Here is a 72,089-nt window from a genome sequence, read left to right as displayed (position 1 = left end):
CTGATCTTTGGCTGGTTGTTCACATCATAATAGTAAGAAAGAGCTTTCAATCACATGGTATCATACTGAGACTCAGCTATACAAAACCCTGGTTAGACTGTACCTGGAGTACTGTGAGCAGTTCTGGGCACCGCACCTTCGGAAGGACATATTGGCCTCGGAGGCAGTGCAGCATAGGTTTACTAGAATGATATCCGGACTTCAAGGGTTAAGTTACGAGGAGAGATTACATAAATTGGGGTTGTATTCTCTGGAGTTTAGAAGGTTAAGGGGTGATCTGATCGAAGTTTAAAAGATATTAAGGGGAACAGATAGGGTGGATAGAGAGAAACTATTTCCGCTGGTTGGGGATTCTAGGAGTAGGGGGCACAGTCTAAAAATTAGAGCCAGGACTTTTCAGGAATGAGATTAGAAAACATTTCTACACAAAAAGGGTGGTAAAAGTTTGGAACTCTCTTCCGCAAACGGCAATTGATACTAGCTCAATTGCTAAATTTAAATCTGAGATAGATAGCTTTTTGGCAACCAAAGGTATTAAGGGATATGGGCCAAAGACAGGTATATGGAGTTAGATCACAGATCAGCCATGATCTTATCAAATGGCGGAGCAGGCATGAGGGGCTGAATGGCCTACTCCTGTTCTTATGAGACCCACGGTATCCGCTTTGGAAAGGTTGCAAAACTAGAAATAAAAAAGATAGTTAACTAGCTGGGTAGGTAAACAGACAGACAGAGAAAAGATAGCGAAAACCACACATAAATTTCTACATAGGATCAGCAAAGATATGAATTGCGTCATTCTACGTGACTGTGGTAAACTATCCCTCCTCAGCCGACTCGACCTGTCTACAGCCTTTGACACAGTTGACCACACCATCCTCCTCCAACGCCTCTCCTCCATCGTCCAGCTGGGTGGGACTGCACTCGCCTGGTTCCATTCTTATCGATCCAGTCGTAGCCGGAAAATCACCTGCAATGGCTTCTCTTCCCGCTCCTGCACCATTTCCTCTGGAGCCCACCCGAGGTTCTATCCTTGGCCCCCTCCTATTTCTCATCTATATGCTGCCCCTCGGCAATATCATCCGAAAACATGTCAAGTTCCACATGTACGTTGACAACACCCAGCTCTACCTCACCACCACCTCCCTCGACCCCTCCACTGTCTCTGATTTGTCACACTGCTTGCCTGACATCCAGTACAGGATGAGCAAAATTTCCTCCAACTAAATATTGGGAAGACTAAAGCCATTGTCTTCAGTCCCCGCCACAAACACCATTCCCTAGCTATCGAATCCATCCCTCTCCCTGGCCGCTGTCTAAGGCTGAAACAGACTGTTTGCAACCTTGACGTCCTATTTGATCCTGAGATGAGCTTCTGACCACATATCTGCTCCATCACCAAGGCTGCCTACTTCCACCTCCGAACATCACCTGTCTCTGCCCTTGCCTCAGCTCTTCTACTGCTGAAACCCTCATCCATGCCTTTGTTACCTCTAGACTTGACTATTCCAATGCTGTCCAGCCGGCCTCCCATCTTCCACCCTCCATAAACTTGAGCTCATCCAAAACTCTGCTGCCCGTATCCTAACTTGCACCAAGTCCTGTTCTCCCATCACCCCTGTGCTTGCTGACCTATGTTGGGTCCCGGTCCAGGAACGCCTCGATTTTAAAATTCTCATCCTTGTTTTCAAATCCCTCCATGGCCTCGCCCCTCCCTACCTTTGTAACCTCCTCCAGCCCTACAACTCTCCACGATCTCTGCGCTCCTCCAATTCTTGCCTCTTGCGCATCCCCAATTTTAATCGCTCCATCATTGGTGGCCGTGCCTTCAGTTGCCTAGGCCCTAAGCTCTGGAGTTCCCTCCCTAAACCTCTCCGCCTCGCTACCTCTCTTTCTTAAGTCGGTCCTTAAAACCTACCTCTTTGACCAAGCTTTTGGTCACCTGTCCTAATATCTCCTTATGTAGCTCGGTGTCAAATTTTGTTTGATAATCACTCCTGTGATGAGCCTTGGGATTTTTTACTACATTAAAGGCGCTATATAAATGCAAGTAGTTGTTGCGTCCATTGGGCTCCATGAGTTCTATAAGTGTTAACATCACATCAGGTTCCCTAATTTTGTGAAATATGTAGTTTTATTACGAAACTAAGATGTTTCGGAGTTCCTTATTGGTATTAATTTATTTTGCACTGTTGGATAAGTATCTTGCTGAAGTCTGTTGGTGCAAACAACCAGGTCCAAAAGAAGCAGCGGGTTGGTGGAATTCAGACAGGTCGGTAGACAAGAGAAAATGTTATAAGTGAAATAAAGAACATCAAAGAGTGCGGCAGAGAGAGAAATGAAAAGGGAGTAGCAGATGTGTATGCAGACAGGGTAAGAAGGGAGAGAACAGGATGGGAAGAAATGGGATAAATTTGGTGGGATTCTACCTTATAACAAAATTAACCTGAATTTGAATTTCAATCATTGACTTTGTGCATTCTGCAGGTTTCCTCAGAAATGACTACGGTAGAAAAGAATAAGTTTAACATTCGAATCTAGTCTCACAGGACATCCCTGTTCATTGCTTAGAGATATGTGGCAGAGATGCAAGGCAGGCTGCTGTGCCATTTAAAGGTGCATTTATGCTGGAGCTCTTGATCTGAGGTTGGCACTTCAGGTTCCAGCCAGGAAGAATCTCATTTACATCACCTGGCCCCTGCCTGGCTGGAACTGTACCAGTCTCTCTCCCAACAGTTAAAAACTTGAATCTTTAGAAAGCCACTCCAACAGAGTTTCACTCTGCTTCACTCCAAAGTCAGGTTGGGCCCTGACTCTGGGTTTATACCAATGCTACACTTAGAGTGTAAATGCCAACTGTTTCAGGCGGGAGGCCACTTTAAATATGCAAATAGGGGGCCTATAACACATCTGCATTGAGTGGCCTAACTAGGAGTCCGTAAAGGGATTGTTGAAAGTCACTCAAAAAATATTTTCAACCTTTATTTTTGTGGAGCCAGAAGCAACTGGAATTCTTGTCTTGGCGGCAGAGAAACGTTGCCTATGCCAACCCTGGGGTCACCTCTAGGGCCAGACTGTTGGCTACCTCCGCATAGGAACTGGCACATTTCCCAGCCTCCCCAACTGCCGAGCTCCATTGGCGTTTGCAGCTCATTGGATCCATGCTAATCAGGCTTGGGCCTCATGGTAGCAACAACGGGCATTCTCCCCCTGCTCATTTTGTGCCAAAAGTTAAATCCCCCCCCAACCAGAGTCATCGCTTTCAGATAAGGGGAAGAAAAACAAACCACTTCCCTAGATCATGTTACCATTGTGAATCACACCTGTAGAAATAGGGTTTATATTTCTAAACAATTTGTAAGAATAAATACATCAAGTTACATCGAAAATGCAGCACAGGAACAGGCCATTCAGCCCAACTGATCTATGCTGGTGTTTCTGCTCCACACGAGCCTTCTCCCTCCTTATTTCATCTAACCCTATAAGCATATCCTTCTATTCCTTTCTCCCTCATGTGCTTATGTAGCTTCTCCTTAAATGCATCTATGCTATTTTCCTCTACAACTGCTTGTGGTAGTTTGTTCCACATTCTTACCACTCTCTGGATAAAGAAGTTTCTCCTGAATTCCATATTGGATTTATTAGTGATTATCTTATATTTATGACCTGTAGTTTTGGACTCCCCCACAAGTGGAAACATTTTCTCTACATCAATCCCATCATATCTTAAAGAATTCTAAAGGTCACCATTCAGCCTTCTCTTTTATAGAGAAAAGAACCCCAGTCTATTCAGCCTTTCCTGCTAAGTATCTAAGTATATCCTCTCAATTCTGGTTTCATCCTTGTGAATCTTTTTTGCACCATCTCCATTGCCTTTATATTCTTTCTATAATATGGAGACCAGAACTGTGCACAATACTCCAAGTGTGGTCTGCCAAAATTCTATACAAATTTAACATAACTTCTTTGCTTTTCAATTCTATCCTTCTAGAAATGAACCCTAGTGCTTGATTTGCCTTTTTTATGGCCTAATTAACCTGCATCGCTACTTTTAGTGATTTGTGTATTTGTACCCCTAGATCCCTTTTTTCCTCTATCCTGTTTAGACTCTTATTATCCAAGCAGTATGTGGCCTCCTTATTCTTCCTACCAAAATGAACCACCTCGCACTTATCTATATTGAAAATAGATAGTAGAAGAACCTCTGTGATTTAGCTGATGAGGATAAGCAAATGAAACAAATAACGTCAAGTAAAACCTCTTTCACCTTAAAGGGGAATAGAAAGGAATATCCCTTTCTCAAATTTTAGGAGGTCTTTCCTATTGTAAAAAAAATGGGCATGTCTCAATAGTTTACACAGAGATCCACTGCTCTGCCAAGTGCTTTCAGCCATGCACTGCTCTGTTGTGCAATCTAGTGGTGTTGCATTTCTTCATCACCAGTGAGATATTGGGCCTGCTCTGCTGGCCTAAACATGGTTTCCGCCGCACTTCTGCCAAGCTTATGGTGGCAGGGCGGAAGAAGATCCGAAGAAATTTGACCCTATTATTGCCCCTGCTTTGTACATATCTTGCCACTCCTCACAGCTTGTTGTTAGCACTCTATTGTAACATTTTCTGCAACTTTTTGCCTCTAAATCACGGACATAAACCAGATAGGTTTTTTTTAAAGTCAGTGAGTGCTAGCCATCCTATTGTAGCTCTCGCCAGTGGTCATTTTTCATTTTGTGAATCTAGATTGAGTGTTGACAGGCTTGAGATTGCACCGTGGTGGGGGGCAGAATCATACCGAGCCTCATCCTCTCCTCATTTGATATCCACGCACGTGTATTTTGCAGCAGGGGGTGTTAAAAGATCATTGATGACAAAGCAAAAGTTTTACAAACTATTAGTGCAAGGTCAAACATTCACTGTGTGCAAACACAACAGTTATTTAGAGTCCAAAGAACTGCTCTCTACTCAAGTGTTTGTACCTGATGTTGTAGGTTCCAACTTCCAGGATGGACCCACCAGATTACTCAAGAACTGGCCACTTGCAGAAATGTGTGACTCAATCTTTCTAAACTCGCTTAAAAACAAATGAACTGCAAATGATGGAAATCTGAAATAAATTTTTAAAAAACAGAAAAATACTGGAAATACACAGCAGGGCAGTTGGCATCTGTGAAGAGAAAAGGATGGGTTAACACTTTGGGTGTAGGCCTTGTCAGAACATGTAGATTACATGTTCAAAATCTGTCTTTTTTTTCCCTTTACTAAAGCTGACAGATCTGCTGTATAATTCCAGCATTATCTCACCAGTGATGAAGAAATACAACACCACTAGACTGCATATCACAGCAGTGCATGGTTAAAAGCACTTCGCAGATCAGTGGGTCTCTTTGTAAGCTATTGTGACATACATTTTTTTTAAACAATAGGAAAGACCTCCTAAAATTTGGGCTGAGAAAGGGATATTCCTTTCTATTCCCCTTTAAGGTCAAAAGGGTTTTACTTGAATTTATTTGTTTCATTTGCTTATCCTCATCAGCTAAATCACAGAGGTTCTTCTGCTAACTATTTTCAATACTGTTAAGTGTGAGGTGGTGCACTTTGGTAGGAAGAATAAGATTTAGTCAAAAAGAAGAGAATTAAACGACTAGGAATAGTACCCAGAATTTTTCTTTGTTCAAAAACAATTGAATATTCAGCCATTCAAATGGCATCTGACTTGTTATTGGAACCGCAAAAATACATCTAGTGGTAAATGAATTGCTTGCTAAATGATAAGAGTTGGCTCACTATCTGCTTACAATAATAATTTGCTTCCTGTATGGTGCCATGAGAAGAATAATGATTACTATATAATTACTTAAGTACAGCAGACTCAATCAATTAGTCAGAACTCTTAATTTCAGCTACAACGATTTGTAAATGGGAAGCTACTGACCTATTTATATTTTGCAATTACAAACCATTAGATCATTTATTAGAAGGAAAAATCATTAGGATGGCTCGGTGGGTAGGGTTTAAATCCTACTCCAGTGTGGTACCGAGGGAGTGCTATATTGTCGGAGGTGCCGTCTTTTGGATTAAACTGAGGCCTTGCCGTTCTAGAAAAAAAAATCCAGAATTTGCTGAACGAGTACAGATCTGAATGTGTATAGATCATAACTGATACAACTCATATAAATGAGTTCTGTTTTGTTAGATCTAGTTTTTCTTGGCTCATGATGTATCATAATCAATTTTAGCGAAGTAAGAGTGACCAGCCCCTCCCCCTAATTATCATAATTTTATCTATACTGTGTAGAAAATATACTATAGAGAAATCCCCAGAATTCCTCAATAATAATACAAATATTCCAACAACTTGTAATAAGGACTTCATAGTAATTAATCATTTTATGGGAGCTACATTAAACAGTTGAAATCAGCCTTTAGATCTTAGCATATTGACCCAGAACTGAATAAATCCACCATGTAGAAAGAAAGCAGTATGTATTGAAAAAATTAAAAAGTAACAGGTATTTCAAAGTAGCATCATTAATGAGCTCAGGTAAAATTTCTAAATTACTTATTCATCACTCTTGTAGCTAATGACATTATCTGAACTCATTTAAATTATATCCTTCAAACTGCTCTTACCTATGTCTTTTTTGTGAAAATCACACAAGAAGCTAAGAGGAGGCAAGAGTTTTAAAATCAGAAAAATAGGGATGGTGTACTGGTGCATATCAAGTTAACTGCAGTGGTTCAAGAAGGCAGCTCACCACCACCTTCTCAAGGACAATAAGGGATGGGCAATAAATGCTGGCCTTGCCAGCGATGCCCACATCCCCATGAACGAACATTAAAAAAAAAGTACTTTTCTGAATAATAAAAGCACATTAATGCCTATATTTTTGAGCTATTTCCCCCATGGACTAGATTTCAGGGCACATCAAATATAGGTAGGAAAAAGATCCAGGTTTCAACATTGATAAGATGAGGTGAAAGATTTCTTTTTGTTACAAGAGCTTCCTGGATTCAATAATTAGAAATCTGGCTTCACTTTGAGAAGCTAACATGGCAAGGCACTGTATTTTTTAAAAATTCATTCATGGGATGTGGGCATCGCTGTCAAGGCCAGCATTTATTGCCCATCCCTAATTGCCCTCGAGAAGGTGGTGGTGAGTCGTCTTCTTGAACCTCTGCAGTCCATGTGGTGAAGGTGCTCCCACAGTGCTGTTAGGAAGGGAGTTCCAGGATTTTGACCCAGCGACGATGAAGGAACGGCGATATATTTCCAAGTCAGGATGGTGTGTGACTTGGAGGGGAACGTGCAGGCGGAGGTGTTCCCATGCGCCTGCTGCCCTTCTCCTTCTGGGTGGTAGAGGTTGCGGGTTTGGGAGGTGCTATCAAAGAAGCCTTGGTGAGTTGCTGCAGTGCATCTTGTAGATGGTACACACTGATTGCAAATATAATTACACCAGAGCACCCTTAATAGGCCACCAAATCTTTAAGATGTTATGTTGCACCTCAGGCAGCACACAAAAGGTGAATGAGAGAGTCAGGAAAACTCACATGAAAGGTTTAACCTGTATAATGGGACCGACTTCAATTTCTTCCATCTAGAAAACACAAATGGCCTGAAACAATGGCCCGGAAATTGCTCTTCAAATAACAGTGAAGCTCACCGTTATTTCAGAGAAAATGGAAGAGCAAGTTCAGGCGACCGCACATGCGCAGTGAAACGCGAAAATCCGGAACTTGCTCTTCCTGATTCACCGATGATCTGAAAGCTTCACATTAAAAGGAACCTCGCCGGCTGCAATCAATGGACCAGCGTCAACTTGCTCTCCTGCCCAGCTGGAAACTAACTAATCTCACCACAAAACAAGTACGCTGAGTTTTTTTTTAGGTCTAAACTAACTTTTAATGGAGTGGTAAATATTAATGACTGCCAAACAATCTCTCTGGCACTGAAAATTACCTTTTAAAAATGTGGAGTCTCATTTCTCCTGATTTTAATAGTTTTTGGACATTTAAAAAAAATTGTTTTAATTTAAAAATTTTAAAATCTTTTTTTTTCACTTTTTATTTCTGTCTCTTTCATCTCAATCTTTTAATCTTACCCTCTCTTTATTTTGCTTTCTATATCTTATTTTATAGTACATTTACTAACCTTATTGGGGATTTCCTCATTTTTAGTCTGCGCAGTTTGTGATTGAGTTTCACTTCCAGGTTCTTGCAGCGTGGCTTGTTTCAAGCTGGTTGGTTGAGGGGACAGAGATGCTTTCCCCACTCACAGCACCCAGGAAAGAGCGCTGCAGTTTTTTGAACTCACATTTCAAGAAAGTTGCTGCCAAAAAGAACGCGGTAACTTAGTGGGAGAGTTTAAATCCAATGAGTGGCGAGCACTGTTGGTTCGTCGCTCAGAGCAATTTACAGGCCAATGGCTTCAATACGAAGCTGCTTTTATACTGTTAACCAGGGCTCGGAGGGGCAACTCAAGCACAGCAGTTTCCACCACTGAAGCTTGAATAATGGAAACCAACTGCAAACCTGATCCTGTCATGTAACATACATGAAGATTGACTGTGGCTGTTTGGCCAGTGTACATATGAATACTGCTACCATTAGGTTAGCCAGCCAGCATGCATCTACATGCTGATATCGCTACTGGAGACTCATGCTGCTTTTAGAAAAGTGCATTTACTGGAGCCAGGTAAATCCAGTGAATTCAGGTTGAAGTAGCCGCCAGCTGTGCAAGATCTGAATATCGTTTGCTGGTAGCATAAGAGCACTACTATAGCTGAATACCAGAACAGGAAAAAAAAAGCCGCTTAGCCCATTCAGCTACTCATTTACATCCTTTCAGGATGCATAGATACCATTTTCAGCTTTTTTCCTCAGCTCAGGCCTCTACCTCCTACTGGACCAATTTTCTTTTCGTCAGCATGCGCTGGATGGATGGAGGTCCATTTCATCTCAACTTGAAAGAAGTTACTCCTCAATGGCATTCTTACCTTACTGCTGTGTATTTGTGCGATTCAGGAAGAGCAATACTACAACAAACTACGTGCATTGCTCTCCCCATTTATAATATCCACACAATGACCCTCACCTGGGGACCAAAAATGTGACAACCAATTAGCACACAGATCCCACAAACAGAAAATAAGTGGCACTCCAGTTAATCTGTTTTGGCAGTGTTAGTTGAGGAGGAATGTTGGCTAGGGCACCTAGAGATCTCTACTTTCTTCTTTGAATACTGCCATGGGATGTTTTATGTCTACTTGAACCAACTAAATGGCAGATGGAACCTCAGTTTAACATCTCATCTGAAAGACAAAACCTGTAACAATGCAACATTCCCTCAGTACTAAAGTCAGCCTAGATTATATCCTTAGTTCCTGGAGGGAGGCCTGAACCCCGCTGAGAGGTTGTTTGCCCTGGCTGGAGAGTCTAGAACTAGCGGGCATAGTCGCAAGATAAGGGGTCGGCCATTTAAGACTGAGTTGAGGACGAATTTCTTCAGAGGGTTGTGAATCTTTGGAACTCTCTACCCCAGAGGGCTGTGGATGCTCTGTTATTAAGTATATTCAAGGCTGAGATAGATAAATTTTTGGACTCAAGGGGAATCGAGGGATACGGGGATCGGGCAGGAAAGTGGAGTTGTGGTTGAAAATCAGCCATGATCTGATTGAGTGGCAGAGCAGGCTCGTGGGGCCATTTGGACTACTTCTGCTCCTATTTCTTATGTTCTTAACCCATAGATTGCTGATTCAGAGGAGAGGTGCTACCAAATGAGCTGAGCTGACAGAAGAGGGATGAGCGTCTTGGGACATTTTACTATGTGAAAGGCGCTATATAAATGCAAGTTGTTTTAGAGAGAAAAAGGACAGGAAATGAGACGTGCATGGTTAAAGGGCCTCTCAACCATAGCTGAGGAAAACCTTAGCCGAGCAAAAATGAGATTATTTCAGAGGCTCTGATACACAGACCAGAGACCTGAATGCAAAGACAATGGAGATACCGGGAGAAAATGAAAGTCTTTACAGAAGCAGGATGGGAACAAGCATAATCCAGGTAATTGTGGGAGTCTGTGGGATTGCAATAGATGGCTGTGGAAATCCCATTGCTAGAGATAGAGACCAAAGTCCAGGAATGAATAAACCACATAAACATGAGGGATGGGTGAAAATTGGAAGCAGAGTCAATGAAATCCTCCAGATCAAGGCAAGAAGTGACACCAACATAGTTGTCAGTTTAGTGGATGAAGCAGTCAGGGAGGTGTTCCCTATATTCTAAAAAAGGCAGGCATACCTGGGACCCATGCAGCGTTCCATAGCAACACCTTCTATCTGGAAGAGATGAGTGGAGTTAAGAGAGAAGTTGTTCAGGTTTAGAAAAACTTCAGCTTCGAGATTGTCCTGGTGAGGGATGGAGGTGGAGAAGGACTGTGTGTTCATGTTGAATCTGAAATTATTAGAGTGATGGACAGCATCGAGAGAGTCGCGGACGTAGGTAGGTAGACTGGACAAGGGGTTGGGGAAGGATTGGGTCAAGATAAGAGAAAGACTAGTTCAGCAAACAGGGAGAAATCTGTAATAATGGGTCTACTGGGACAGCTAATGTTTATGTATCTTGAGGAAGAACTAGAAATAGGCCTGTGTGGGTTTGGGGAACTATGAGATGGAGTTTAGTAGTGGGTCATGGTCCACAGAGAGAGAGGAGAAGCCAGATAGATATGAAAGTTATTGTGGGTGAAATGGGTCTACGCCATTGGAAAAGAAAATTGGACGAGGTGCAAAACGGGCTGCTGATTCGCTATCAGTCCATTTCACACTACTGGTGTAGACTCATTTCACCCCACTGGTGTAGACCCATTGTGTCTTGAGAAGGATACTTTTTTACTGCCCTCTCATGCTGTCATGGTTTAGAACATTCACAATTCCAATCTACTTAGCTGCATGGGTGGCCAAGGAGCTAAACCTAAATACACAATCACATAATAATCAATACTTTGCCTTATGAAAGTTCTACAGCTATAACTTAGTGCACCATTGCAAAAGAAGCAATTTTAACTCAGTTTGCTGAATAAACAGGCAAGCTATACAGTCAGCACAATAAACGCAATGACTGACGTTTTAAGAGCTAATAATAAGACAAAACAAACAGGCACAAATATCTCCAAAATAAACCAGTAAATCTACTGAGATCTATCAGTATGCAGCTATATATATGGACCCTGGTCCTCCAAGATTTAATTATTTCTGGAGTTTTGATTACTCTAATAGCTATTGCACCCCAAATATGATGAATAGATTCCACTTTCTAAATGTATGATAATATGCTTTCTTATGCGGTCATTACTTTTTTTCAAATGTTAATTGCCATTTTTCAAAGAGTACAAACAAAGCAAAATGTTTTTAAAAACTTATCCTCCATGAATAGAGCTAAATACCCACTAAAGTATTCAAAAACAAATGTAAAACTAAAAATAGGCACTAATAAATTCTGCAAGAATGGTTTGTTTGTGCATCCGATTAGCTCATGAATTTTCTAAAGGGGCCAATTCCTTAAAATAAATATAGATGACCATATGTCAGCCAAATTAGCCTGACTTCCATTAAGAATGTATAAGAGGAACATCATTCGGTACTCTGTAGAGTTCAGGTGGTATATTTCAAGCCATCAAGTCCTAAATCCTTCCATATCAGCATAATAAAAGTCACCACTTTGACAATTTCCTATAATTGTATATAGTAATAGATCTAGTTGAAGGATTTCAGGTCATTCACTACAGGTGCAGAAATATTCAGCTGAGTATATATTCTACTTTCAGTACTACACATTACAAACTAAGATTCAAGTTTGTGGAACTAATTAAATATTGTAGGGAATTACTTGGGCCTGATCTTACTGGAGCGTACACCGTTAGTTAGACTTTTGCCTGGGCCCTTCAGCTCAAAATCTTTTTGTGCCATAAACTGCTGGAGGTGTGAGTTGATAACAACATGGCGAGGGCAACGGGACATCTGGGACCTTAGTGAACGGCAGGACCAACAGTAAATCTCATTGGTTAAGGAGATAGAAAGATTGAGAAAGAAACAGAGGAATGACGGAGAAGGATGGTGAATTAGAGTCAGATCAGGTACAGAAGGAGAAATAAAGAGAGGAAAAGAAAGATGCGATTGAGAGAGAGAGAAAAAGAGATAAAGGAAAAGTAAGAAAAAAATTTTAAAATTTAAAATGACATTTTTAAAATCTGCAACAACAATTTTCTACATGCAGGAATGAAATTGAACAGTTTAATTTGTTCCCTTTCTGGGCTAGAGAGATTGGTTGGCATTGCATTAACAATTATCAGTCGTTAAAAAGGTACTTATGCTGTTAAATTTCAGCCCTCTCAGCGGCGAGTTTAATGGGCAATTAATGTGCTAATCAACAAGTTCTTAAAAAATAACAGGGAGACTAAGGGCGAGATGGCGTTTGTGCGCAGCAAACGGCAGAACAGAGCAAATCGACCAACAAGTTCTGGAGATGCACAACTCAAGAGAGTATCTCTTCATTCCCTGAACTTGCTGGCCGATTTGCGCATAAATAACGGTGTGCGTCGTTAACATGCTGTTATTTTTCCAGCATGGTCCGGTCCAATAATGACAATACATTTACTTATAGTGCAATAACTGCGACAGATCAGAACCCATAAACCTAGGTGATGTATTGTCCAAATAAAAAGTCTATGTCACTGCTTACTCTTTAAGGAACTATTACTCAGTGCTTTTGTGTCCTATTACTCTTTAATAGAATGAATCTATGACCAGAATTATCACTGATGTTGACTTTTCCTGTCAGTATTATAGCACTAGATAGTGAAGACCTGACAAAACTGGCTTTCTTCATAATTGAGCTTTGACTTTCATAATCCTAATTTAACATGATTATAGTTTATCACTTAAAACGAACACATCACAGAACCAGCAACATACAAACATCACATGATCCACATTAAAAAAAAACTGGTTTGACAGTATTATAGAAATTAAATGTTTACTTACTAAAGTTCTATACACAGGTGGTTGCTCAGAAGAGTTGGTGAAATCCCTTCCTAAGGATGTAGCACATTGAGTGTATGAGAATGCATTGACTGCTGCCTCTGACCAGCTTCACCTTTGCTAAAGGAATTGAGCTGACTATGTAGTGTAAATAACTGGTTGACCAACAGCAATGGCATAAACCATGCCTACACACAGCCACAACAGTTCTATACCCGACCATTGATAACTGAGGTATTCATGGGACTTGGGGCTGAGTGTGATGATGATGAGGATAAATTTTGAGCACAAGGACAAAGTTTAATTTCACGACTAATACCCAGGTTGCCTCTATACTTGGGATACTTATTCTTGTGAAACCTGCTACAGCGATGACTTCATCCCAGGCCAAGAGTTATGTTGCTCTTCAGTATTTACAGGATTTTCCCACTTCCACTTTTGCAGCAAACTCAATCTGTATAAAAAGGGAGTCTGAGTCCTTTCTCATCAGCCTTTGCCAGGATGGACAACATTTATAGGATCTCATGGCCAAAAAGGCCTTAATCGGGCACTTCCTGGTTTTTAGTCTGCACGGTTTGAGAATGAGTTTCACTTCTTGATTCTCAGTGTGGCTTGCTTCAAGCTGGGACATAGAGATCCTTTCCCCGCTCACACAGCCCAGGGAAAGAACGCTGCTGTTTTTTTGAACTCGAATTTCAAGGAAGTTGCTGCCAAAAAGAATACGGTAACTTAGTGTGTGAATTTAAATCTAATGAGCAGCGAGCACTATTGGTGTGCCGCTTAGAGCAATTTACAGGCCAATATTCTAACTATAGTCTAACCAATCACTTTGTCTTAGTAATCAATTTATAAAACCTAGGATCCTATATACTATTTTTTTTTTAAAAACAGCTTTATCAACTGCTTCTCTATCCAGTTTAAAGTTTTACCATTTAGTGTATCTGTTCTCTCCTTATTGATCCTCTCGAAATATATCACCACCACATCTCTGCATTAAATTTCATGACATCTTATCTGCCCAATCTACTAATCTATGCCCTTCTAAGTCACTTCAGTCAACCACTTTTTGTATCATCTACAAATTTTGATATTGTGCCCTCTATACCCAAGTCCAGATCATTTATATAACGGAGACGAGCAATGGTCCCAACACTGACCTCTAGGGGACACAACTGTTTATGTCCCTCAGTCCAAAAAAAATGTATTTAACACAATTCTGTGTTCTGTCCTTTAACCACGTTCCCTTTAATACCATGTGCCTTAATTTATCAACATCTTATGTGGCACCTTATCAAATGCCTTTTTAAAATCCAGTTAACAATGGGAAAGATTCAAACAGGAGATGATGAGTACAAATTAGACATATTCCCACAGGCAATAAAGGTGGTGTAGCAAAAGCTGGAATTCCTTGGATGCAGAGAAATTAAAATTAAAATGACACTTCAAAGAGGTAACTACTGCATTTTAAAAAGTTCTGTGTGAGCAATGTTGTCACAAGGCTGCATTTATTGCCATACCTGGTTGCCCTAGGTGGTGGTAGTCCTTCTCCATTAACCATTGCAGTCCTTGTGGTGATGGTGTTCCCACAAAGCTTTTAGATAGGGATTTCTAGGATTTTGACTCTGAAGGTGAAGAAATGGTGGCACATGTGCAAGTCAGGATGGTATGTGACTTGGATGTGATGATATTCACATGATCTTGCTGTGCTTGTCCTTCTCACTGGTAGAGGTCACTAGGCTGGGAGCATTGTAAACATAAGCTGGGCGATTTGCTGCAGTGCATTTTGTAAATAGTACATACTGCAGTTATAGTGGAAGATTCATTCAGTCTCATGCCTGGCATAAGGGACAATAAATACTGCTGTTACCCTTTGTCTAAAGCCCTTGATATGGCATGTATTAGTATATCACTAACACACTTAAACGGCAGTCAAGAACTCAACACCTATGAAGTTGGATATCTTTGAAAATCTTGATTTCTGACTTCTTACCGTCTAAATATTTGTGATTGATCAACATGTCAAATATAAAATTCTTGTGTTTACATCCCTCAAAACTCTGTAACCTCCTCTGGCTTTACAACTCCTCCCAGTGTCTCAATTCCTAGTGTCCAGCCCCTCCACTTTGGCATACTATTGGTGGCCATATCTTCAGTCATATCGGTCCCACTCTGCAATTCCCACCCCTCTTTAAAAGTTGAGATGAGAATCTTTGGGTAACTATTGCATTTTTGCATAAGCCGGTGGTCACCCCTCACGTTGGCACAGCATCTGTTTCTCACCGCACATCTGTGAAGTGCCTTGGGACATTTTTCCATGTTAAAGGCACTATATAAATGCAAGTTATTATTCAGCTTTCCTGGCTCTGAACATGCTCAGATCAACCAATCTAAATAGAGTGGATTTTGTGTAGATTGGGTTTTTAATTAAAGTGCTTTGATGAGATACCAACCCTGTGCTTAGTGGTAGCACTCTGGTCTCCGAGTCAAAGTTGTGGACTCAAGCGATGCTCCAGAGACTTGAGCATGTGATCTAGGCTGACTGTTTTGCACAGTCAGATGTTCCATCTTTTGGATGAGATTATAAACGGAGATCCTGTGTGCCTGTTCCAGTGGATGTAAACAATCCCATGGCACTATTTGAAGGGGAATTTTCCTAGTCCCCTGGCCAACATTTGTCCCTAACACCACTGAAACAGATTAACTGGTCATTTATCTGTTATTGGCAGGACCTTGGTATGCACTAAATTGGCTGTCACATCTGCCTTCATAACAGTGACTAGTTTAAAAAAATCATTAGCTGTGAAGTTCTTTATAACAGCTTGAGAACAGGAGGTGCTATGTAAATGCAAGCCCTTGTACTGATAATAGGTATCCACAACATTCTATGGCTCTCTTGGATGGATGGATGAAAAAACCTTCAAGATAGGGGAAGGGAAGTAAAATAAATCTGAGGAAACAGGGTGAAGAAGCAGCTTTCAGATAGTCATCAAAAAGCAATTCATCATCAAGTGGAAGTTACTGTAGACAAATAACCAAGATTCAGAGCATTAGGTGCCTTTTTCTTCCTGGTCCCTTCAACATAAAATTAAGCTTCAGCTTGTAGTCACTATGGCAACTCCAATACTAATACTGGTACCAGTACACTAGTGGAAAATAGGACTGGAATAGCTGCAGTAAAGTAGGCAGATGCTTTGAAGAACACACTCACTACTTGTGTTCTGTCTGGTTGATAGGGGATGAGGGGGCGGACATATGAGGAGAGGTTGAGTAGATTGGGACTCTACTCTTTGGAGTTCAGAAGAATGAGAGGCGATCTTATTGAAACATATAAGATTGTGAAGGGTCTTGATCGGGTGGATGCAGTAAGGATGTTCCCAAAGATGGGTGAAACTAGAACTAGGGGGCATAATCTTAGAATAAGGGGCTGCTCTTTCAAAACTGAGATGAGGAGAAACTTCTTCACTCAGAGGGTGGTAGGTCTGTGGAATTTGCTGCCCCAGGAAGCTGTGGAAGCTACATCATTAGATAAATTTAAAACAGAAATAGACAGTTTCCTAGAAGTAAAGGGAATTAGGGGTTATGGGGAGCGGGCAGGAAATTGGACATGAAGCTGAGTTCGGATCGGTCAATGCCCTGTGGGTGGCGGAGAGGGCCCAGGGGCTATGTGGCCGGGTCCTGCTCCGACTTCTTGTGTTCTTTAGATTTGTGGTTGGGATCAGATCAGCCATGATCTTATTGAATGGCGGAGCAGGCTCGAGGGGCCGATTGGCCTACTCCTGCTCCAATTTCTTATGTTCTTATAGAGATCTCAAAAGAGCAGGTGGACCCCACCTGTTTGCCTTGTAGGGTATGCATATGAAAAAGATTAAATATTTGTAAGATCAATTTCTCCTTTTACAAGTGACAGCATAAAGATGAATTAGATTTAACATCTATGCCTCACGCATTCTTTCACTGTATTTCAAGCTACATTTGTTTCATTTTTTGGAAACCAATGCATATCCATTGACAAACATATTGAGACAGAAATCGCTCCCGAAATAACAGAGCTCAACAGGGCTCTCCATTGTTAGTGGAAGGCAAATGGCATGTTGGCCTTTATTGCAAGGGGGTGGGAGTACAAGAGTAAGGAAGTCTTGGTATAATTGTACAGGGCTTTGATGAGACCACACCTGGAGTACTGTGCACAGTTTTGGTCTCCTTATCCAAGGAAGGATGTACTTGGCTTAGAGGTGGTACAATGAAGGTGCACTAGATTGATTCCTGGGATGAGAGGGTTGTCCTATGAGGAAAGATTGAGTAGAATGTGCCTATACTCTCTGGAGGTTAGAAGAATGAGGTGATCTCATTGAAACATAAGATTCTGAGGGGGCTTGACTGAATAGATGCTGAGAGGTTGTTGCTCCTGACTGGAAAGTCTAGAACTAAGGGACATAGTCTCAGGATAAGGGGTCGGCCATTTAAGACTGAGATGAGGATGAATTTCTCCATGCAGAGGGTTGTGAATCTTTGGAATTCTCCATGCCAAAGAGCTGCGGATGCTGAGTATATTCAAGGCTGAGATAGATTTTTGGACGGTAGGGAAATCAGGGGATATGGGGGAAATCTTACTGAATGGCACAGCAGGCAGGAGGGGCTCCACAGCCTACTCCTACTTATGTTCTTAAATAGAGGAGCAAGTTGCGGTGTTCGCACATGTGCAGTGAAACGCAGAAATCCAGAACCTGCTCCTAGTGGTTCCCCAGCGATATGATAGCTTTGAATTAAAAAGGTATATCGCACATTGCAGAGAAATCATTGAAAAAGTGCAAACTTGCTTATCGGCCCAGCTGGAAAGTGACTAGTTATCCCACCAAACAGGTACACTTAAAAATACAGGTCAAAACTAAGTTAACAGTGCTGTTAAGTCTTAACTGCCAAACATCTAAAAATTAACTTTTAAAAATGTGGAGTCTCATCATTCCTTATTTTAATAATTTAAATGTTTTTAATCAAAAACTAAAAAAAACATTTTTAAAAAAACTTTTCCCTTCGGTCTTATTTAATTCAATTATTTCTTGCTTTTTTTTCCCCCCCGCTGTCTATAACTTTTTACATTGATTTTAGTGCACCTTTCACTTCCTGGTTTAACAATTCAAGCCGGCAGAGAATGAACGCAGCTTGTCAAAAATGCTGCAATCTGATTGGTCGAGGGGAGAGATTGCTCCTCTCCAGGTCCTTGCATCACTGCATCTTCTCAGCTTCCTATTCGAGGGAAGTGACCAATGAAAAGACCCTATTATAAATCTATGGAGCAGCAAGCATGGCTGGTTCGCTGCTCGAGTGAATTCAACCCCATTGTAACAGAACTTTTCTTGCATATCAACAGGACAAATAGATGGTTTATGTTGAACAGAAGAAGAACCGAGCCACAGTAGGCACAGGGCACCACATCAGTTACAGAAAAGGTGAGTGATCTGATGAGCTACAAACAGACTGAACCTTGGAGAAACTTTCCCTGTAGGCTACACTGGCTTTGTTGAGTACTCATGGTATTAATGAACAAATAAATTATAGTTAAGATCTGCCACAGCTGCACATCTTCAATACATTACATCCTGAAACTAGTGAAGCTGAAAACAGACATGCACCAAAATATCATAGTCTGAATCATTATAAAGCAGGATACTGTCACCCCTATGCACATTTGAACTTATCTAATTATAATAGTTTGGGCATAAGGCAAGATTTTGGAAATGTAAGACTTGTAATATTTGAAAGGCTGTTTGCAAATTACTGTGTGGAAAAAAGGAACTTAAGACAAGTTGATGTAAATGAATCTCTTTACCTACTGCCTGTAAATTGCAATGGCATAACAATTGTTACAAAGAGAAAAAGAGGACTGCAGATAATAATGCGATGTAAATAATCCAGTGACTGTAAATGCCCAGTTCTGAGTTCGCCCAGCTTCTAAAGACGATTCCCACCCTGTAAGGTGCAAGTTGGATGGTGGACCAGAGTGGAAGAAATGACATTCACTGATGTTATAGCTCTAGTTAAAAGATTAACTCTAGACTGGTCAGAGCAAAGGCTGTTTGTTTCTTTGTTTAGTGGGTTAATTAGAAAAAAGGGATGCAAGACAGATAACTGAAATATTTGCCATAATTTGATGGCAACATTTTACATACTTACATGTTTGTAGCGTTGAAACAGTTTGTGGTTTAAAAACTTTTTATTTGCATCATAAACCCAATATTGAAGAGGTGAAAGGTTACAAAGAACATGAAAACAGGTCTAGGTCATGTTTCACTTGCCCAGCAAGACTGTGTGGCACAATTTATCTTCCTATAAAGGTTTGAATCACTGTTGAAAAGTGAGACACCAATGACAAGACCCTAGTAAAGAGGTTATTTTGAACACTATTGCAGCTAATAAATTAAGCATCACAGTAGATCTTATTTCCAAGATGGCATAACATCCCTATTGTCAAAACAGCACCTCTTCCAACTCGCTGAGCAGCATCCTGGAAAATCTGCTAAAATATATATTACGCACACAAAGGAGTAGTACTGGACCTGGGTAGTAAAATTGCTGAAATGGATTTTTATTACACCAAAATTATGAATGGGGAAAGCACACCAGCAAATCTACTGCACAGAGTGTAAACAGTTTTCCTAAAAACAATTCAAATCAGTTTAATGAAAAAAAGTGTCGTAAAAATACATCTGTAAATACCACTCCAATAAGTAAAAATTGTAATTTCCAGAATCACATTAAGCCACTATGTTCCAATAGCATCTTAAAAAAAAATTCCTACAGAATCAGTATATTTACATTAGTGGAGGCAAGGGGAGGGGCTGAATTCTGAAAAGAAACAAGTGTTCTAAAAGTTCATTAGGAAAAATGTGATTCATCTTTACTGTAAATGTAGACAATCTGGAAAATGATGTACATAATTGTTCATCAAACTGTCACAAGTATAGTTCTGTGGTTGAAAATAGATATCTGTATCAAAGTTAGCACCACAACAATTTCTCAAATGGATAGCCTCAAGATAAACACTGACTTGTGCTATTGAAAGCATTCACATTAAATTTAAATACATTATAATCTTATTTAATCAAGCAAAGAAAAGTCATATGGTTGAAAACCCTCCCTGAAAGCCTTAGCAAATTCTTCTTCATCTTCTCGACTATATTTACATTCCCTCCAGTTGGCTTTATCTGGTATATTTAGGACAGCTTCGCTTGCCAAAACCTCCCTGTGGGAAATTCAGAAAAAAAAGTTAATAAGGCAAACAGGAAAGTCAGCATGTGCTGTAACAAACAATGTTTAAAAGACATAAAATTCACATTACCCAAATTATCTTGTCTAGCGAACAAGATAGTGAACAGCAACAAGCAAACATGCAGTTATCCACTGTCACCTTAAATAATGAGATGCATCTATAGGATGCATTAGAAGTCTTGTATAAGTCACACTGCAAAGTAACATTTACTACCTCATCATCCTAGTTCTATCACAATTAAAATTATTTTATTTATTTCTGATCGAGACCACCCCCCACCTTGTCCTCTAAGACAGGTGGGCACTGTTGAGACTTCATATCTGCATCTACAAGATAGGTGGTGCTGTTCGCCACAGTACAAACCACCTTGGAGCTCCTAAAAATTGGGCCTGTGGTTAAATTCTGCCTACTGTCTCTCCAGTCACCTCCTCCGCCCTGCTAACAAACACCCAACACTGCTATCAATTTTAAAAACAAAGAACTTTATCCTCGTTTCCAGCAAAGGCTGGAAATATATTTGACAATGGCCCGGGGGGGGGGGGGGGGGGGGGAAACGGGACAGCGCAGGGGGAGAAAATCTATTGAAAGAGGTTCTCCAACAGCGGAGAAACCTGTATTATTTAAAATACACTCAGCTGTCTTTGCTAATGAAACCCTTCTAAGAAATCTCTCTGTCCGCTCTGGCTACTGGACACATTCTGCCTTCAATGTCTATATCTTTCCATCCCTAGCTCTTTCCTGCTACTTCCACATCAACTACACATGCAATTCCCCCTACTGCCAGTCACTCACCCCCAGAAAACCACCCATCACTGCACTTACGTCAGCAGAGTTACGTAGCATCTATAGCACAGAAACAGGGCATTCGGCCCAACTGGTCTACGCCGGTATTATGCTCCACATGAGCCTCCTCCCACTGCTTTTCATCTAACCCTATCAGCATATCCTTCTATTCCTTTCTCCCTCATGCGCTTATCTAGCTTCCTCTTAAATGCATCTACACTATTCGCCTCAACTACTCCTTGTGGTAATGCATTCCACATTCTTACCACTCTTTGGGTAAAGAAGTTTCTCCTGAATTCCCTATTGGATTTATTAGTGACTACCTTATATTTATGACCTCTAGTTTTGGACTCTGCCACAAGCGGAAAAAATTTTCTCTACGTCTCCCTATCAAACCCTCAATTTTAAAAGAAGTCTATCAAGTCTCAGCCTTCTCCTTTCTAGAGAAAGAGCCCCAGCCTCTTCAGCCTTTCCTGATAAGTATATCCTCTCAGTTCTGGTATTAACCTAATAAGTCTTTTTTGCACCTTCTCCAGTGCCACTATCTTTTTTGTACTATGGAAACCAGAACTGTGTACAGTTCTCCAAGGGTGGTCTAACCAAGTTTAATATAACTTCTGCTTTTCAATTGTATCCTTCTAGAAATGAGCCCCATGATTGTTTTTCAACAATGGCCGTATTACGTCCATCCGCCCAAAAACTTGGAAGAGTAGTGGACAGTGAGGACGATAACAATAGACTTCAAGAGGATATAGACAGGGTGGTGGCACGGGCGGACAAGTGGCAGATGAACTTTAGCGCAGAAAAATGCAAAGTGATACATTTCGGTAGGAAGAACCAGGAGAGGCAATATAAACTAGAGGGCACAATTCTAAAACGGGTACAGGAACAGAAAGATCTGGGGGTAAATGTACACAAATCACTGAAGATGGCAGGGCAGTTAAAAAAGCCTATGGGATCCTGGGCTATATAAATAGAGGCATAGAGTACAAAAGCAAGAAAGTAATGGTGAACCTTTACTAAACACTGGTTCGAGCACAACTGGAGTACTGTATCCAGTTCTGGGCACTGTACTTTAGGAAAGATGTGATGGCCTTAGAGAGGGTGCAGAAAAGATGCAGAATGATTCCAGGGATGATTTAGTTACATGGATAGACTGGAGAAGCAGGGGTCGTTCTCCTTGGAACAGAGAAGATTTGATAGAGGTATTTAAAATCATGAAGGGTCTGGCTAGAGTAGATAGAGAGAAACTGTTCCCATTGGCAGAAGGGTCAAGAACCAGAGGACATAGATTTAAGGGCGATTGGCAAAAAGGTGACATGAGGAAAAACATTTTTTTAAAAAACGCAGCGAGTGGTTATGATCTGGAATGCACTGCCCGATGGGATGGCGGAGGCAGATTCAATCATGGCCTTCAAAAGGGAACGGGATTAGTACTTGAAAGGAAAAAATTTGCAGGACTACGGGGCTAGGGCAGGGCAGTAGAACTAGCCAGATTGCTCTTGCATAGAGCCAGCATGGGCTGAATGGCCTCCTTCCATGCTGTAACCTTTCTATGATTCTTCCTCAGTATTAACTGCACCCCCAAATTTGGGGTCGTCCGCAAATTTTGAAATTGTACTTAGACTCCAAATCGTTTACGTAAATTGTGAACAACAGTGGTCCTAGCACCGATCTCTGTAACCACTTCCCACCTTTTGCCAGTCTGAGTAGCTACCTTCAATCCCTGTTTTGTAGCAAGTTTGCTATCCAATCTGCTACTTGTCCCCTGACTCCACATGCTCTGACCTTAGTCATGAGTCTACTATGTGGTACCTCATTGAACACCTTTTGAAAATTCAGATATTACTTCTACTACATTACTCGTCAACTATTTGTTACTTCAAAGAATTCAGTAAGGTTGGTCAAGCATGAACTTCCCGTTTGAAATCCATGTGTACGACTATTATATTTTCTGTTTCTAGATTTTTTTCTATTACAACTTGAATAAAGATTCCATTATCTTTCCGACCATTGACATTAAGCTAACTGGTCTATAGTTCCCTAGACTTATTCTTATCTTTAAAAAAAGGGATCTAGAACAACATTAGCTCAGGGGTTTTATCCTCCCTATCATAGAAAATTTACGGCACAGAAGGAGACCATTCGGCCCATCGTGTCCACCCTGGCCGAAAATGAGTCACCCAGCCTAATCCCACTTTCCAGCACTTGGTCTGTAGCCTTGTAGGTTATGGCACTTCAAGTGCTGATCCAAGTACTTTTTAAAATGCAATGAGGGTTTATGCCTCTACCACCCTTTCAGGCAGAGAGATCCAGACCCCCATCACCCTCAGTGAAAAAAATTTTCCTCAGCTTCCCTCTAATCCTTCTACCAATCACTTTAAATCTATGCCCATTGGTTACTGACCTCTCTGCGTTAAGGGAAATAGGTCCTTCCTATCCACTATTTAGGCTCTTCATAATTTTGTACACTTCAATTAAAATTACCCCTCAGCCTCCTCTGTTCCAAAGAAAACAACCCCAGCCTATCCAATCCTTCCTCATAACTACAATTCTCCAGTCCTGGCAACAACCTCATAAATCTCTGTACCCTCTAGTGCAATCACGTCTTTCCTGTAACGTGGTGAGCAGAACTGTATGCAGTACTCTAGCTGTGGCCTAACTAGTGTCTTATGAGTTCTAACACAACCTCCCTGTTCTTATATTCTGTGCCTCATCTAACAAGGGAAAGTATTCCATTTGCCTTCTTAACCACCTTATCTACCTGTCCTGCTACCTTCAGGGATCTGTGGACATGCACTCCAAGGTCCCGCTGTTCCCCTACACCTCTCCGTATCCTCCCATTTATTGTGTATTCCCTTGCCTTGTTTGCCCTCCCCAAATCCATCACCTCACACTTCTCCAGATTGAATTCCATTTGCCACTTTTCTGCCCACCTGACTAATCCATTATCTTCCTGCAGTCTACAGCTTTCCTCCTTACTATCAACCACATGGCCAATTTTTGTATCATCTGCAAACTTCTTAATCATGTCCCCTATATTTAAGTCAAAATCATTGATATATACCACAAAAAGCAAGAGACCTAGTACTGAGCCCTGCGGAACCACACTAAACAGCCTTCCAGGCACAAATACACCCATCGACCATTACCCGTTGACTATGTTTGATTCGTTTATCAATTATCAAACACACACCTAGGCAGCCAACAAAGGCAAAAGCCCAAACACCCCCGTTTCAAATATTGATTTAAAGTTTAAAAATTGTTTGTCTTGATGTGACAATCAACAAGATTACTTGCAATTCTCTCCACTATAGGTATGCTGCAATCTTTGATGGGTTTATCAATTGACATCAGCAGTCTCACAAACTTGGCACACTACTGTTGGGAATAGGTTTTCCCATGTTCAAATAGGTCACTACAAAGTGGCATTCTATGAATAACACTCCATCTTTGGAGCAAGGAAGTCAACAAACCCCCATCAGGCTGCAGATGTGCCTATGGGCAATTTAGGATTAACAGTAATAGTGATGGATATGGCAAACTACAGAATCATGAGCATTTGTACTGAGCAGCAACTTCTGTAACTCATGAGAACAGGGAACTCTAATTGTCAACTCAAGTGTTAAAAATTCTCCCACAGAAAATACTAGAAAAAAGTTTGAAAACTATTCAAAACAATTTCTAGTCATGGAAGAACCAACCTATCAATTACAAGGTCTAATTACTTAAAATATTGAAGGAGCTATATTTTATTGAAATACACTTTAGTTCAAGTAACATTTTAGTGCGTGTGCGCAATTTTCCTTTGTGCTATTGGTAACGATTAGCTACTTTGGACATGGTGTGAAATCATGTTTAGGTGATTAAATTACTAATTCCTAACTATCAGTGCACAAGTGCTTATTACTCTAATTCATGAAACTAAGTTGTGTTAGGTATATATAAAAAAAAACTTATTTACTTCCTAATTCTGAGCACAAGCCACTGATTAAGGGCACATAGATGTATTAAATAGAGCTTTCAAAAAATTGCAACATTAAAATTGGATTCTGTTGAGCTACAGTAATTCAAGAAGTTTTAACAGCTGACAATATATTTTTAGTGTGACAAGTTGGACTTTAAAAAAAAAGAGAAATTTCAGCAAATGCAGTTCCACAGCCATTCTATACTAAACAGATATTCAAATTTAATTAAATTCCACAAACTCGAAGAGCCATTTGTCGAATTTACAAAGTTGACAATAGATGATATTTCAGTGCATATGAATAAAGCCTTTTAAGTTTAAGGAAACAAAGCTGCTCTCTATTGGATAGATTCAACCGAAGTATAATTTACCACCCCAAATGAAGCAAGGATTTAAAAAGGACTTTGTTAATCATCCTTATTTGTGCTATAAGTTAGATTAGCTTACAGTATGTATGAAGGGCATGTCAATCCCTTTAATATGAGGTGAAATTAAAAACCCAAATTAATGCACTTTGAATGACACTGCATGGTCGTTTAAATTACATGAATCAATCACAAAACTGACACTTGCCTTGGTCCACAGCAACCACCAGCTAAGTAAACATGTCAAAAACAGAGTAAATTCGACTTCCACCTGCACAGCTTGAATTATGTTTCAAGATAGTAACATATCTCAGATGAGATGATGTAAATTAACTACTCAGCTTCATCATCATGGTTTAGGATAGCAGTTCTCAAACTTTTTCCAGCAATACCCCACCAAAACAATTTATATCCTCTTGCACTTACTACCTGTGGATATTAGCAAGTCTGATATGTTTTCAATACTGTGTCCAACAGATTACATACTGTATACACTGGAGGCACGTATTGACTGGAGTCCCAACCTAAAGATATGACAACTTCTTAAAAAACCTTTTTAAAAAAATATATTGCTGGACTAATTAGTTTTACAACAGCATTATAAAATATACTTGCTAGGACTAAAGAATATTGATAGGTATGGAAAAAAAAAAATCAAATAAATTGCACAATCTGACCTAATTTAGGAAATGTGAGAATGGTGCTGGTGTGATCTTTTTTCTCCATTATAAATGGATGGTACTTTTTTTCCTGCTGTTACAAAACCATCAGATTGAACTTGGGATTTAAAAAAAAACATGGGAAGGAGTTGCTTGATATTTCCTATTACAAAAATTTTTATTACACAATCAAATAAGTTATCTTTTCATGTTCCTGGGTCCAGTCTGTGCTTAGTGTAAACTGTTTAACCTATGGCTCTGAAGATGGATATGCAATTATGTAGTCAGAAAAACCAACTTAATCTGTTTATCCAAGTCCATGAAATTTGCTGGTAAAAATTTTGCAGCCCATGCATACAGGTGAGAGTCAAGCAGTGAATGTTGGGGGTTGCAACTGACTGCAGTCTTAAGTCCCATTGGTATGAAGCACCCCACAGATTGAATGATAGTATCTCAACCCCTCAATAGGTTTAATGCCTTCTAACATATTCCAGCCTGTAATGCTGTTTGTTTTGATTTCATACAAGCTTTTAAGTAAAACACAATCACCCCCAATATTTCTGATATTTTAAACTCCAATCAGCTTGTTTGCAAGCCTGTTAAAGCATATTCAGAGGAAGGGGGGGGCGGCTTTGGGGTATGTTTAACACTCCTTTAGTTTAGAAGGTTACTTTCTAGATCTTCAATATATTCCAAGTGGAATTAGTTGCTAATTTATACAAAAAGCCCCCCATGGATCACTTTTTTGGGAATCAAAAGTACTGAACTGGAATTCAATCTTGCAGGATTTACGAGGACTGTCCAGATTCAGTTCAGCGATCTACATTAAGCAATACGAAGGCTCACCAAAGTGGGAGGTCCTTAAGATCATCTGGTTACCTACTCTTCTTACCTTCCAAACTGTAAAGGAAATTGTTTCTTGATTCTGTAGAACAGTTTTTCTCCACTGTCCAGCTCAACATAGAAATATGCTGATCCAGGTTGAATTATCTACAAAATGTAAATCAAATAGGCTTATTTTTCTAATCACTGAAAATATAGATCATTATTTTCTAATTACTTTTGACATTCTAATCTGGATTTGTAGAACTGTTTTTTTTGTTGGTTAAAAGGCAATGTCAGGTGACATTCTAAGGACTGGCAGTGAGTCAGAACCAGTCACCATGGAGTCTGTCATCCAGACTGATGGCTGCAACAGCACATATTATCCATCTCTTTCAAAGCATATAGTACACACAGGAAATCACAAAGGTAATAGGAAGTGCTCTTTTAAAAGGATCAAGGGGAAGTGTAGGCTGTGCTATACCACATAAAAGTGCTCCATTATAGACATTGGTACAAGTTCAAATTTTCATCTCAGTAGACATTCTTGCCACAATGAGCAAAATTTGCTTTTAACAAATTAACAAAAGCAGTGTTATTCCCAGCAATACTATATTGCCCAAAACGTCTCAGTAAACATAGCTACCCAGGTTCCTAAATGCCCCCACTACCACAATAGCACAATTTATGCTTGCAGAAACACTTTTTATGGCTTTCTACTACAAATTTTCACTCATCTTCAGGAAACACTTGCCATATGGACAAATACAGTATTAACATTTCACAAAAAGGTGACGACAATTAGTTTTACAGAGGCACAGGTGCATTAGCTGCTAAATACTCTAATCTGCTGTTTGCGCCTTTCCCTGGTGATTATAACTATGACCTACAAGCGTCATTCAGAAACAGCTGCAGCAATATTTGTTGCAGGTTTCTAAGAAAAGCATCATGGACATCTTCCAAGAAATGAAACATAAAACTTTTTCCATGGCTACGTGTGCAAAATCAGATTTAATATTCATAGTCTCAATTCAAATTTAGTTTTATAAAACATAACCCTGGGGTTCAGGAAAAGATTTTTTTTTAAATCTTCAGAAATTTTACACAGATACTTAGAGCCAAATCCCAGAATGGGAAAGAAATTAAACACAAGATAAACTTGGTTAAATTCTATATTTCAATACTTAAATTAAATACCTTTTCCCTGTCATTTAAAAATACATTCTGGTGTAAAATTCCACCACTAGCACTGCAACTATCAGAACAATCGCAGTATATTTTACATTGGTAATTGGTCATAGTCACATTAACAGAAGTGGAATAGAAACACACACATACATAGGAACATGAGTAGGCCATTCAGCCCCTCGAGCCCACTCTGCCATTTAATAAGATCATGGCTGATCTGTGATCTAACTCCATATACCAGCCTTGGCCCATATCCCTCAATACCTTTGGTTGCCAAAAGCTATCTCAATGAGCAATTGAGCGAGCATCAATCGCCATTTGCAGAAGAGAGCTCCAAACTTTTACCACCCTTTGTGTGTAGAAATGTTTTCTAATCTCACTCCTGAAAGGTCTGGCTCTAATTTTTACACTGTGCCCCCGAGTCCTAGAATCCCCAACCTGCGGAAATAGTTTCTCTATCCATCCTATCTGTTCCCCTTAAGACCTTATAAACTTCGATCAGATCACCCCTTAACCTTCGAAACTCCAGAGAATACAACCCCAATTTGTGTAATCTCTCCTCGTAACTTAACCCTTGAAGTCCGGGTATCATTCTAGTAAATCTACACTGCATTACCTCCAAGGCCAATATGTCCTTCTGAAGGTGCGGTGCCCAGAACTGCTCACAGTACTCCAGGTGCAGTCTAACCAGGGTTTTGTATAGCAGCAGCATAACTTCTGCCCCCTTGTACTCTAGTCCTCTAGATATAAAGGCCAGCATTCCATTAGCCTTATTATTTTCTGCACCTATTCATGACACTTCAATGATCTATGTACCTGAACCCCTAAGTCCCTTTGGACATCCACTGTTTTTAAACTTTTTACCATTTAGAAAGTACCCTGTTCTATCCTTTTTTGATCCAAAGTGGATGACCTCACATTTGCCTACATTGAATTCCATTTGCCACAGTTTTGCCCATTCACCTAATCAGTATCCCTTTGTAATTTTATGTTTTCATCTACACTGCTTACAATGCCACCAATCTTTGTGTCATCGGCAAACTTAGATAAGAGACTTTCTATGCCTTCATCTAAGTCCTTAATAAATACTGTGAATAATTGAGGCCCCAATACAGATCCCTGCAGGACTCCACTAGTCACATCCTGCCAACCCAGTACCTACCCATTATCCCTACTCTGTCGCCTTTCGCTCAGTCAATTTCCTAACTAAGTCCGTACTTTTCCCTCGATTCCATGGTCTTCTGTCTTAGCTAACAGTCTCTTATGTGGGACTTTATTAAATGCCTTCTGGAAGGCCATATAAATAACATCCATTGACATTCCCCTGTCCACTACTTTAGTCAACTCTTCAAAAAATTCAATCAGGACTTTGAAAGATTATAGTTAGGGCATCTGCAATGTGCTCACCTACTTCCTTTAAAACCCTGGGATGGAAACCATCTGGTCCTGGGGATTTGTCACTCTTTCATGCTATTATTTTCTTCATTACAGTTGTTTTACTTATGTTAATTTTATCGAGTCCCTGTCCCCGATTAAATATTAGTTTTCTTGGGATTTCCGGCATGCTATCCTCTCTTTCTACTGTAAATACTGACGCAAAGTAATTATTCAACATGTCCGTCATTTCCCCATTGTCAAAGACAATATCCCCACTTTCAGTTTAAGGGGCCAACACTGCTTCTGACCACCCTCTTTTCTAATATAACTATAAAAGTTCTTCGTATTTGGTTTTGATATCCCTTGCAAGTTTCTTTTCATACTCTCTTTTTATTGCTCTTACTATCTGTTTTGTGACCCTTTGTTGACCTTTGTATCTTTCCCATTCACCTGGATCTGCACTATATTTTGCCTTTTTGTATGCCCTTTCCTTATGTCTTATCCTGTTCCTTACCTCTTCAGTTTAGTTATTTTGGCAAGTAGAGTTCTTGCCCCTCAGGGGTATAAACCGGTTCTGTATCATGTTAAATGTTTCTTTAAACATTTCCCACTGATCATCAGTCGTTTTGCCCATTAACAGATTTGCCCAGTTTACTGTAGACAGTCTCTGTCTCATCCCATTGAAGTCGGCCTTACCCAAGTCTAGAATCTTAGCAGCCGATTCACTTTTTTCCCTTTCAAACACTACCTTGAACTCGATCATGTTATGATCGCTACTGGATAGATGTTCATGCACAGTTAAGCTGTTAACTAAATCTGGTTCATTACTCATTACTAAATCTAGTATGGCTTGCCCCCTTGTTGCCTCTAGGACATACTGCTGTAGAAAACCATTCCAGATACACAAGAAATTCACTACTTTTCTGACAGTTGCTAGTCTGCTTTTCCCAATCTATGTGAAGGTTAAAGTCCCCCATTAAGACCACTATGCCTTTGTTACACGCTTCTCTAATCTTTGCATTTATACAATCTAGCATTTCAGAGCTGCTGCCAGGGGTCCTGTACACAACTCCCACTATAGTCTTAGATCCTTTCCTATTTCTCAATTCAACCCATAAGGTCTCTGTTGGCTGCTTACCTCTCGTTATATCCTCCTTTATCATTGAAGTGATTTCATCTCTAATCTCTAAGGCTACTTCACCCCCTCTTCCATTTTCCCTATCTCTCCTGTAGAACTTATAACCTGGTATATTTAGTTCCCAATCCTGACCATCCTACAGCCATGTCTCAGTAATAGCCATCATGTCATACCCACCAATTTGAATTTATGCCTGTAGTTCATTTAATTTATTCCTTATACTCCGTGCGTTTGTATATAGAACTCTTAGTTGGGCCACACACCCAGCCTGTCCTTCAGCTTTGGTGCTGGGTTAACCGCTTTACACCTTCGAGTTTTCACTTTATCTGTAGTGCCTAAAGTACACTTTCTTTCTGCTGCTCTATGCTCTTCCTGTCTGATCCCTATTTCCGAATTACTCTTTATTCCAATGTTGTTAGTCTCTCCCAGTCCTCTGTGTACCTTGTATCTTCTCTCTAATGCTACAGCCTGGTGCCCTTCGCCTGCCAAATTAGTTTAAACCTTCCTATTTATATGATGCCTTTGATGTAGAGAAATTCCCACACTGCTTCCCAGAAGCAAAAATCAAAAAATAGACACTGAACCAGAAACTTGGTCAAAGAGGTGGGTTTTGAGGATCTTAAGGAGAGGCAGAAGGTTTTAGGGAGGGAATTCCAGAGTGAGGCTCCTAGGCAGTTGAAGACATATCCACCAATGGTGGGACAAAGGGATGCACAAGTGGCCAGAGTCAGAGGAATAGAGTTCAGGGAGAGGGTTTGAGGGGATGGAGGTTACAGAGATACAAAGAGGCAAGACCACAAAGGGATTTAAACATGAGGATGAGAATTATAAATCTGAGGCGTCGAAGGACCGGGAGCCGATGTAGGTCAGCGCTGATGGGTAAGCAGGACAGGACATGAGCAACAGAGTACTAAAGGCCACAGTGGAATAAAACTATATGTAAACATGCTGCTTTATACCAAAAAATTGCTCAAATAAATTGAATGCATTTACAATAGTTAGACAGATGAACAAAACTAAACTCAATTTGCAACATTGAGATAGATACTTAAAGAAAAGGGTTAAGTACTGAACATAATATAATTTCCTACTTTTATTTTTACAAGCTTGCTTTGAAATCATTTAGGTCTCCCATTTGTTCTACTGAAATCAATTGTAATCTAGCAGCATCAAACCAGATATTTACCACATATCAGTCTAGGGCAAACCACATCCAAGTTCTCTGGACTTAAGTAAGTGGGGTATGTTTTTAAAATGGGGAAAGTGCGTGCACTATGATTCCACCAACAAATTCTGTGTAGGTTTCTCAGAAGCTTGGAGACGCAAATATCCTGATGGATTTTCACATGTCTCAGAAACCTGCTGACCCATTTAAAAAGTTCATGACAGTGCATTTACCCACTGGGAGATCAAGGAGCCTATCCAACCCTTTAAAGTACTGACTGATCTTACTGAAAATTTTGTGGGGCAGACTTGATTGACTAGCTGGTCTTTTCCTGCCTGTCAATTTTGCATGCATTTAATTTACTTCTCTGTGGGAGAAACTAGATTTCTTCTGTCTCAATTGAGGCTTATTATTTTTGTATTCCTTTTTCAAGTTGCCCAAGTACACCAAACACACTCACTTGCTTGAGATCTGAATGTTCAGGGATCTCCAAGAGCTCCATCTGCTGTTCCTCTGCTTGTACAATAAAAGCCTCTTTAATGTCATCAGTAGTACAACACTGAACAGGGACAGGAACCACCTGGATGAAAATGACAGGAAACAGCATATTTCAATGATACTCCAAGCTCACCAAAATCAGGCAGTCATACAAAAGCCAGATATTTAGATTTTTCACCAACTAATCTAAGTCAGAAAAAAGTGCATCATTGGGATGTTGATTCCCTCAGGAATGTTTGTCCTCATACCAGATGGAGACAACATCTGGGATTAATTCAGACTTAAACTAATGAAAAAAATTTTTTTATGTGAGCTGGAAAAGCTAGAAGAACAAGCTGACTTGATGGTCCTTCACAGCAATGTTTTCTGCTCAGTATTATTATGTGTGGCGACTTTAGGACTGGCCTGGTGCTTTCAAAACCAATCAATACAAGATCAACCACAACATATATAGTTAATACTATTTTCAAAAACTGTATAAGCATTACTTGAATAGGAACAATTGATTCAACTTTCAAACTTAACAAATGCTGCCAATTTGAAAGAGAAAGCTTATTTTAACAACTAGTACAGTAACAATTCAAGATTTGAAGTGGTTAGAAATTACCTGCAACTGTAAGTGTTGACTCCTGTAGTTTCTTTCAAACATTACAAACCTTTTCCCTTTGCTCTCGTAAAACTTTTTCAAAGCCAATTTACACTTCTCTACTTCTTCTATGACTTCTGAAGGAAGCTCTACCACTGACTGATGGTGCCCAATGGGCAAAATAAGTACATGATCAGGGGTTAAGCTACCTTTGGCAAGGGCAATATAACACTGTAAAACAAAAAGGAATTTATAATCATCTATGCTAACAACATGTATTTGCTAGAAGGTAGTTTATTTAACTTTGCAGACTTTTATGCAATCCAAATTATAATCCTACACATTGATAAAGTAAAGACTGGCACAAAAGCTACCCTATAGTCCTGGCTATGAACAGGTAACTTCATAGTGCAAACTTAGGTTATGTAGGACAAAGCTAAGAATTTGAGTGCAAACAGCATCCCATTAAAGAACAGACAATTACTAAGTAGGTAGGATTGAAAACACAGAAGAGTCATAATAAAAAGGGAAATGTGCAATCCTGATCCAGTCAACCAATGCGAAACTTAACCTCTACAAATTAACTGAAAACTGTTAATTCCATTAAAGTGTGTAGGAATTGGAGTTAGACTAGCAGAAAGCTAAACGCAACTTATCAGAGGAAGAAAAGTTAGATATAGCAGTCAGCAAGTGAAATGTTGCAAGAAAGGCAAAACAGACATTAGGTTCTGCAGGAAAACACAGTAAGCTTGTACATCAGTTTCTCAGATGATTATCTGAGTGCTTGTGCCACATTTTTGAACAAAAACACAGCATTTAGCACTGGTTGCATTTAATAACTAACTGACAAACTATAGTGTTCAAAAACATTACTTTCATACTGTGTAAAATAGTACATTACCTTACAGATCAGTCTATGGACTCCTGTTACTGTGGAATCCAGCCCATTTACACTGCAGGGCAAATTAATCAGCACCAGTAACAACAAACAATTGCAATTGCAAATACATAGTTGTGTCAAAATCACAATTTTATTTTCTGACTGCTAGTCTATGCTAGTAGGCAAAGTGCTGAGCTCACTCACAGCCTGAAAAGCTGTTGGCTACTGCCACCAGAGACACATTTTACTGCTCAGTGCTACTACCTCTGGAGGCACCAGGGAGGATGGTGTCAGCAAATCAAGAGGCAGCAGTGCCGGACAGAAATGCTACCAAGATCAGTCCAGTCATTGGCAGCAACACTGCAGATAAATGCATCATAGAGGATTCTCAAATAATTGAAGGCAGGGTTTGGAATTCTGTGTGTTTTAGTGGCAACCAATATCCAAAGGTTTACGTAACAATATGCTTTAAACAAAGGGCGTTGAAGCGGATATATAGTACTTACATGCGTACCAATACTGATAACCAAGTGCTTTTCTACTTCAGGACTAGCAAGGCAGAACCAGCAAGGGCTCGTGGGTTTAGCTACAAAATAAATATAAAATGCTAAATGTATATTTAACCATACTCCATCAAGAATACATAAAGAATGTAAGTTAAAAGAACACTTGGGAGGGGAATAAGAAAATTGGAATGAATTGCATCTTAAAACTGCAAAAGCAAACATTAAATGCTTTATGAATTGCACCATAGACCAGACTGTGTTGCAGATTTTTTAAAAAAAACATTCCTCCTTCCCCATCCCAATTATACGCTGTCAGTGTACCACATGTGTGGTTTTTTTTTTTAGGAACTTGAAATACGTTTAAAATGAAGACCATCTCAATTGATGAAATGAATCAAAGCACTATGGAGTAAATTTACTGATCCTGTGCTGTGGGGAGCCATGCTTAGAGATATGGCAGCAGATTGTAGTGCTGATTTTCTGAGCAAGGCTCCCTGCTAGGATTGCAGGATGAATAAATTCACCCTTATATTAAAGTGATTCAGTGAAGGACAAATAAATGCAAGAGTACAATTCCTTTGGTTTTTGTAATGATGTAGTATTACTAAGTACTTGCATGTGATATGTGGATCACTAATCTGTAGCACACATTGTTAGAAACCCCAAACAGTATCATAGAACCACTGGTTTTAGGAGATTATGGGGCCTTAACATGTATATACAATCTCATACACAAACTGATTGAGCTCCCTATTGCTGCTTGCCTGCAGGCTACAGAACAAATATTATTGCTATAATGTTACTTCCAGCTAGGGTCCATAGGCAGGGATCATGATCAAACTATCGTCTCTGCACCTGGCTACTATCCAATGATCTCTCCTGGAAAGAGGACAAATGTAAGATTGCTTTTGATGTCCTCCTCTCACCCAGCACTCATGTCTCAAGTGAAGATGGCCATTTGGCCAAGTAGCATATAGCTGCAAGCAGCCAATGGAACTGTACCTCAGTATGAGTCATTACTTTTGAGAAATGGAGGGGGGGGGGGCGGGGGTAGAAAGAAAGAGAAGGGAGAGATGAGAGAAGGGAAAAGAACAGATCTGCAGCAGCCTTAGAATGAATATGTGGCCAATCACAGCTACGTCCCGAGACCTCCTTGCTCAGGTTAGCTGTTTAGTGTAGATTGTACATTCACTACACAATTGAAGAAAAAGCATGTTCTATTGAATAATCCCCAAGGGATTTAAAAGGAAGACATCTATATTTAATTACTGATTTTCAAGTCACCTCTTACTTATTATGCTGATTAGCAAGTGAACAGGCATATTATGTATAATGCCTCCTGCTGCAACACCATGAAGCTATATTCTAGCAATACAATAGGAAATGCTGTTCACAGCCCAACATCCACCATGTCACAGGAGGGGAAAAAACCAAATAAAATGTCTTTTCTCAGGGTGCCTCTAATCAGCTGTTCAAAGCCATACAAGAAAGTAAAAGGAGGCTTATGAGAAACAAAGTATCTAAATATCTGGCCTCAGGATAATTGAATAATTTATTCAAATATATTCCCTCTTTAAACTCTACACTTTACCCCCTTTAGGTATAAAGGTGATGTTGCATTATCCCCAAATCCAATCGAAAATACTTTCTGCATTAATTTAATAGTTTATGAGGGCTTCTCCATGTAGGCAAAATATTACGGGTCAATTGTAAACACAATTAGCCAATTGTGCAGGCAGGGCTTCAATTCAAATACCATTCATGTATTTTCTTCTGGAGACGGGGAACACATTTGTTTGGGCAGTGTACGGTAATTAGACTGAGGAGAGCATATTATTTTCTTAACAAAATATCCTAGGTCTTCAAGAAGGAAAATACAAAATTTTAAGCAATTTTGTAAACCGTTTTTAAATTTCAAATTTACTGTTTCTTTTAAAAATGTCTTCCTTTTATAAGAGGCTTCCAAATGAAAATACCTGAAACTGAGAAACAGTGTACTTTGGCACACATCTATCAATATAAAAATGGGAGAAAACAAGTTTTGCACAGGCTGTATACGAAACCATCAAAATGTACAAAGCATTTAAGGGGAAGCTAGGTAAGTACATGAGAGAGAATGGAATAGAACAATATGCTGATACGGTTAGATGAAGTAGGATGGGAGGAGGCTCATGTGAAGTGACCAGTTGGGCCGAATGGCCTGTTTTTGTGCTGTAAATTCTATGTAATATGTAATTCACATTTGGAGAACTATAAAAAGGCAGAATTACTAGAACTTCTAAATTGTCAACTGCTCACCACAATCAAAGCTCTGATAGGCATGGTATATATATTCTTTATAAATTCAAATACCATTAAACTGCTTAATGTTGGCAGCACAGGAATAATGCACCCTGGTCATTTCAGACAATGCTTTGCAATTAGTTTTTTAAAAATGTCCCTATATAAGACTATGTAGTGGTGAGTGGCTTGTTCAACTTGGTGGGTGACTGACCTGGGCCTTAGACTAAGCAATCTGGCCCAGCTATTCCATTTAAAGCTTTTTAACAGAATAAAAACTTTTGATGCTTAAGTGATTGAGTTATGGGTATCACAAGTTATATAATGTGTAGTAAACACTCCATGCTTAGTTTATCATATAGCAGACTTTTCAGACTGAGTTTGTAGTGTTCCATTAAAAAAATATGGACAGATACCCAAATACAACAGGGAATGGGTGTGGAGAGAGAAGAGAGATTTACAGGTTTAGCACAAAGCAGTAAGGTGCTGCCCTAAAATATTTTTTCAAACTTGGTTTTAATACTCTTAACCCATTTGTTGCAAAATCTGTTAAGGCAAAAGCAAATTAACCTCATGTCAGAGGATCAGGATAGTGCATTAGACATAGAAATGTTGAAACAAATCTCAAATCCTGTCTTCAAATCTTGATTGGTTTCCTTTAAAACTTTTTGTTGAGTTGCTACTTCCCAATTCCAATCAGAAAAAAAACTGAACTCTAGCTCAAACCAAAGATTTCAAACACATACGTGGCTTTCGGGGCTGTTTTGATTGATGAGATGGAGGTCTTCCTCCTTCGGAGAATCTTTTCTTTCCTTCTCGTTTGCTTAAGTCAAAGAAGAACTGAGCCTCTTCCTGTAAATTATAACAACTATTGAGAAACAAAAAGTAAATTATAAATTCAAAAATCCCCAATAGGAGAAAAATCACAATGAAGGGACATTTTTACAGGACAGAACCAATAATAGTGACTCAGTGGAGTTTGTTCCTTCTGTCCTGCCCAGTCTGGTACACAGTTATCTGTCACACAGAAGATACTAAATTGTCAGCTAGTTTAATCATGTTATTCCAAGCATGCCAAAAACTGGAAGATGTCATTGCGATCTCAGTAAGACTACGGTCTTAGAATTCACAAATAGCGTTTAGCATTTGAAATTAGTAGATTGTGATTGTATGAAATCTTGAAGTTCATTGACATTTCGGCACAAGAGGTATAATTTGGCCCAGGTGCTATGCCAGTGATAGCTCCACATTTCCCCTATGCCTTTTAAGATTTTCTTCTTCAAATACAATGATTTACTTAGCTTCAACAAATATATTCCATATTCTACTAATCCTTTTCATGAAAAATATTCTAAAATCACCCCATTATGCCTTTTCTTCTAATCTTAATTATTAAAAGAGCATAAATTTAATAATGTCACTATTTACCCCTCAATCTTTTTCAAAATTCTGTATACTTCTTACATCCCCTAAACTGCTATGCTCCAGGGAATAGAGTACTAGTTTTGAGACATCTCACCCCAACCATAGCCTCTAATCTTAACATACCCCAGGGGCACCATTAGCTACATCTTGCCAATCTGAGAAACTTCATTTTCTCCTACTCTTTCTATTCTTCAGCCACTCTCTATCTATGCCACCACTTTATTCATTGTGATGGGACTTGATCTTTATAAGGTCTCTTATTGGCACTATCACTTTTTGAAAGTCTAAATATATTACAATCACTGTATTCTCTGTCTATTTAAGCAGCTACTATATTAACTTGGCTCCATTTCATTGGACTTTAAAAAAACTGCTTAAGTGTCAAAGGATGGATTAAACTTGACCAACTACTTGTTCAAATATTTTTCTACACAATGACTGTATGGAGAAATCAGTGTCACTCTCAGTAACCCTACTCTCATCACTTTTTGGCTAGATTCCAAATCATGCTTAGAAGGATGGTCATATTGTACAAACATCCTCCATCCTGTATATTTCATTAAACCAATAAAAGGTTTAATGAATGCTTTTGATATGTGGTTCTTAATTATAAAGAGACTTTGAATAAGGTTGTATATAGAAATATCGTATCAGTTAGCAAATTTATATGCAGACAACATTCACATATTAAAACAAAAAAAGCCAGTGACAATGATAGTTAAGATATAACAAGAACAAGTAATGGAACTTCATGGCTACACACTGAATCAATCCATGTTCGATAAAGTTGAAAACATAATTTTATTTCAAAGTTCACAGAAGTCAGTAAGCTTTTGCAGCCTGGAGACCACAACTAAATGTGTATTAACAGCAGAGACTTGGGGGTGGGGTGGCAGGGGGGAAAAGGGAAGAGAATTACCTGCCATAAAAAAAGGAAGAAAAATGCAATGCCACATTACACTGCCAAAAATGGATTTCAGATCCCTAAACAAGTACATACAGAATGTATTTTGGGCTTTGGTCAAGGGGAAAATATAGTACCTTACCAGAAATAAAGAGCAGTAATTGGAACTTTTGATTTACAACTAAAACTGCAAGAAAGGGTTTGCTATGTATACTTACTGGTGCAGTTTCCCCCAGTTTTGTTTTTTGAAATTCCTTGCTCATTTTCCTATAAGGACTTTCTGTGACATCCAGAGGCTGTTTCACTAGTTCAGTTGGATCCATAGAACTTATTGGTGTAATGTTAAATGCATACAAGTACTATGAAAGCAAAATCAATCAGAAAAGTAATGTAAATAGAAATTCTGGCATGTATAACCCAAAATATAAACCAAACAGATCAAAACAAAAGCTCACCATAAAGTAATTCAAACTGGGATCAGTTAATTGCAACATTTTAAATTTTCAGTACAAAGGATTCTCAGTAGCAATTACTTTTATGGAAGCAGTTTATAAACAAACCATAAAACAAGAAAATTCACAAAATAAAACTCAAACAATACATCCAGTGGAGGTACATTGGTGTACTAACGAACTGTGCCAGAGATTGGTCAGATGAGAGATCATACACACAATGCCATGTAAAGGATAGTCTAGATGTACAGGGGCAGTCAATCTATCAGATGATGCCTCCTATCCACTGCCTTATATCAAAAGGGTGTGGAAATGCAGGGGAAATAGCTTACAATATGATTTGGGGGGGTGGGGGGGGGGGGGGGGGAAGTGCATGGTGGTGAAGAATAAAGAACAAATTTACTTTTTTTTTGTTTCTCCGGGATAGTTAGAATATTAACTTGCTTTACAAACAATTCTGAGTTTGTTATATAAAGTTTAGCTTTATTAACATGTTCCTTGTATAAAATTCAACACTTTGTTCACCTATTCAGAAGAAATTGCTTCATTGAATTTACTGTTTTTATTTAAGTTTGCTGGAAACAAGAAGTTCAGTACTTAAATGTGATTATGTTGGTGCACTTCAAAATTTAAAAGTCATACATGAAAGAATTGTAAACCAAATGCTTGTGGGCACAACAGCTCACAAGCATCCAAAAAATTCAAATGAAAAATTTGTTCAAATAAAGATTACTGTCTATAATGAAAGATAAGAACTTGCATTTAAATAGCACCTTTCATCAACTCAGGGTGTTCAAAAGCACTTCATAGCCAATAAAGCACTTCTGAAGTGTAGTCATTGCTGTAAGGTCTCACAAACAGCAATGGCTAGATAATCCAGTGATGTTGGTTGAGGGGTAAACATTGGTCAGGACACTAGGAGAACTCCCTGCTCTTCAAGAAGTACCATGGGATCGTTTACACCCGCCTCATCCGAAAGGCAGCAGCTCCGACAGTGCAGCACTATCAACCTAGATTATGTGTTCAGGTCTCTGGAGTGGGGCTTCAACCCACAACCTTCTGACTCAGAGGCTAGATTGTTACCACTGAGCCATGGCTGACATCTGCAAAGTATAAATTTTGAAGACTGGCTAATTCACAAAAAGTTTGTAAAGTTACTGAACCGCTTTTTAGCAAATTCAATAACTTTTTAGTTATTGTTAAGGAAGTGCAGCATTAATCATAAAAAGTAATTTTACTTCCTATCTCCTAAATAACACTAATTATAGCAGACCACATAGCCCTGAAATTATGCTAACATACTAGCATACGAATGCTTAATGAATTTGTCTAAAGTTCCTCTCCACTATTTTAGTGGAGATAATAACCTATTCAAAATAAGAGTTATGCCCCTGCTACAAATAGCAGATAGAGGAATTTCAGACAGACACACTAGGTGTATGCATTATTAGTATCAAATTACATAATAGTAGGTCCAATATATTTAGAAACACAGAATAGGAAATGAACTTATTAGGAAAGTCTACAATATGAAGAGTCTCATTTAACATTTAAATTTAGAATGTGTTCTTAGGGATTTTCTACTTCTCCCAAAAGAGAGTTGGAGTAGTAGTTGTGCTAGTAATTCAGGATTTTGCTTACTTGCCTTTTTCTTGCTAGAATTGCTGATATTCGCCAGTGCTATGAACCTGCTGACATGCTGTGCATTTTCCTGTAGTATCGCATGGTTTCTACATTAAAAAAAAGAAACAAAATTAGATAAAATTACCATACAATGAAAAGCTGATATCAATTTAATCACAACAGTTATGCTTGGGGCTCCATAGGTTAATTTACAGCATGGTCCAGTACAGAGTCATATAGACCAGGACGGTTTCGGGTTCAATCTATGCTTCTGCAGTTAGCTGATATTAGCTAAGGCACTGAGGAGCATTAAGATTGGTTTCATATTGGAGGCAGGAAGGGAAAGACAGCCAGGGTTCCTGCTCCTTATCATCATCCAGTAACCTGTGCTGGAAAAAAAGCACAAATAGGTAGATGTTTTGTGAGGTCAAGATCAGACTCAGTTGTGTTAATCCTACAGTTGAATCCCCTGGAAATACTTCCCATCTAGATTCACACTCGAAAAATGTCCATTTAGCTGAGGAACATGTGGAACTGTACCATAATGGGAATCATCACCTTTTACATCGCTATATATTTGCTTTTTTAGTACATACTCTTTACATTTCAGGCTAATGTTTGAATAGTTTATACAATCCAATTAACTTAGTAGATATTATTTTTGATAAACTCAAATACAGTTTGCATTTACACCATCTAAGTGTACGTGCACTATAGTCCCATAAAGTATGAAGCTTTGGAATTAAATCGGTACCAGTAATTACATTCCCCTCCTTTTAGTTCTCAGAATGCCGCTCACTCTCTTTCTCCTCTCAACAGATAATCCCCACCCCCAAGTATCAGTCTCTAATGGCAGTTTATTGTCAGACAGCCATTGCAACCACACTTGTTATTATTCGCACTTTAAGTCAGGACATATTGTAAGAAGAACTATAGCTATCCTTCAGTTTGTGGAAATGTAATTTAAGAACAATGGAACAACTTTATACTCAATGTAACAAAATGCAGATGAAGAATCTCCTACAACCTTCCTCCCGAAGCAGTGCCTTAAAATTGGAAATGGTTTAAATTTCAGATATCATCTACTGTATAATAGATGAGAATATTTACAATAATCTCTCTAAAGCCCACCCAAAAATCAAGCTGCCTTCAGTTACACAAGTGGTAAGTACAGAAAAACCTGTAATTTATGATGTACAGATTTACATTTCACAGGTAAAGCATTTCATGGAATAAAATACTTCATACACAGCTTATACAGGTGGATTAAGAGTTTAAATGACAATACTGATACCTGTAAGGTAGCCTCTCATAATTGGCTCCTTCCAACGCAGCAAAATGATATCGTGGTTTTAGAGTAGATGCAAGCTGAGCTACGGCGATAGAGCCACATAATTTTGTATCAACATCTTCCTGTCAAAGATATTAAAATGGTTAGTTTCTGCATTTTTTTTCCACAACAAAGCTACATTTGTATTAATACATTTAAATTACTTCATTTTAGTCACCATTTGCTGTACATTGTAACCCCAAAACATATTTTGAAAAAATATTAAGGATATTTAAACAAAAAGCAAATGCCTCCCACTAAGCAATTAGCATATAATTTTTATTCAGACTTTTTAAACATTTACAAAAATCCACAAATATAAAACACTCATTTTTTGTAGTGCTGTAGTCAAATTAATTTTTCTGTTTACATATAATATATGCACAATATATCTTGCTGGCAATCCTACAATTACTAGTCAGTTTTCTGGTGCACAATACACAGAATAAAGTAACATGCTGGAAATCTGGCCTTTTTTGTATTTTTTAAAAAAATGTTAAACAAAATTTAAGCAAATAAGCTGACCAGATTGTTCCCATATTGCCACACTCCTTTTGGCCATTGTGATGTCAGCAGAATGTCCACACCCTTAAATTTGGAGTTGGCAGTTAGCAAGCTGTTCAGTGCCGTCACATCTTTTGAGGTAAAGCTATAAGCAGGTGCAGGTTCATTCTGGGCCTCTGTACCACTCAGGTAAGCAATCTGTAAACCCGATGCTCCTGTAAAAACACCTTTACGACCTATAGGAATACAGTGTATCAAAATTATTAAATAAAAACCCAACGAGGTGTAGGGTCAAACATAATCAGTACAGGTTTTTAAAACTAGACATCAGTTAACTGCATCATCAAATGCTACACAAAGAATGGCCGCATCTGTAATGTGGATAATTCAACCTAAAAAATGGTACATACCTAGATAAGTAATGTTTTCTGCCAATTCAGATCCATCTACATCTGGGAAATATTTGCTGGTCTCCTGACTGTTGGCTCCCAATATGCAAGTTTGCATGGGAGCTGGAAAAAACACACGTCAAAAAGTATGACCCAAATAATGCAATTTTGGTGAATCTTACAGGAAAGGAAATTCAAATCTACTGAGTCACTGCATTTTATTGTTTCCACAATTTGCTCACAACAAAATACTGATTAGCTATAACTCAGCAAAATGTTAAAAATTTTCATCGAAATAAATTAATTGTCTTATTAAAATCAAGGGACCAGGATGCATAGAATAGTGTGATCATTGGGAGAGTGGCGGTTTACTGAAAATATATGGTGGCATAGCTTATGCCCAAAATGCTGATTCATTTACTCTCTAAACTATCACATCCCACACCGTCTCAACAGATTTCTATTCTTTCCACTTTATTTTGATGTTACTACTGCATTCAATTCTTTCAGCTATAAGCCGACAGTACAATAACTAGTAGGAATTTAAAATATTCAATAAACTTAATTTAAGGTGCATAATCTTCAATATTCTTTATATAAAATAAAAGAAATTGGATTATATTAACTGGGGGCTGGGGGGATAAATACATTGAATGAGCTCTCTAGAAACCACAACTGGTGACTGCTTTTGTTGCAAACAATGTTTAGATTTGACACTGCCAAAAGACAGCAACTGCTTTACAATATATCCTATTTTCTTTTATTTCAATAGCAGGTTTGACTTTTAAATAAGATAATGTACTCAAGTTTTGACCATTTTGATATTTTTATTTCAAGTGGCAATGCTGCATAGCAAATCCAGCCATTCTCCCTGTTATGCAAACCACTACCAGAATGAAAAGAATCTACAAGTATAGAAATGTACCTCTGTTTTCAAAGGCTTCCAAAGATGTACAATACAGTCTCAATGCTTATAGCAGGCACATTGGTATTAACACAATTTTCCCGCAATGTGAGGTGGATGGTAAAACCCCAATAAGTTGCTTTAATACCTTGGGCTGATTGACAGACTCAAATGTAATTAGCCAAGGTAATTGCATGTTAATGAGGTGCAAAGAGTTTATTGAACAGCTGCTGAAAGACCAAAGTTTGCCTAAAATCAGCAGATCTTAAGTCGGTAAATAGAGGAGATTAAATAATTACGATAATTGCACCTTAACGAGGCACAAAGAACTTATTGAACAGCAGAGTCTGTCCAAAGTAGCCTGGCACACTTAATATATTGTAAGCGACTTCTATGGTGATGGAAAATGTTTATCATTAATTGCCTGGTAGAGATGGTTGCCCGTCATAAGCATGGGCAGTATAAGTGGTGGGGACTGTATTTGCAACGTCTCAAATCTGAAACAGTAATAGTTACAGCACTGTGCCAAGTAGAACAGCTCAAGGTGAAGTCTCACCCTTATTGCATGTCCATTGCAAAGTTACATTTTACAGTATTTTCAAGGAGGTTACAGAAATTTATAAATAGCTCATAATCATTTACCTTTCTTGGTTCCAGATTTGTATTCTGCCCATTCTGATTCTGCCTCTGCTGTGGTCCCAAAGAAATTACCCACACACAACAGCAACTATAAACATAAAAAAGCACATATTAAATCTCAAATTCTGGGTCTCCCCTCTCCCCCCTGCCCAAATGCTGCTAATTCAGAGGTTTTGAATCATTGGGCTCCAATTTTGTCACATTTTTAATTTAAATTATTTTTAATTTATTATATAGTGACAATAATTTCACAGTAATCAACTTCTCACTAGCTTCATAAACTTAAGTGATTTTCATAATTATTAAATTTCTGGTGCAGATTACACATGAATGAGAGGCAGGCACTAGCTGTTGGATTCCACCATAGCAATCTCAATCAACAAAATATATGGAAATGATTGAACAAACCATCACAAATTCATTTTTTAAAAAAAGCTATTCAATAACTTCAAAATTGTAATTCAACCTCTAGGTTCAGGCAGCAAAGTGCTCAGTTGCATATCAAATGATCCTCTCAACATGGCTGCTTTACATTCAATTATTACTACCTATATTTCCCTGTATCCTACTAAACAAAAAAAAATCCCTACAGGTACCATTATAATAGCAGTCCCATAATAGAAGATGACACTGTATCTGAGGCTACAGTCAATGTCGTTCATTCACTCCAAAACATCCAGCCATACCAAAGAAAACATGTATCAAAATAGCAGCTTGAACCACTAAATAAAACCTTTTAATAAGAACCACAACATATAATGAAGAATAAAATGGCTTGCAGAAATACAACGTTCTGCATAATTATAAGATCCACTATTACAAGTCCTGGGAGTAGTTTATAACACCCATGAGTTGTCCCTCTCCAAAGGTTTGGGATCACCATTCTAAAACAAAATCTCATCAAGAGGTAAAGAATGAGGTTCAGTCATCCTAGCAAAAAAAAACTTAATTGCGAGCTACGTTGATATAAATTTTATATACAGCTCAGCTGCAAATGCAAGGTATTTAACATACATATTTATACTGCTTATGAATTGAGGTAGGGACTTTATTTTCATTCTATTGAGCAAGCTTTCTTTTTCTTACATATTTTAAAGAGTTTATATTGAGTCATGAATCCAGAACTGAGTCATGCAATACTTTCCAATTCAGCAAATGGCAGTCCTGGGAATGAGTTTTTTGGGGAAGGGAAGGGAACTTAATATTCAACTAAAACAGGTTATAGAAATGTGTAACAAATATGTCCCACTGTTATTAAAAATGTATGCAAGCTTACAACACAAGCCATAAAATGGAATAATATTCCATTAAAACTATTCACTATTGCATGGTAATGTGTTCATAGAATGTGACAGAAGCACCAGTCCTTTCAAATTACATTTTCAACCAATGCAAATCCCAATTACCCACATAGCAAAGACAAAAATATATGATCTAAACCAAACTAAACCCATATTCTTTAATGGTTGGCTTGAGTTTTGCATAGACTATCAGTACAATGCACGCAATATAAAAAGGTAGGTAGTTTTAATATAACTAAACATTTCAATAATTACTTTTAAAAGTAGAGTTTACAAATAAAAGTCACTTGACAAAAGAAAAATTTATAAACAAAAACATTCTCACATCAAAATCTCCACTTTTCTTTTGAATTGACCGTACTCTGTTAAACAATGCATTCAGTTTCCCTTCAACATCTCCACAAGCCAATCTGAAAATTTAAAAAATGCACACCATTTTTTTGTTGAAACAATAAAATACACTCCAAAATAATTGCACAAGATCAAAACAGGCAACATTTCAGTCAATTACATTCAAGATATTAAAGCAGGGTTGAAGGGGTCATCTTTTATTTCCCTGAGAGGATGAAGGAGAAACAACAGAAAGAATATTAAAATTGTTAGGATGAATAAAAGGCCAAATAAGAAGCCATTTGGCTTAATAAGCTTAATCCTTTTTTGTCCACAGTTCCAAAGTTATGGGTACATCAATTATAAACAAGTTAGATTAGAAATATTTTTTCTTTTTCCTTTTTTGGTCTCTGCATCACACACAATCCTAATGTGCAGGGTCGAGCTTCAGATCTCGGTCAACACTCCCCTACAAGCATGTGCCAAAGGGTATCCAGAAGCAACCAAAGCTCCTTTTGAATGGAATTACCGAGCCTCTGTTCTGCATCTCCCTAGAACAGAGCAGCTGATATGACAGAAGTTTTAAAAACCGATGGACCAGAATTTGCTGAAAAAAACGACAGCGTGTGACCCACGCACACCATTATTAATATGCAAATCGGCCAGCAACTTGTGGCGAGGAAGAGATACCCCGTGAATTGCTGGACAATTTCCACCACTTTGCAAAAATGGCATCTCACTTAACCTCCCATAAGTTTCATGAAGGTGCTGCACTCACGCATTAATTGCCCAGTAAACTCACCACAGAAAGTTAAGTCTAGTAATTAACAATGCCAGTACTCTTAATGTGACAATTGTTAACAACTGCTAATCAACCCCTCTTGTCCAGAAAGTGAACAATTATAAAAAGTTTGGGGTCTCATTCCTTCAGGTTGTGAATTGTTGGGAGATTTTTTTTTAAATGTTAAATTTTAAAATTCTTATTTTTCCTTTGTCTTTTTACTCTCTCTTAATCCAATCTTTCTTTCCCCTCTTTCTCTTTCTGTACCTGATTTGACATTGGATTTACCCTCCTTCTCAATCCTTCCTCTGTTTATTTCTCAAGCCTTAAATCTCATTGGTTAAGGAGATACTGTTGGTCCCGGCGTTCACCAAGGTCCTAGATGCTCTGTTGCCCTCACTGCGCCGTTATCAGCTCGCACTTCCAGAGCAAAAAAAAATTGAGCTGAAGGGTGCAGGGAAAAGTCTAACTATGCACGCCGTGAGATGCTCTGCTCCAGCAAGTATTCCAACCCAATATATTTGTATTTCAGACCAGAATTAGCATTGTACCATTCCATAATATATTGAAGTATCAATACCCTGCCAGCTTATATTCATGATCCTATATCACATTCCTGTGGCTATTCCAAAGGGTCACCAAACCAATAGCACCATTTATTATATAAATATATAATTATGTATTTATGCACTAATACATAGTAGTCATTTCTGAATCAAATGACTGTACTATTATGTATTTGCTACAATTAAAATATTCAATTCCACTGTATATCCGTTTACACCAGAGAAATCTGCCCTCATCACTCAAAGTACATCTATGCAACTTATTTGAATAGGAAACATTTATATTCTTTGGTAATTTATTTTATAATCAAACTACTTTTGAAACATAAATCTTCACAATTTCAGCTGAAGTGGAAGGAGGACAAATAACACTAATATTTCTCAAAATCTATTTCTATCAGAATTGAGAACATGCTGACATTTGAGATCCCCCCCCCCCCCCCCCCCCCCAAGAGATTGTTGAACAGTCAAATAGCAACAAAGGCAAAACAAATTCAACGGAGGCACTCATTTGATTCTCTTTCCACTTTCGATGAAGGGAAAGAGAATACCATTTTCTTTTCACTGGTTCACAAAATGGTCCCAATACAGAACAGTACCACGGGTGTGGTCTCACCAAAGCCCTATAGTTGCAGCAAGACCTCCTTACTCTTATACGCTAAACCTCTTGCAATAAAGACTAACATATCATTTGCCTTCCTAATTGCTTGCTGTACCTGCATTTTAACTTTGTGATTTGTGTACAAGGATATCCAAATCCTTCTGACTACCAACATTTTAGTCTTTTCTATTCTTCCTACCAAAGTGGAAGATATCACATTTCCCCATATTAAACTCCATCTGCCACCTTCTTGCAGACTCTTTGCATCCTCACAGCACTAAAAATCCTCATATTTCAAACTCTACCCATAACCCCAACCACCAACACCTAATTTGCATAGTCAATAAATGCAATGCAGGGCCGGCTGTTGCATCAGTCATTGTAACATTCTTTTGATGCAGGATGTCTGCGTTGTCAATAGTCGCTTCAGAAAAAAATTACATGATCCTCTTATGCTTCTAGCCTCCAAACTGGTCATAATTTTAAGTCTTTATATATACACATACCAAAATTCATGCTCTTCTGAACTTCATTTAAGCTCCAAATGTGCTACCCTCTAAATTTTCCTCCTCTTTGCATAGTCAGTGTTAAAGTCAATACTTATCACTGTACTCTTTTCTAGAATATCAAAAATCTGAAACCCCTCACTTCTTCCTCCTACAATTCAAGGCTTTTAAAACCAGAGTTTGACATCACTCAGTCACCATATTTTGATTTATCTCATCTGACCTCTGTTATTTTCCAATCTTGCTTATGTTTTACATCATGGAGCAGGCCTTTTTACTCAAGTTTCTCAAAAAATCATAACCCATCAAACAAATGGTTACACAGGGGCAGCTTTTCCCCAAGATCAGGAAACAAAAGATCAGGTTGATGTAGTTACTCCATTGAATTCAAATACTGCTTGAGATGTTAAAATTTATCCAATCTTAAACACGTCAAAAATACTTATTTGGTAACATCCTCAAAACACTTTGCTAAAACATTCAACAGTATTTCTGACCATTTAAAATGCTGAGTTAAAGGTAACCTGGGAGTAGACATTTTGTTCAGTTTCCTCCGATGGGGCAATATCAGCATACTGCAGGCACCATTTACATAACAATTTATATCAAAATATCACCAGGCTTCCTGGATTGATCTGATAGGGACTTCTGAAGCACAGAAATGACTGAGGCACCAGTAGGGTATGTGAGCACCTCCCTTTGACAACTATACATCCCCTGCTCAGGCTGAAGCTCACTTTGTTGGTAAGCATCTTACTGGTGATTTCACACAGTGGAGAGTAAAGGATGCTCACTTCCCCCACCTTGTAGGTTCACCAACTTATAACCTGCCCCCCAACCCATTCAAACAGCCTTTTATCCCATCTCCAATATTTGTGTAACTAATGAATGAAAAAAAGTGTTCAAAAAGAAAATTAAAATAAACAATTGTTCTAAACACCTCCCTAATGTCCCTCCGGAGTTGCTCGCAGCAGCTGTCCGGGACGTTAATCTTTAATTCCTGGAGAGTCCAGGACAATCCGGGAGGGTTGGCTACTCCCGACCGCCTGATACCGAGCACTTATTCTGCTTACAACCCATGTACACACTTCACCAATGCCGCTCCTCCCCGACTGCTCTGGGAGTGCAGGTAAAGTAGGGGGCATGGAGCGTGCCGAAGAACCTAATCCGGCCTTGGCGCGGCCTCCCCGTTAACGGGGGAAGTGATAACGGCACCGGATTACCCGGGACATAGGGAGCGGGAGCAGCCGCAGGCCAGCCAGCCAGCACCTGTGGGCCTTGCTGTGAAGCCGGAACACCGCGGTGGTTGAAGGAAGAGAACAGAGCGGCTCCTCCACACCACGCCGCAACCCGATACCGGGACACTGCTCCCCTGGGCGGCGATGTCGCCCCCTTCTCTCGCCTCTGGCCGATCGCCGGCCCGGCCGAGCCCGGTCCGGTCCGGTCCGGTCCGGTCCCGAGCGCGCGCGCCTCACTTCCAAGCGTTCCCTGCACTCACATCTTGAGCGGCCTCGCGGACATGGCGTCACAACGGGCGCGGGAGTTAATTTAAATATTAACGGTTTAAACGGTCGCCTCGCGACCTCCCCGCGCGCGGCGTTCTGGGTAATTCCACCCCCTTCCCGGTTCCACCCGGGCTGCAAGTAAACCGCCTTCATTACCAATAATCGTTTAGGAAAGGAAAAGAATGGAATTTTTCCACATTAAGCGGATTTCCGGGATATATATATATTTTTACTCGATTCATTATATATATATAAAGAAATCAGGGCTGGTAGGGGTTGTGGGAAGCGCGATGGCGACACTGTGAGTTTAATATTTAAATGTGTTTTTTTATTTACACGAACAGTTTAATCCTTTTATGGGACTGAAGCAGAGATTCATCAACAACAACATCCCGAACGGGTTCGCATTGCGCTGGAGCGATGCCGAGGGATAGTTAGTGGAGGTCATGACCTCTGACCCCGTCAATCAAGATATGGGCGCTCTACAGATTTAAGGCTGTACCACCATTTAATTACAACACCAGGTGATAGTCCAACAGTTTTATTTGAAAATCACAAGCTTTCGGAGATTATCTCCTTCGTCAGGTGAGTGAGTGAAAGGTTCTCAAATCGCATATCTTATATTAGGCTGGGACACGATCACACCAATCAAAGGTGTCGTTGGTGTTCAGACAGGTTAGCCACGGAAAACATTAGGTCCCAGTATGCTGAATACACAATGGGTCAAATTATACAGACAGAGAGAAAGAGACCCGAAAGGCAGAGAGAGAGACAATGTCCAGTTGTATTAAAAACAGATAACTTTTTTTTTCGCTGGTGGGGTTACGTGTAGCGTGACATGAACCCAAGATCCCGGTTGAGGCCGTCCTCACGGGTGCGGAACTTGGCTATCAATTTCTGCTCGACGATTTTGCGTTGTCGTGTGTCTTGAAGGCCGCCTTGGAGAATGCTTACCCGAAGATCGGTGGCTGAATGTCCTTGACTGCTAAAGTGTTCCCCGACTGGGAGGGAACCCTCCTGTCTGGCGATTGTTGCGCGGTGTCCGTTCATCCGTTATCGCAGTGTCTGCATGGTCTCGCCAATGTACCATGCTCCGGGGCATCCTTTCCTGCAACGTATGAGGTAGACAACGTTGGCCGAGTCACAGGAGTATGAACCATGTACCTGGTGGGTGGTGTCCTCTCGTGTGATGGTGGTATCTGTGCCGATGATCTGGCATGTCTTGCAGAGGTTGCCATGGCAGGGTTGTGTGGTGTCGTGGACGCTGTTCTCCTGAAAGCTGGGTAAATTGCTGCGAACGATGGTCAGTTTGAGGTTGGGTGGCTGTTTGAAGGCGAGTAGTGGAGGCATGGGGATGGCCTTAGCGAGGTGTTCGTCGTCATCAATGACATGCCTCCACTACTCGCCTTCAAAAGCCACCCAACCTCAAACTGACCATCGTTCGCAGCAATTTACCCAGCTTTCAGGAGAACAGCGTCCACGACACCACACAACCCTGCCATGGCAACCTCTGCAAGACACGCCAGATCATCGACACAAATACCACTATCACACGAGAGGACACCACCCACCAGGTACATGGTTCATACTCCTGTGACTCGGCCAACGTTGTCTACCTCATACGTTGCAGGAAAGGATGCCCCGGAGCATGGTACATTGGCGAGACCATGCAGACACTGCGATAACGGATGAACGGACACCGCGCAACAATCGCCAGACAGGAGGGTTCCCTCCCAGTCGGGGAACACTTTAGCAGTCAAGGACATTCAGCCACCGATCTTCGGGTAAGCATTCTCCAAGGCGGCCTTCGAGACACAAGACAACGCTAAATCGTCGAGCAGAAATTGATAGCCAAGTTCTGCACCCGTGAGGACGGCCTCAACCGGGATCTTGGGTTCATGTCACGCTACACGTGACCCCACCAGCAGGAAAAAAAAGTTATCTGTTTTTAATACAACTGGACATTCTCTCTCTGCCTTTCGGGTCTCTTTCTCTCTTTGTCTGTGTAATTTGACCCATTGTGTATTCAGTATACTGGGACCTACTGTTTTCCGTGGCTAACCTGTCTGAACACCAACGACACCTTTGATTGGTGTGATCGTGTCCCAGCCTAATATAAGATATGTGATTTGAGAACTTCTCATTCACCTGACGAAGGAGATAATCTCCGAAAGCTTGTGAATATCAAATAAAACTGTTGGACTATAACCTGGTGTTGTAAGATTCCTTACGTTTCTCCACCCCAGTCCATCACCGGCATCTCCATATCATGACCATTTAATTAGATCATGGCTGATCTGTACCTCACCTCCATTTACCCGCCTTTGCTCCAGATCCTTTAATGCCCTTACCTAATCAAAATCTATGGATCTCAGATTTGAATGCTCCAATTGTCCCAGCATCCACAGTCATTTGGGAAGAAAATTCCAGATTTCTGCTACCCTCTCAGGCTTTCTGTCAGTTTTAGCAGTTTCAGCTTTGCATTCACACTGAATTGGTAGTGTAAATCTGGAATCAGGGCCCAATATGACTGAAATGAAGCAGAGTATGAATTCTTGGTAGGGTGGGGCATCTCACACTGTTTTGGTTTGACACCACATACAAAATTCTCCAGGGGTTCTTTAAATCCCCTGAGCATTTTGTGAACCTTTATGGGTAGACGCATGGCAGATGAAATTTAACGCAGAGAAATGTGAAGTGATTCATTTTGATAGGGAGAAGGAGGAGAGGCAATATAAACTAATTTTTTTATTCGTTCATGGGATGTCGGCATCGCTGGCAAGGCCAGCATTTATTGCCCATCCCTAATTGCCCTTGAGAAGGTGGTGGTCAGCCGCCTTCTTGAAGCGCTGCTGTCCGTGTGGTGAAGGTTCTCCCACAGTGCTGTTAGGAAGGGAGTTCCAGGATTTTGACCCAGCGACGATGAAGGAACGGCAATATATTTCCAAGTCGGGATGGTGTGTGACTTGGAGGGGAACGTGCAGGTGGTGTTGTTCCCATGTGCCTGCTGCCCTTGTCCTTCTAGGTGGTGGAGGTCGCGGGTTTGGGAGGTGCTGTCGAAGAAGCCTTGGCGAGTTGCTGCAGTGCATCCTGTGGATGGTACACACTGCAGCCACTTTGCACCGGTGGTGAAGGGAGTGAATGTTTAGGGTGGTGGATGGGATGCCAATCAAGCGGGCTGCTTTGTCCTGGATGGTGTCGAGCTTCTTGAGTGTTGTTGGAGCTGCACTCATCCAGGCAAGTGGAGAGTATTCCATCACACTCCTGACTTGTGCCTTGTAGATGGTGGAAAGTCTTTGGGGAGTCAGGAGGTGTGTCACTCGCTGCAGAATACCCAGCCTCTGACCTGCTTTTGTAGCCACAGTATTTATATGGCTAGTCCAGTTAAGTTTCTGGTCAATGGTGACCCCCAGGATGTTGATGGTGGGGAATTCGGCGATGTTAAGGCCGTTGAATGTCAAGGGGAGGTGGTTTGACTCTCTTGTTGGAGATGGTCATTGCCTGGCGCGAATGTTACTTGCCACTTATGAGCCCAAGCCTGGATGTTGTCCAGGTCTTGCTGCATGCGGGCATGGATTGCTTCATTATCTGAGGGGTTGCGAATGGAACTGAACACTATACAATCATCAGCGAACATCCCCATTTCTGACCTTATGATGGAGGGAAGGTCATTGATGAAGCAAATGAAGATCGTTGGGCCTAGGATACTGCCCTGAGGAACTCCTGCAGCAATGTCCTCGGGCTGAGATGATTGGCCTCCAACAACCACTACCATCTTCCTATGTGCTAGGTAAGATTCCAGCCACTGGAGAGTTTTCCTCCTGATTCCCATTGAATTCAATTTTACTAGGGCTCCTTGGTGCCACACTCGGTCAAATGCTGCCTTGATGTCAAGGGCAGTCACTCTCACCTCACCTCTGGAATTCAGCTCTTTAGTCCACGTTTGTACCAAAGCTGTAATGAGGTCTGGAGCTGAGAGGTCCTGGCGGAACCCAAACAGCATGGGTGAGCAAGTTATTGGTGAGTAAGTGCCGCTTGATAGCACTGTCGACGACACCTTCCATCACTTTGCTGATGATTGAGAGTAGGCTGATGGGGCGGTAATTGGCCGGATTGGATTTGTCCTGTTTTTTGTGGACAATTTGAAAGACAAATGGTACAATTTTAAAGGGGGTGCAGGAACAGAGAGACCTGGGGGTACACAAGTCTTTGAAGGTAACAGGACAAGTTGAGAAGGCTATTAAAAAGGCATACAAGATCCTTGACTTTATTAATAGAGGCATAGAGTACAAAAGCAAGGAAGTTATGCTAAACTTTTATAAATCACTGGTTAGGCCCCAGCTGGAGTATTGGGGGTGATTTTAACACCCGCTATCGGGTGCGTTCTCGGCGGGGGGGGCCCCGAAAATCGGGGAATCCCGGAGCGGGAGCGAATCCTGTCTCGATCCCGCCCACTTCCGGGTTCCCTGCTGACGCGCCGGCGTGCGCGCGCAGCCCCTGCTGGTGGGAATCCCGCAGGCAATTAAAGCCAGCGGGATGCCACTTGACAGTATTTATTTTGGTATTTCAGGTCATTAACTGACCTGATTAAGGGACTATGTGGGATTTTAGAACAAAGTGGGACTGTTTCCCACACTGGGGGAAACACTCCCAGGTCAAATGGACGTGTTGCAGCTGTCAGCCTGTGGCAGCTGCAAAGGTCCATTTGACAGGTGTGGGGGGAGACCCTCACTCATTGCAGGAGGCCACTCTGTCACTTGGGACAAAGTTTGGCCTCCACCACCCTCCTCCTGACGGTCAAGGTCACCAACCTGCACACTTACCCCGGGGTCCGGAGACATGTACCTACCTTGCGGACCCCCTCAGATGTACATCTTGCGGATGGGGGCCGCCATAGTTGCAGTCATGACCTCCTCGGAGGGCGAACAGCATCACCAGCCTCGCCATCCACGCCGCCCACCTCTGACACGTGGAGCTCCACAACAGAGTGCTGTGACACATCCACCTGCACAGCAGGAGGGAGGGCTACCGCAGAGAGAGATGCGTCGCAGAGGGCACTACCCTCGCCACAGGGTCCACAGACCGAGGCTCAGCCTCCTGGACCTCTCTGAGCAGCAGTGCACACGGAGGCTCAGAGTCACTTGACATGTAGTCGTGGACATCTGCAGCCTCTTTCATGCCAAGCTGCTCCCGGCTGGCCGGAGCACCATCTTCTTACCTGTCGCTGTCAAAGTCACCACTGCCCTCAACAACTTCTCCTCCGCATCCTTCCAGGGTGCAACCGGGGACATCGCCGATGTCTCTCAGTCGTCTGCGCAAAAGAGCCCTGCAAATACACCTACACCCACTCTGCAGTGACACAATGGGTGGCATCAGTTGTGGGTCCTCATAGTGATCCTCAGGAGCGGGCATTATTGCACAAACCAGACAGGATTCGCGAAGACATGGCAGTAGTGGTGCCAATATAATATGTAATGTGAGTTGTTCAGAAATTCAATATAAGTAACACCCATGACAAACCCTCAAACACCCTTGTGCATCCCCTTCATGCTCACGACACGTTTGCCTTACGCTGTCTACTGCACATATGTGATGCATGCCCTGTGGCTGCAGCACAGGTCGTGGCAGGTTGAGTGAGGCTGGCCGTGAAAGAGATGCACGAGAGGGTGAGTATGAGAGAGAGCCATGAGATTGTATGAGGATTGGGTTGAGTGGTAGTGGCGGGATGAGTACTGGCGAGGTGAGTAGGTGCAGGTAAGATGAAGATGAGGTTTGAGTGGGTATGAGGGGTGATGTGACAGAGTTGGCAGTGCTGAAGAAGCTGTGGGGTGGGGGCAGTGATGTGGCAGATGGAGTGTTGGGGAAAGACTACGTGTACTCACTTTGGCTGACCTACTGAGGTCATTGGAGCGCCTCCTGCACTGTATGCAGGTGGGCGATATGTTGGTTGCGCTGGTGACCTCCTCTGCCACCTCGAGCCAGGCCTTCCTGGTGGCAGAGGCAGGCCGCTTCCTCCTGCACGCCAGGAGGAAGATCTCTGTCCTCCCCCTCCTCCTCACCCCATGTATTGATACCTGGAGTGAGGCATCATTAAACTGGGAGCAGCCTTCCCCCTGGGCTGCTCCATGCTGTAATTTTTGCTATTTGTTGCAGCATCTGTCAGTGGAGGACTGCCCCTTTAAATAGAGTGCCTCTAGTTGACAGATCGTACTGCGCATGCGCAGCCCGCCCGACGTGCAGATCAGCAGTGGGGAACCCGGAGGAGCAGGTAAGTGGATCCAATTAGTGGTTTGTCTGCTACGATAGCGCGGGAAGCAGACTAATTTCACCGGGCGCGTTACCCACGTGCCCGATAGCCCCCCCGCCGAGAACCGCAGCCCTGCTAACATCGGGCCCATTGTGTCCAATTCTGGGCACCACACTTTAGAGAGAGTGCAAAGGAGATTTACTAGAATGGTACCAGGGATGGAAGACTTCAGTTACATGGAGAGATTAGAGAATCTGGGGTTGTTCTCCTTAGAGCAGAGAAGGTTAAGGGGAGATTTGATAGAGGTATTCAAAATCATGAACAGTTTTGATCGAGTAAATAAGGAGAAACTGTTTCCAGTGGCAGAAGGGTCCGTAACCAGAGGTCACAGATTTAAGGTCATTGTTAAAAGAACCAGAGGTGACATGAGGAAAACATTTTTATACAGTGAGTTGTTATGATCTGGAATGCACTGTTTGAAAGGGTGGTGGAAGCAGATTCAATAATAACTTTCAAAAGGGAATTGGACAAATACTTGAAAAGGAAAAAAAAATGCAGGGCTATGGGGAAAGAGCAGGAGAGTGGAACTAATTGGATAGCTCTTTCAAAGAGCCGAATGGCCTCCTGTAACCTTAATTTAAATATTAAAGAGCAGCGATTCTCCCTTCCCAGCTCTTCAAGCATTTACATTTCTAGCCTTTGGGAGATATGGCATATGCAGAGCACTTTCCCAAATGTCGCAGTTAGCAGTGTAAGCAAAGCTCGGCTTTGATACGATCCCAACTGCAGCTACAGATCTGAGACCAATTTCAGCCAGACAGCACACTGTTTGCACTGCATAACTGAAACGTTAATTTTCCTGCCCAGGAGAGAGCTCTAAGTGTGCTTATTCTCTTATGTGCAGAGCCCTCTCCCAGCAATTACATTTTAAATGCTATGGGAATGGGGGCAGGAATGACTGCACTGTCAAGACATTTAAATTAATTGCAGGTAGATTTGAATCGCGATCAGGAGGTTTTTTTTTATTCGTTCATGGGATGTGGGCGTCGCTGGCGAGGCCGGCATTTATTGCCCATCCCTAATTGCCTTTGAGAAGGCGGTGGTGAGCCGCCTTCTTGAACCACTGCAGTCCGTGTGGTGAAGGTTCTCCCACAGTGCTGTTAGGAAGGGAGTTCCAGGATTTTGACCCAGTGATTTTTTTTTTCAAAAAATATACTTTATTCATAAAATTTGCAGCAGTACATACAAAACAGTTGTCATATCACTTTCCAAACGTACACAATACAGATTATACAATTTGCAGGTTACGTTAAGTGCAGTACAATGAACACATTGGACATCATTGCAGTTCATGACACTCTAGGGTGTCTCATTGCATCATACTCAAAACAGATTATTGCTTACAGATTCATTTCTGGTCCATTTCAGATTCATTACAGGTACATTACAGCAATTTGAATTTTACATTCTGCCCGAGGGGGTTTTTCCCTGATTGCAGCCCCTCGGTTTACAATGGCGGGAAGGCTCTAAACGGTTGCCTTTCCCCACAGGGCCTTTGCGGCGGCCGCACCCATCCTCAGTGCATCCCTCAGCACGTAGTCCTGGACCTTGGAATGTGCCAGTCTGCAACACTCGGTCGAGGACAGCTCCTTGTGCTGGAAGACCAGCAAGTTTCGGGCAGACCAAAGGGCGTCTTTCACAGAGTTGATGGTCTTCCAGCAGCAGCCGATGTCCGTCTCAGTGTGCGTCCCCGGGAACAGCCCGTAGAGCACAGAAACCTGTGTTACGGAACTGCTCGGGACGAACCTGGACAGATACCACTGCATCTCTCTCCAGACCTTCTTTGCAAAGGCACATTCCATAAGGAGATGGGTGACGGTCTCGTCTCCACCGCAGCCTCCTCTGGGACAGCGCGCGGTGGCGCTGAGAGCCCGGGAGTGCATGAAGGATCTGACGGGAAGGGCCCTTCTCACCACTAGCCAAGCTAGGTCTTGGTGCTTGTTTGAAAGCTCTGGCGATGAGGCGTTCTGCCAAATGACATTGACAATCTGCTCGGGGAACCAACCGACAGGATCCACCATCTCCTTTTCCCGCAGGGTCTCGAGGACGTTACGTGCGGACCACTTGCTGATCGCCTTGTGGTCAAAGGTGTTTTCCTGCACAAACCTTTCCACGCAGGACAGGTGGGGCGGAACGGTCCAACTGGACGGAGCGTTCCGTGGCAGCGTGGCCAGGCCCATCCCTCTCAACACCGGGGACAGGTAGAACCTCAGCACGTAGTGACACTTTGTGTTTGCGTACTGAGGGTCTATGCACAGCTTGATGCAGCCGCACACAAAGGTGGCCATCAGGATGAGGGCCACGTTGGGCACGCCTTTCCCCCCTTTCTCTGGAGATTTGTACATCGTGACCCTGCGGACACGGTCCATTTTTGATCTCCAGACAAAGTGGAAGATGGCTCGGGTGACTGTCGCGGCGCAGGAGCGAGGTATGGGCCAGACCTGCGCCACGTACAGCAACACCGAGAGCACCTCGCACCTGATGACCAGGTTCTTGCCCACGATCGAGAGGGATCGTTGATGCCACAGTCCCAGTTTCTGCTTAACCTTGGAGATACGCTCCTCCCAGTTTTTGGTGCACGCCCCGGCCCCCCCGAACCAGATCCCCAGCACCTTCAGGTAATCCGACCTGACGGTGAAGGGGACAAAGGATCGGTCGGTCCAGTTCCCAAAGAACATGGCCTCGCTCTTGCTACGATTTACCCTGGCCCCCGAGGCCAGTTCGAAACGGTCGCAGATGCTCATCAATCTGCGGACCGACAGCTGATCCGAGCAAAAGACGGCGACGTCATCCATGTACAGGGAGGCCTTGACCTGAGTGCCTCCGCTGCCTGGGATCGTCACCCCTCTTATGCCCGCATCCCTCCTGATGGACTCGGCAAAGGGTTCGATGCAACACACGAACAAGACGGAGGAGAGAGGACAGCCCTGCCTGACTCCAGATTTGATCGGAAAGCTTTCTGATTCCCACCCGTTGATTGAAACTGCGCTACTGATGTTTGTGTAGAGCAGTTGGATCCAATTGCGGATTCCCTCCCCAAACCCCATTTTGGAGAGCACGTCCATCATGTACGTGTGGGATATTCTGTCAAAGGCCTTCTCCTGGTCCAGGCTGATCAGGCAGGTGTTCACCCCCCTGTCCTGTACGTAGGCAATCGTATCCCTGAGTAGCGCCAGGCTATCAGAGATCTTCCTGCCGGGTACGGTGCAGGTCTGATCGGGGTGGATCACCACCTCCAGGGCTGACTTGACCCGATTGGCGATGACCTTGGACAGAATTTTGTAGTCCACGTTAAGTAGTGAGATGGGTCGCTAATTTTTGATTTCTTCCCTCTCCCCCTTCTGCTTGTAGATGAGGGAGATGATGCCTTTCCTCATGGAGTCTGACATGCTGCCTGCCAGAAGCATACCCCCGTACACTTCCAGCAGGTCTGGGCCTATCCAGTCCCACAGAGCCGAGTACAACTCCATCGGTAAGCCGTCGCTTCCGGGAGTCTTACTCTTCTCGAAGGATCGGACGGCCTTTGTCAGTTCGTCCAGAGTTAGCGGGTGATCCAGACTCTCCCGCTTGCTGTCGTCTAGAACCTCCGTGATAGACGACAAGAAGGAGTGGGAGGCCGCGCTGTCTGTGGGCTTCGCGTCGTACAGTCCAGCATAAAAGGATTTGCAGATCCTCAGTATGTCGGGCTGCGAGGACGTGACCGAGCCGTTCTCTTCCTTCAGGCTGCTGATCACAGAGCTCTCTCTGTGCACCTTTTGGAAGAAGAAGCGCGAGCAAGTCTCGTCCTGCTCCACGGAGCGGACTCTGGACCGGAAGATGATCTTGGAGGCCTCGGAGGCAAAGAGCGAGGCTTGCTGGTCCTTCACCTCTCTGAGTTCCTCCCCGACATCGATCCCCATCGACTGCAGCAGGAGAAGATTCTGCATGCTTTTCTGGAGTCGGGACGTTTCCCTCTGCCTCTCTCTCGCCTTCTGAACACCTTTGAGGATGAAGAACCTCTTGATGTTCGCCTTGATGGCTTCCCACCAGTGCACTGGGGAATCAAAGAGGGGCTTTACGGTTCTCCAACCTTTGTAATCCCTCGTCAGTTCCTCAATGTTTCCCGGGGTCAACAGTTTCACGTTCAGCTTCCATGTCCCCCTGCCCACTCTCTGATCGTCCTGTAGGTGACAGTCGGCCAGGAGGAGGCAGTGGTCAGAGAAGAACACCGGTGTGACCTTGGTGGATCTGACCTTGAGCTTCGGGGATACAAACAGGAAGTCTATCCTGGAACGGACGGACCCGTCTGGTCTGGACCAGGTGTATTGACGCACCGCTCCGTCTGCAGGGTTGCTGAAGACGTCGCACAGCTTGGCGTCTTTCACCGCTTCCATCAGGAGTTTGGACATGGCGTCCAGTTTGCTGTCGGCTCTGCCGGATCGTCCAGCCGCATCGATGATGCAGTTGAAGTCACCGCCGAGAATGACCGGCTTGGACGTCGCCAGCAGCAGTGGGAGCTGCTGGAAGACGGCCAGCCGCTCGTCCTTCAGAGCCGGGGCGTACACGTTGATCAGCCGGAGCGGAGCGTTTTTGTACATTACGTCTGCTACGAGGAGACGGCCCCCCACCACCTCCTTTACTTCGGTGATGGTGAAGTTGCCCCCCCGCAGCAGAATCCCCAGGCCGGAGGCACGGTTATCGTTGCCTCCCGACCAGATAGACGGCCCGTGGGCCCAGCGCTGCGACCATTGCCTGTAATTGCTGAGATGCGGCAGGCCGCACTCCTGTAAGAACAGCAGGTCGCTCTTGACCTTGGCCAGGTAGTCCAAGGTCGACACACATCGCGTAGTGCATTTAACGCTACGCACGTTAATGGATGCGACTTTCAGACCCATTTTAACAACTGTTTAAAGTCTCACCCGTCAGTCCGTTTGCTGTTTCCAGCTCTTGGCCGTGTTTCTGCATATAGGTGATCTGTGTAAAGTGTTCCACGATCCCTGAGCTGAGGTACAAGTTCTGTTCTGCCTCAGAGAGGGGGTCGTCGTTCCGCCGGGGTGACATCGGCGGCCTGGTGTCGGGTGAAGAGTCCGTGCGATCCTCGATCGGTTGGGGCTCCTCGTTGTCGCTTCTCCCGGTTTCCCGGAGCTGTTCTTCGCTCTCTGCGGTGCTGCTCCCGGTGTCCCGGAGCTGGTGTGCGCTGGGCACTACGATGCTGCCGGCTTCCCGGAGCTGGAGGGCACTGGAGGCGTTGTCGCTCCCAGTGTTCTGGAGATGGGGGCTGCCGATCGCGTCGGGGTCACCTTGGGTATTTTGCCGCTTTCGGTGGGACGGCTGACCACTTCGCTCCTGTCGTCCCTCCTCGTCAGACTCGGGGTAGTCGTTGCAGTCCGACTGCGACTCGAGTGCTCTTTTAACCCCTGGTGTAGTGTCGGCAGGGGCTTGTTTCCTTTTCTCTGGCTTCTTCTTTTTGGTTTTTTTGACCACCAGCTGCCATCCTCCCTCTGCTGCCTCCTCGTCCATGGACTCTGTCGTCTGTTGGGGAGGCTCGGAGCTGGGTGTCGGGGTCTGGCAGTTTTCGGCTTGACCCTTTCCTCGTTCATTGTTTTCCTGGGCTAGGGGCTTCTTGGAGGAGGTCGCGGCCGGGCGCTGACTCTTGGCCTTCTTTGGGGCATCCTTGCTTGTTGCCCCCTCCTCCTCCGCTGTGTTGTTCTTGGCCGCCTGGGCGTAGCTGAGGTTGCGTTCGGGGCAGACCCTGTAGAGATGGCCTTCCAGCCCGCACAGGTTGCAGCGCTTGCTCTCCTTGCAGTCCTTAGTCTGGTGTCCTTCCTGCTTGCAGTTCTTGCAGACGGTTGCAGTGCAAGTGTTCGCCAAATGGCCGGATTTGCCGCAGGTGCGACAGACTCTGGGCTGCCCCACGTACGTGATGTATCCTCGACTTCCTCCGATGGCGAAGCTGGAGGGAGGGTGGACGATGTTGCCGTGGGCGTCCAGTCTCAACGTTGCCGTGACCTCCCTCTTGCTGGTCCAGATCCCAAACTGGTCGGTGACGTCGACGCTGTTCTGCGCCCCGTCGACGTATCTGGCGAGGAACATCAGCACATCGGCGACCGGGACGTGTGGGTTGTACATGTGTACAATCAGCTTGCGATTCCTCTGCGTTGGGAGGGTGAAGAGCGGCTCCGCAGCGAGCATGGCCAGCAGTCCGACGCTCCCCTTCTCCTTGAAGACTTGAAGAAGCTTCTGGCATCCAGCGACGGTCTTGAAGGTGACGTCAAAATGTCCGCTTCGAGGGAAATCCTGGAGGCAGAAGATGTCCGTCGCTTTGAATCCACAGCAGTCGAGCAAAACGCGTTTGACGAAAAGCTCCCGATCCACCGGCGAAACACATTCGACTGTCGTTACCGTCACCCTGACGGTGTTTGGCACACCATGGCCGACTGCCCGGGTGCCCTTCCCTGCCATTGCAGTGTTGATGTGGTCCTTATGCAAATTTAGGGGCGGAGCCAGCACACAAACGACCAATCACAGCAAAGTCCGCACTTTGCGAGCGCATGAGGTCGCGGCCAGCGTTCCAGTCCGCTCAGATCCAAATAAGCCCGAAAAGGAACACACTTGATCTTAGCCAAAAGGCCGAGAAGCGATGACCCAGTGATGATGAAGGAAAGGCGATATATTTCCAAGTCGGGATGACTTGGAGGGGAATATGCAGGTGGTGTTGTTCCCATGTACCTGATGCTCTTGTCCTTCTAGGTGGTAGAGGTCGCGGGTTTGGGAGGTGCTGTCGAAGAAGCCTTGGCGAGTTGCTGCAGTGCATCCTGTGGATGGTACACACTGCAGCCACTTTGCACCGGTGGTGAAGGGAGTGAATGTTTAGGGTGGTGGATGGGGTGCCAATCAAGTGGGCTGCTTTGTCCTGGTTGGTGTCGAGCTTCTTGAGTGTTGTTGGAGCTGCACTCATCCAGGCAAGTGGAGAATATTCCATCACACTCCTGACTTGTGACTTGTAGATGGTGGAAAGGCTTTGGGGAGTCAGGAGGTGAGTCACTCGCCGCAGAATACCCAGCCTCTGACCTGCTCATGTCGCCACAATATTTATATGGCTGGTCCAGTTAAGTTTCTGGTCAATGGTGACCCTCAGGATGTTGATGGTGGGGGATTCGGCGATGGTAATGCCGTTGAATGTCAAGGGGAGGTGGTTAGACACTCTCTTGTTGGAGATGGTCATTGCCTGGCTCTTATCTGGCGTGAATGTTACTTGCCACTTATGAGCCCAAGCCTGGATGTTGTCCAGGTCTTGCTGCATGTGGGCTCGGACTGCTTCATTATTTGAGGGGTTGCGAATGCAACTGAACACTGTGCAATCATCAGCGAACATCCCCATTTCTGACCTTGTGATGGAGGGAAGGTCATTGATGAAGCAGCTGAAGATGGTTGGGCCTAGGACTCTGCCCTGAGGAACTCCTGTAGCAATGTCCTAGGGCTGAGATGATTGGCCCCCAATGACCACTACCATCTTCCTATGTGCTAGGTATGACTCCAGCCACTGGAGAGTTTTCCCCCTGATTCCCATTGATTTCAATTTTACTAGGGCTCCTTGGTGCCACACTCGGTCAAATGCTGCCTTGATGTCAAGGGCAGTCACTCTCACCTCACCTCTGGAATTCAGCTCTTTTGTCCATGTTTGTACCAAGGCTGTAATGAGGTCTGGAGCCGAGTGGTCCTGGCGGAACCCAAACTCAGCATCGGTGAGCAGGTTCAAGGTGCCTCCTAGTTTGGCACCACACTGGAAGTATACACCACGTGGTGTCCAACCAAAGCAGCATGAAAACCGCCCATCCAAAGAATCTCACTGTATGGGGGTGATTTTAAACCCCAAGAACGGGTGGGTCAGGGGCAGGTGGGAGTTGAAAACAATTGTTTTTTTGGGTTGCAACCGCAAAATTTTTGGACTTGGCATTCCCAGTGGGAAGCCTGTACTTTTCCGCGCCGACGTTAAACCCGAAAATAAAGCCGGGGTGCGGTTGCGACCCAAAAAACAACTGTTTTCAACACCCACCCGCCCCCAACCCACCCGTTCTTGGGGTTTAAAATCACTCCCAATGTCTCTGCAGTATTGTGTTGCAGTATGACTGAATTTGCACTGCAACTTTACCTTCAGTGCAAACGAAGACCAGCAGAAGATTGTAATGGGAATGCACCCTTTGTATTACATGCATTGCTGTTAGTTCTTAATGTATGTTTTGAATTCACAATAAATGTATTTAACTGATGAAGTCTGATTGAGTATATAGATTGTGCATGCAGTACTAAACGACTGAATCACATGTATTACACAGCCAACAGAAACTGATGATGAGTACAATTAATTACACAGCTACTGTCAGAATAATGAATAAGATTGGCAATTATGTCCATGTTCTCTGAACCAAGTTAAAAACCCACTTTTGTGTGGCTGCCTCCGATTTAATTCATCACCAGAAACAAAGGCCCCGATATTTATAGGGAACATAAGATCAGGAGTAGGCCATTCAGCCCCTCGTGCCTGCTCCGCCATTTGATAAGATCATGGCTGATCTGTGATCTAACTCCATATTCCTGTCTTTGGCCCGTATCCCTTAATACCTTTGATTGCCAAAAAGCTATCTATCTCAGATTTAAATTTAGCAATTGAGCTAGTATCGATTGCCGTTTGCGGAAGAGAGTTCCAAACTTCTACCACCCTTTGTGTGTAGAAATGTTTTCTAATCTCGCTCCTGAAAGGTCTGGCTCTAATTTTTAGACTGTGCCCCCTACTCCTAGAATCCCCAACCAGCGGAAATAGTTTCTCTCTATCCACCCTATCCGTTCCGCTTAATATCTTATAAACTTTGATCAGATCACCCCTTAACCTTCGAAACTCTAGAGAATACAACCCCAATTTGTGTAATCTCTCCTCGTAACTTAACCCTTGAAGTCCGGGTGGCGGGGAGAGAGTGGGGAAGCTTGTTTCCTGGGGCTCATCAAATCCAGCAGCTGGGGGGAGGCAGGAGCAGTCAGATCCAACAGGTATGTGCTTTTTATAGCACTGCTTGTGGGCCAGGAAGAGCAGGAGTGCTCCCCTCCGGCCCATCAAGCGAATCTTCTTCCACGATCGATCTCCCGGTCATCCCTCTCTCCTAATGGCCAGTCTGACTACCCACCCCCCCATTAACCCGTGATCTCTCCCAATTCCCTTTCCCTCCCCAATAGTCCCAGCTGCATAAATATCTGGAACAGAGCCTCATTTACATATTACATTTAAGGACCCGCTTCTCCAGAGCTGGCTACTCATCGCCCCAAAACCCGCTGTGGTTCTATTAAAACGTCTTTGCCCTTCTTCTCCCCACTATAATATTTGTTCTCTATGATTTTTACGTGGAAATAATTTCTTTCATCGGAAGAGCATTTAAAAATATATTGAAAGTGTATGGTTATTGGCAATTGAGTGACTTCAATTTTGGCAACTGCTATACTGATTGGATAACTCAGATAACTTTCCTGTATTTTTTTTGGATTAAGAATGTGAAAATAGGACATAGGACTGGGAGTTCAGCCTGAGGATTGCTTTATAGAGGAACCAGTGTCACTTTTGCATAAATTGATATAACGTTCAAATTTGGCTTTTCGTGTTGAGGCCGTTTCAAAGCAATCTCTGAATTCGTACATTTATTTTCTATTGCATTGTGAAACCATTAGTAAGCCAGTATTAAGGCAGTGCATTAGAAAATGAATGCACGTTGAGGTATATTTCAATCCTCCACTTTCTTGAGCCCATAATTTCTGTTGTGCTGGCTTTTCACACCTTGGGTGTCCTTGTACATGAAACACAGAAATTTACGTGCAGGTACAGCAAGCAATTAGGAAGGCAAATGGTATGTTGGCCTTTATTGCTAGGGGATTGGAGTATAAGAGTAAGGAAGCTTTACTACAATTGTACAGGGCTTTGTGAGACCACATCTCACGTACATTGTACAGTTTTGGTCTCCATATCTAAGGAAGGATATACTTGCCTGAGAGGTGGTGCAACAAAGGTTCACTAGCTTGATTCCTGGGATGAGAGGGTTGTCCTAGGAGGAGAGATTGAGTAAAATAGGCCAATATTCTCTGGAGTTTAGAAGAATGAGAGGTGACCTCATTGAAATATTTAATATTCTTAGCGGGCTTGACAGGGTAGATGCTGAGAGGCTGTTTTCCCTGGCTGGAGAGTCTAGAACTAGGGGGCTTAAGGGGTCGACCATTTAGGACTGAGATGAGGAATTTCTTTACTCAGAGGGTTGTGACTCTTTGGAATTCTCTACCCCAGAGGGCTGTGGATGTTCAGTCATTGAGTATATTCAAGGCTGAAATCGATAGATTTTTGGGGTCTAAGGAAATCAAAGAATATGGGGATCAGGTGGGAAAGTGGAGTTGAGGTCAAACATCAGCCACGATCTTATTGAATGGCAGAGCAGGCTCGAGGGGCCGTATGGCCTACTGCTGCTCCTTTTTCTTATGTTTTTATGTTCAACTATCTTAGATTTAGTGCTTCGGTTAAATTAACTTCAACATCAGTATTTTAGAGATTAGAAAACCTGTTTCTCCATGGTATAAAGGATACATGGAGGAGGCTCCCAGAGAAGGTAGTTGATTTTGGAGTCTATTACATTGTTTAAAAGGGAACTGGATCAATAACTTTTGAGAAAGAGAGTTGAGAGTCATAGAGATGTTAAAGCATTGCTTGATTTACTTTCCAGGTTAGGTAAGGGAAATAATTTAAAAGTAAGGTGGTGTTGGGGGTGCAGGGAGTCCATGACAGAATAATTGCACATGGACTCTGAATGGAGTGGGTTTTATGGGTCAAATGGCCTTTTCTTGTTCCAGATTTTCTGATATTTTATTTTTAGATAGTTACAGTATGGTGTTCCAGTATGAAAACAATTTTAATTAACTGAACCGTTGTGGTGATTTACTGTCCATGTCAGAAACAGATTATAACAAACACAGTTAATCCATCGCACTGTGAAGAGGAACACTGCTGACCTTAACAGAGAGACTCGTGAATAAGAATTCAAGCCAGAGTATGAGAATTTTATGAACTTGAAAATAAATGGTTAGGCTGATAAAAGTGTGTCCTCTCAAAACAATAACTTTTGGGAAATATCTATTGTATCTCAATCACTGTGAACTTACCAAAACATTTTATTTTGATTAATACCAAACAACCCAGATTACAAAACATGCATAAATTAAAGAAGAACTCAGTCTATTTGTCATCGCAGGGCTACTTTTCTCAGCCAATAACCTTTTGAAAGAAGTTTGTTTATTAGTTTCTTTTGTAAAGCTATTTACCACTCTATTTTCTCCTCTTCTTCACAGACCATGTGACAATTGTGGCTAAGAGCACCTGGGCAACCTTCTTCGAAACTTCACCCACACAGTTTATTCCTGATAATTCAGTCATTTTTTACACTTCAAAAAAATTCATGGTCATTTATGGGACTGAAAAAATTGGATTATACAGTAATTTAAATTAAGCAATTTGAATTAAGCAATGTACATAACATAGGAAAGGTAGGAATTTAATACTAAAAATTAATTATCAGATAATTTGAATCAAGAGGAGTGGATTGTACTGCTTTTGAACTAGCTGCTAGGAAGAACGGACCACTAATGACCCATCCTCCAATTTTCCCCACACTTCTTTGGTTAAATGTTCTTGGATATAGGAAATCCTACATTTATTGCACATTAATATGTATTAATGCTACTTTGTTTTGCTTTTAAATGTATTTAAAGATCCTTAATGCTGTTGATACACTTGCAGTGCCTTTAATGTAACAAAATGTCCCAAGGTGCTTCGAAAAGGGATAAGCAAGAAGATACGCCAAGTAGAAATTAAAAGAGTTAGAGGAGGCAAGTAAAAGTATAGTTGTGGAAGGATTCATTGTATAACTGAAGCATGTAATTGAGCTATTGATACATAATTTACATACAGTGAATTATTTTACTTAAGCATAGAAAGATTTAAAAAAAAACACTGGAGGCATATTTAAATAAAAGTCTTTAATGAGGAGAAATGAGAATTTTAAATTATATTTAATTTTTCCTTCTTTACATAGTTAGTAAAAAACTTAATGAAGAAACATGGAAAGCATGCACTGGGAAGGAAGACTTGCATTTACTACGGTACGATTCAATGTAATACAATAATAGAAATACAGTACTTTAAAATAGTCATAATTGCAACATGTTGTGTACCAACTACCATATATGTAAGAAACTTGTTTAAATCTGCGAATTCTTCACAGATCAGTATTGGTATTGTTTGCTGACAGTTTAAGATGCTTAAAACTGTCGGCATTTTGCCATGCACCATTTCTCTTTACGTTGGGCTGAATGCCCAGAGCTAAAAGAACAGTGGGCTCGATTTAGCTTTGGCATGCCAGAATTTCAAAGTTACTAACAATGTCGACACACTGCGATGTGCCCTGCCCTCACTAGAATATAACTACCACAAACACAGTAGCTTCTAGAAGGTAGACAAAGGTCATATTTGGAGCAGCTGGGGCAGTTCAGACATTTCAGATAATGCCGAAAGTTATTTCACAGATGACCTTCATTTTTGTCTCCTTGGGTTTATAAATCAGTTATGTGTTTTAGAGCATGCATTGTGATGAGTTTTTATGCAGAGTACAACTATCTATTCGATTTCACAAGGGAGCAGAAACCACATTAAAGGATTTGTTTTATGACATGCAATCACAGTAAATTCTGGCATGGAGTAAAATGCATGTAAAGTCTACATTAAAGAGGCATACAAATTGCAGCAAAGAAGAAGGAGGCCCATTCGGCACATTGCATTTGTGCTAGTTCCTCAACTTGAGCTATCTACTCCAATCCTATTAACATGCCCTTTTCCGGTATCTTCTTACATTGTTTATTTTCAAATAATTATCCAATTCCATTTTTAAATGATGTCATAGGCCAGGAGATTCCTCAGAGCTGCTCCCCCTCCAAGGGTTACCAACTGTGGTTGGAGGCATTCCTGGAGGTTTGATCATGTGACATTCTGACCACATGACATCTGACCATGTGATGCCTGATCTTATGACATCTGATCACATGATTTCTACAAATGTTATTGTATTTACCTTATAAAGGTTAGATACCTTGTAGCTGAGTATTTTTGCTTGTGGTTTCGTGCGAGCAGCTGTTGTGCAACAAGTTCCAAGAACCAGGAGGCCACCCATGAGCTGGGGAATAGGGGAAATCTGAGGGCGGGGAAGAGGGGAATCCGAAGAACCCCCCATTTCAGAAACAGCCACCCCTCTATTTCACAGACTTCTCCATTTCACAGTCCCCCATTGTTTGCCAAGACTCCCTGATTTCCAAGCTCATCCGATTCCCGACTCTCCAGCCCCCTCCTGATTGCACTCCACACAGTTGTGGTCTCAGCTCTCTGTGGATGACGTCACCGAGCCGGCGGCTTCTCCAGCAGCAGCCAGTGATGTCATGGGCTGGGAGGGGTGCACTTTGGTGGGAAATTTAAATCGCTGATCCCTCTGGCTGCTGGTGGCAGCTCTGGGGGGAGGAACCCCTGATTCCAGGAAACTCCCTGTCATTCTGGGAGGGTTGGGAACCCTATCCCCTCCGCCAGCGTTACTTTGCTGGAAGCATGGTGGAAACCCCGTTTACGCACATGAAGTAACGCCAGCGGAGTGGGAGCAGCTCTGAGGAATTTGCCGGCCATAGTCTCTGCCTAAGTAGTTCTTCCAATATCTCGGCCAACGCTTATCCCTCAACCAACACCACCATTATCTGACCAATTATCTCATTTTCTGTTTTTAGGACCTTGCAATGCACAACTTGGTTCCTGTCTTTGCCTACAACAACAGGCAGCGCAATTGAAAAGTAATTCATTGGCTGTGAAACACTTTGGGACATCCTGAGGACATGAAAGGCACTAAATAAATGCAAGTCATTTCTTTCAACAGCAATTTGTGGTGAAACATTTCACTTTCTAATAACCCTCTGTTTAAAAAGAAATCTTCTAACTTCTACCTTCATTCTTCTACTGATAATTCTTAGTCAGTTACCCTTTTTTATGTTATCTGTAAATATTATAAGTAATCATGTTAAATTCTGGCATGGTATAACATGCATATAAAGCCTGCATTGCACAAATTAATTTTTCTCTGCACAGTACAGAAGTTAAGATGAAAACAGTTTTACTAGATGGACAATTAGAATAAATAGTCTAGTCCTAAGAAAAGGATTTTAGAGCTCACATTCCCCAGTATGATAACAGCATGTTTCACATTCCTGAACTATCAGATAGTTAAGCAACAGGTACTAAAGAGTAGTGAAGTTTCAAAGAGTGAATGTGTGAGAGGAATTAAAGAGACTTAATAAATCTTCTATCCCCATTAAAACATTCTGAATGTTACTAACAAATGTCTCTGCATATTGAAACACATACACTGAAACAGTTTGATTAGGTTAATGCAAAACATTCTGATTGTTAATGTTGCAGGGTGAGGGATATTACCAGTGAAGTTGAAAATAAGATTTTACAATGACTTCACTGAGTCTGAATTTCTGAAAAATAATTTTTCAAAACTTCACAAATGAGCTTTCTATCAAAATTGAAAATTGTCTTCATTTTCTTCAGATATTTAATTCAAATTTGCATCTGAAGACCTCAAAAGTTAGTGGTGTTTGTACCGAATGCATAGATCATGTTTTTAATTCTCTACGGGTGATTTCCAAGCTTAAAACAGTTCATATTTAGAGACAGAACACTCATCTAATACCACATTAACAACACAAATCATTTTTGTTATTTTATCTCAGCAGTAAAAATAAATATGCAAATAGTTCAAGTGGATTTATGCGATGACAGCTTTTCAATGCTTTTGAGAGGTCATAGCCGGCCTTTGTTGCTCTGGGATGGAATGCTTTTGTGTTCCCACCCTCCCTTTCCAATTCCAGTTATATATTGAAGTTACACAATGTTGCTGGTTGAAGTATATGGAAATCCAAGAATTTCATGGATTGCAACCTGAGGATTTTTCTTCCAGCAAGATGCAAGATGACTAACACAAAATATTCTTCCGATGTTAATTACAAATGCAAAAGGAAAATTAAATCTCTTAGGGATTTATCATTTCTGCAGCATTTTATGCAGCAATATCCAGCAATGTTACATACTGACAAAATGCTGAGAGCGATTTCCTAAAATGCCTGTTGTGGATCAGCGTGACACTCATTTTGCTCATGTGTATGGAAAGGTACAAAAATGAATTGGTGCAAAGAACTAGACATTGAAAGAATGAACTATATATTGCATCAATAGTGTTTGCAAGCTGGAGTTATCCTTTAACAAAATAAAATGCTTACTAGATATACACAATCTGGATTTCCTATTTCTAAGGGTGCATAATATTTTTTTTTGGTGTGACAAAAAATAGAGAAGGGTAGCTTTCAGTGTTTTAAATGTCAATCTGAATAGCCTTTCATTTGTTTCAAGTTTCTAGTTCA

General features: G+C 41.7%; 1 protein-coding gene across 2 annotated transcripts; it reads right to left on the bottom strand.

Annotated features, from left to right (window-relative positions):
* Nucleotides 1–19,217: 19,217 nt before the first annotated feature.
* On the bottom strand, nucleotides 19,218–50,365 carry cwf19l1 (CWF19 like cell cycle control factor 1). Of its 2 annotated transcripts, none has more exons than XM_068004790.1 (14): nucleotides 50,260–50,365; nucleotides 46,303–46,387; nucleotides 44,680–44,764; nucleotides 43,155–43,256; nucleotides 42,766–42,980; nucleotides 42,205–42,323; nucleotides 40,933–41,017; nucleotides 39,054–39,194; nucleotides 37,253–37,358; nucleotides 34,227–34,306; nucleotides 32,862–33,071; nucleotides 32,217–32,336; nucleotides 26,959–27,056; nucleotides 19,218–20,265 (listed from the first exon to the last, which is right to left on the bottom strand). In XM_068004790.1, the coding sequence occupies exons 1-14, from the start codon at nucleotides 50,280–50,282 to the stop codon at nucleotides 20,121–20,123; spliced, it is 1,614 nt and encodes a 537-aa protein (XP_067860891.1). In that variant the 5' UTR covers nucleotides 50,283–50,365; the 3' UTR covers nucleotides 19,218–20,120. The 2 variants fall into 2 exon arrangements, with proteins under 2 accessions (XP_067860891.1, XP_067860890.1); XM_068004789.1 differs by lacking the exon at nucleotides 50,260–50,365 and adding an exon at nucleotides 49,286–50,218.
* Nucleotides 50,366–72,089: the final 21,724 nt, after the last annotated feature.

This window comes from Heptranchias perlo, chromosome 24, assembly GCF_035084215.1.
Source record: "Heptranchias perlo isolate sHepPer1 chromosome 24, sHepPer1.hap1, whole genome shotgun sequence".
NCBI classification, from domain to species: domain Eukaryota; kingdom Metazoa; phylum Chordata; class Chondrichthyes; order Hexanchiformes; family Hexanchidae; genus Heptranchias; species Heptranchias perlo.
This window is presented reverse-complemented; position numbering and strand designations above follow the sequence as displayed.

Bases quoted from the DNA above. Each gene is read 5' to 3' on its own strand.
- cwf19l1 (XM_068004789.1), bottom strand. From the start codon at position 49,335: ATGCTGATATTGCCCCATCGGAGGAAACTGAACAAAATGTCTACTCCC. The intron at 42,981-43,154 runs GTATGTACCATT...GTATTCCTATAG, and splicing joins AGAAAACATTACTTATCTAG to GTCGTAAAGGTGTTTTTACA. The intron at 20,266-26,958 runs GTAAGAAGAGTA...AATTTCCCACAG, and splicing joins TTTCCTTTACAGTTTGGAAG to GGAGGTTTTGGCAAGCGAAG.